Source organism: Temnothorax nylanderi, unplaced genomic scaffold (genome assembly GCF_030848795.1).
Source record: "Temnothorax nylanderi isolate EJ_2023f unplaced genomic scaffold, tnyl_v1.0 TNYL_tig0427_pilon, whole genome shotgun sequence".
Classification (NCBI taxonomy): domain Eukaryota; kingdom Metazoa; phylum Arthropoda; class Insecta; order Hymenoptera; family Formicidae; genus Temnothorax; species Temnothorax nylanderi.
The window spans coordinates 13,942-86,030 of NW_027249489.1; the positions used below are offsets into that span (position 1 = coordinate 13,942).

At 38.3% G+C, this 72,089-nt stretch overlaps 3 protein-coding genes and 2 long non-coding RNA genes across 7 annotated transcripts in view; 1 reads left to right on the forward strand and 4 right to left on the reverse strand.

Moving 5' to 3' along the window:
- Positions 1-11,699: 11,699 nt before the first annotated feature.
- LOC139782595 (uncharacterized) lies at positions 11,700-14,284 on the reverse strand. The gene has a single exon (XM_071721614.1). It carries the CDS (start codon positions 14,282-14,284, stop codon positions 12,650-12,652), a length of 1,635 nt encoding a protein of 544 aa, XP_071577715.1. The 3' UTR covers positions 11,700-12,649.
- A 21,125-nt stretch (positions 14,285-35,409) lies between these two features.
- Positions 35,410-40,840, reverse strand: LOC139782594 (uncharacterized). 3 transcript variants are annotated; one of them, XR_011720929.1, is made up of 7 exons: positions 40,279-40,838; positions 40,012-40,150; positions 39,785-39,907; positions 39,303-39,517; positions 39,007-39,210; positions 38,724-38,881; positions 35,410-38,633 (listed from the first exon to the last, which is right to left on the reverse strand). It is a non-coding gene; the product is annotated as an uncharacterized lncRNA (long non-coding RNA). The 3 variants fall into 3 exon arrangements; XR_011720930.1 differs by having other exon boundaries at positions 38,720-38,881; positions 39,785-40,150; positions 40,279-40,840; XR_011720928.1 differs by having other exon boundaries at positions 39,785-40,150.
- Positions 40,841-42,215: 1,375 nt separating this feature from the next.
- LOC139782600 (uncharacterized) lies at positions 42,216-43,827 on the reverse strand. The gene is made up of 2 exons (XR_011720931.1): positions 43,321-43,827; positions 42,216-43,209 (listed from the first exon to the last, which is right to left on the reverse strand). It is a non-coding gene; the product is annotated as an uncharacterized lncRNA (long non-coding RNA).
- A 20,175-nt stretch (positions 43,828-64,002) lies between these two features.
- On the reverse strand, positions 64,003-66,974 carry LOC139782599 (uncharacterized). Its single transcript, XM_071721619.1, has 6 exons — positions 66,915-66,974; positions 66,679-66,756; positions 66,370-66,471; positions 66,039-66,113; positions 65,586-65,825; positions 64,003-65,401 (listed from the first exon to the last, which is right to left on the reverse strand). Exons 1-6 carry the CDS (start codon positions 66,967-66,969, stop codon positions 65,097-65,099), a joined length of 855 nt encoding a protein of 284 aa, XP_071577720.1. The 5' UTR covers positions 66,970-66,974; the 3' UTR covers positions 64,003-65,096.
- A 2,988-nt stretch (positions 66,975-69,962) lies between these two features.
- The window catches only part of LOC139782596 (uncharacterized), a 3,916-nt gene continuing 1,789 nt past the window's right edge, over positions 69,963-72,089 (forward strand). The window contains exons 1-2 of the mRNA XM_071721616.1: positions 69,963-70,073; positions 70,235-72,089. The exon at positions 70,235-72,089 is cut by the window's right edge and continues 118 nt beyond it. Coding sequence (XP_071577717.1) covers positions 69,963-70,073; positions 70,235-72,089 — 1,966 coding nt within the window. The remainder of the gene's footprint in view (positions 70,074-70,234) is intronic.

Sequence of the window (72,089 nt, forward strand, 5' to 3'; positions counted from 1 at the left end):
CAAGATATCGTGATACAATTGACGAGGAGATGATTCTTCTTCTCTCTTTTGCACACAAATGAGTGAAAAATAACTTTCTCTTAGATTATATAGTTTTTTACTGTAATATATCTGCCTATATTGATATTGGGGTGAGATGATTAAATTACAGTTGTCTGTAATGAACCTCGATAGTTGTATCACGATTTGCCGGACAGCCTGCATTATCTAATCGTTACATTGCTCATGTAATACCGGAAATACATGTGAGGATTCAGATAGAAGCGCGACAACCGAAAATACTCATTTCCGCAAATAAGCGACAATGTTGTGACGATTCGAATTAATCACAACTGCTTTTTAAGACTCAAGGCTGCGGTCCACTTGACGCTACAAATGCTTTGAAGCGTTCTTCTTCTCCTTCTTTCTTCATTGAAAGAAAAGAGAAGAGGAATACTTCAAAGCATTTGTAGCGTCAAGTGGACCGCAGCCCAAGATACGTATCTTATTCAAGATAAGTACCTATATATATATTCAATGCTAACAAGGTATATAGAAAATAATCTTTTTGAGAATTAATTACATAGACAGTTTTATGTTGCATTTGCCTTGGTCTAGCTGAATTTATTACTTCGATTTATTACTTTCTCCTCTCACTTAACCCTTTGGACCAACTGCTTAACGTCTCTTTCCGAAAGACGGAGCCCAGTTTGCTCCGCACAAGGGGCATAATCTTGCACGGAGGGGCGCAGCTTTCGGAAAAACATTCCATGGCTCTAGTGGACTCGAACCTGGTTCCACAGATTACGAGTCTGGCGCTCTACCACTAGACCACACTGCCGCCCACATATATATATATATATATATACACGTATATATATATATATATATATATATATATATATATATATACATATATGTATATATATATGTATATATATACATATATATATATAAATTATAAATCTATATATATATATACATAAATATATATATATATTACAAACTCACTTTTTGCATTATTTAAAAATGTATTTTTATCGATGGAACGTACGTTCGATTTTATAGAGCGTCTCGTAAACCTACAAAATCATAGAGCAATTACGAAATTAAACAACGAAGTATATAATTGCCTCACACTCAAAATGTTGAACTTATTCCGCTCATATATTTAAAATTAAAGTTATACATTATTATATATATATATATATATATATATATATTATTTACTACCGTATAGCGCCTTACTGTATCAAAGTAATTATAATAATAATATCAATAATGATGACGTTATTAATGGTATCGCTAAGGAATGCTAAATAGGCGATAAATGTAATTTATTCATAAAAGAGAAGATCACAGGGAGGTGCCTAGGACGTCGAAAAATCGAATGAAACAAAGCCATTTCGTACATTTTTCTAATTTTTCAAAGAGTGTATCTCTAAACGGTATTAACTTACAATAAAGGATTATGTTTATATAGAAATATTTCGATCCTCTAACAATAATCTTTCATCTTAAGTCTCGTTACTAGACGCGAGGGGCCTAAAACCTTTATAAAAATGGGCAAAGTTCTTTGTAAGTGAGTTTAATGCCAAATTAGCAACAATTTGCTATTAATTTACTTACTGGATTATAAACACGCTGCTGTATTACAGACGGGTTGCAATCATATCTACCCATTAGATTATAGATATTTTGTACTCTAAACGGTAAGATACCCATGTGCACATATAGGTAGCAATTTACTCCATTTGCACGAATTCTTGTATGAACACAGTGCACAAGATGACACTAATGCAGATAGATGAGCGAGCGTATATTTTATTTGCACATTATAAACAGCGCTAAGCGCAGAATGCATTTTACTGCGGCGAGCGCAGAATGCATTTTGACAGTAGTCACTGCGGCGAGCGCAGAATGCATTTTAACATTACTTATTACGACGGTCGACTTTATGCTTAAAATGTAAAAATTAATTTAAGTGGAAAACTTTGAGTCATAATAAGTTGGGCCATAAATAGACGATTTTACATATGTTTTATATTTCTCAGTTTTTGACATTTTGTCTTAATTTCTTTTGATCTTCTAGATGCTGTATTTATTCCTTCTCTTCCTCCAGTGTTATTTTTTTTGCAATTGCATATATTTTAACTCTTAACATAAAGTCTAACATTTGGATTCTATGTGGATAACACTCGTTGTTCTGGTCAAACCAATGTTCATCTGCATGCTGGACGTGTTTTATACAAATTTCAAGAAACTTTTTCTTCACTTTATAACACGTATAATCATCGATAATTTCGAGAATTTTCTTCCTTTGAAAACTATAAATTTCCTTCAAAAATTAGTTATTAAGACTGTATATTTGACATTAAATTAATTATAATATAAGAACGCCATCAAGTCCGAGCTATAGGATCTAAGTAGCAAATAATTTCCGTGTGAATTTCTAATACTATTTCCAACTAAACTGCGCGCCAACGAATTGTCGGTCTTGAAACACAGTTTTTCGTTAGAACAGTAAATTCACTTAAATAAATCGCAAATCGATTTAATTTTTGATGCTAATACAAATCGTATCTAACATCCCCTCTTTCCCCGAATATTACTGTAAAGAATTTATTGCGAAAAATATTATCTCAGTCAGGGTTTTTTCGCAATAAATTCTTTACAGTAATATTCGGGGGAAGGTTTTTTGGGCTTTCAACTTGATGTGGCTTCTTAATAACTCCATGTATTGTAATTTGTATACTATAATTATTAATATTAAGAAAGTAAAAAAAACGACCGCTACACGGAAAAAAATGATATGATGCACACAACCAGAAAAATTTAGTTGTAAGCAACCTAGCTGCATCATCTAGTTATCTTTGAGTAACAATTATGTGTATGGTTGATGTGACTTATTTACTTTTATATGTCAACTACATGAATGTAGTTGCGCGGAATTTGGTTGCCACAACCAGAACTTGGATGGACTATCTATCCGTATAGTTGCGTCAATCGGGATGAGGCAGCGATGTCAGAAAACAAAAGCGACTCGCTATGCCCCGCGCATACATTTTCTAACGCGTAGTGAGTCATGAGTCGCGTTTCTCTGCACGCGTTGCAACGTGTTTATAGAGCGCATTATCTAGTATCGCTGATACAAAGACTGGTGAATATAAGTGAAATAAGTACGGTGAAAAGTGTCAAATATAAGTGCAAGAGTGTATACATATCGTGCTGACTGAGGAGTTCGTCGGGTCAACTTATTTATCAGTTTCTATCATTTTCTATTTCGTCCTTATGGATGAGCGTTGCAAAATTGCGTTGCAACGTATGAAACTGTCGTACCTTATTGGATTATTTGAAGGTATGTATGATTAAAGGTCGATTCAGACATAACCGTGCCATACCCGTACCGTATCCGTACCGTGCACGGACAGAAAAATTAGACAAGGATTTCTATTGTCTCCATCCTTGTCTAATTTTTCTGTCCGTGCACGGTACGGATACGGTACGGGTATGGCACGGTTATGTCTAAACCGACTTTTAATCATACATACCTTCAAATAATCCAATAAGGTACGACAGTTTCATATTTACATAACCATATCGTATTTACAATATGGTTGTAATTAAGGTGTGATAGGGATTTATACTTTTATACTACATCAAGACATATTATCTAAGCCAACCAAATGGTGTAGTTGCCATAACAATATTTGTAGTTGAAGTATCAAGAAATATCAAGAAAATAGGTTGGTTGCAGCAACCAGGTATCGTCACTGCTGCAACAATAGTCACTCAACAATTGCTCTGTGACTGCAGCAAACACATAACTGGTTGTTCCGTATTTTACTATTGAATCTGGTTGGCACAACCAGATTTATGTGCGAGTCAACCATACTGTTTTTTCCGTGTATGATTTAAATTAATAGAGAGGATAAATTCCATAATAAAAATGCTATAATTATTAATTAATGTTAATCTTATGATGTTAAACTTCCTTTTAATTTATTTCATCTCTCGACGGATTTTTTATGTAACGGGATTATTATGATGTATTACAGTTAATTAGAGGGATTTATTTGATTGATTGAAAAAGTCTTTGTAAAGCACGAAACGTCCCAGTTATTTTGACGGAATATTAAACTATATTATTTAGAATCCTGTTGTTCGGTTATTGGCTCTTGTCCTTGTTTTATCTAACAATAAGACATACGAGCTTTATCTACTTATATATTTTTTAATTTATACATATTAAATTATTGCAATGTTAAAAAAACTAATTTTTTACATTATCTCATGACGGAAGAGCTCCACCTTCTCGCGGCTTCCGTTAAGTAACAATATGTACGTAATCTATTCGTAAAAGTGAAATACACAAAACTGTTATTGCAAAAATTTGTCCTTTAATTTTACTATATGTATTTTACAAGACATAGTAACTTGTGCCAATGTCAAATAATTAATGAAATAAAATTGCTTAAAGTTTCCATGTGCGTAATCTATCAAGCCGGTAGAAGCAATTTTCTAATAGTAAACGTGGACGAGCGAGTAAGACGATCGGCTAGAATGCTGAAGGTCTCAAGTTCGAGTCCTGGTTTTTTTCTAACTTTTTTTGCATTTTTATTTTTTTAGGCAAATGAGTTGTTATGTAATACATATAAACTAGGAATAGTATATTGTGCACCAAGGGGCAAAAGTAGCGTTTTTCAGACGAGTGTGAAGTTTGCCGCCGAGCCGAAGGCGAGGGCGGCAATCATACGAGTCTGAAAAAGCTTTCGCCCCGAGGTGCACACGATATTTTTCACAATATCTTTACGGAAAGTTCGACTTCCATGCCTAGAGAGAGGCGAGAGTGGTCAATTTCACGCCAAGGCGGCATAGCGGGCGGAAAGTAACCACTTTCCTCCCTAGGGCGGAAAGTGACCACTTTCCACCCGCTAAACAGGGAGGAAAGTTGTTACTTTCCTCCCTAGGGAGGAAAGTGGTTACTTTCCGCCCGCTATGCCGCCTTGGCGTGGAAATTGACCGCTTTCGCCCCTCTCTACAGGCATGGAAAGTCGAACTTTCCGTGGAGGTGTTGTGAAAAATTATTTGACAATTATTAACATTATTCGCATATTTTCTAACAACTTTAGGAAAGTTAACGATTTGCTCATAAAAAAATAAGAATTATTTTCAAATTACAAACTAAGTTTTCTTTATTATTATATAATAACATAGTATTGTTTATTAATCCTCGGTCTCAGCTTCATATATATATATATATACAATAAATATCATAAGTAATTAATTAATAAGTACTATAAGACTAGGTGTGCGCGCGCGCGCGAGCGCGAGCGCCGAGATATTAATAAAGAAGCCCAGGGCCCATATTCTGTACACGCTTACCGACAACTATCGGTTCGATAAGCGTCGTTGCGCAGGTTTTTCATATCGTATAAAAGCTGCGCAACGACGCTTATCGAACCGATAGTTGTCGGTAAGCGTGTACAGAATTGGGCCCCAGCACGATTCTCGCCGGCGACGCCGGCTCGCGGCTGACCGAGCGTCGAGCATCTGACATCACTGCTTAAATCTGGCATCACTGTATATTTAGTCCGGATTCGCACCAGGGGCAAAGTCTGTAGGTAAAATCGGGTATATTTAGTCCGGACTCGCACTAGGGGCAAAGTCTGTAATGTGATTTAGTCCGGACTCAATCCTAGGGGCAAAGTCTGTCGGTAAGGGGCAAAAGTGTGTCGGTAATCAAAGCACGGAAATGCTGGTCTCGACTTTGAGGGGCCATTGGCTATCTGTCTATTAATCTGTGATACGAGCATAAGCTAAACTAAAAGAAGCATCAGAACCAGAGGATCGTCACTAGCCCGTTCGATCATGGAAGTCAAGCAACGTTGAGTGCGGTTATTACTCGGATGGGTGACCGCCCGAATAAAAAAAATACGGCAATATATTTCGGAAACCTTTCAGAAAGTTTTCAAGTGCGAGAATCGCGGACATTTTGCTATTTCAGTGCTGTCTCAGAGATGTTGCAGAAACATTTTTTTAAGTATCTCTGAAAGGTTTCAGACATATTTTAGTAACCTTTCAGCACGGTTTCAGAAAGGTTTCAAGTGCAAGAATCGACATTTTGCTATTCCAGAGATGTCTCAGAGCTGTTGCAGAAACATTTTGAAATATTTATGAGATGTTTCAACCTATCGAATAAAACATTTCTTAGATATTTCTGAAAGGTTCCTGTGCTGTATGGGAATAATTAAGATTTTTATTCAGTTTGTTATCTATACTGTTCATCAGCTGCGTTACCCTCTACTCTGATGCTAAGACTGAGTGTATATTTTCTATATAAAGATAGAATAAAATTAGTTATATAAATCAATACTATAAATTTAATATTTATTGCATTTGTTATAGAAGGTATTATTCTACCCCATCAAGAATGGATAGATCCTTCGAAAGAGTTTTACATCATTCATTTACATTACAAGAAAAAAATTATTAGAGGTGCAAGAGATGCAGTAAATTGCCAAGTCTAATAAGTACCCGCGTCAATACATACTATGTATACTAATTCACATTCTCAATTATGCTACTGTTATTATTTGTCATCAGACAATTATAAACATACACATAATAATTAGATACATATTATATATATATATACGCACATGTGTGCATAAGAATATGTAATTTATAAAAAGCGGGTGCTTATTAGCCTTGATACGTTACTGCCTTCTGCTACGGACGGCCAGAAAGCATTTCAGGTTCAGGCCGTATTGCTAAGAATCCATAGACGCGGCAACACCGCGCGGAGTTGCCGCGTCTATAGCATATGTCTCTCTACCACCGTGCGTCCGTGTGAGCAATTCAGTGGTGTGTGTACGTGTACGGAGTTTCGCGTTGTCACCACCAGTGGTCACCACCTTACGTGGTGGCGTTTTTGCGTCGGAGTTCGGCCTTACTTTAGTTGACATTACCGACGTCGAGGAAGTTCGGCCTTCGCTTTAGCATCCCTTAAGAGTTACAGAATAGACCCACAGAGATAATTATTTGTGAAAGAAGAGCTCAAAGTAATCTAATAAACGAATAACTTAAACGATTTAAAAATAAAGCGCACATTAAAATAATAGATTCATAAAATAAAAAAATACAGTGCTTTTAAATAGTAATTTCAAATAATTGGATTATTATGACTTAACGTAAGTGTTACGTCCAACCCCAAGATTAGGGTAAGAAAAACTGGGAGGCAAAGGAAAGGCTAACCAGGGTGGTCGGGGTAAGGAAGGACGCAACTAAAAGCTTAAGAATATCGCTCGCAGGTACACGCTCTGAGGCGCGTGGCGCGAGCCCGAACGCACTTTCGATGGCTCAGGAAGGGTCAACGTCCGTAAGGACGGTAGGACGCCTTCCGTGAGCGGTGCGATCGTTGGTCCTCTTTCGAGTCAGGGAATTCAATCTCTTTAACTCAGGATCGGACCTCGTGTGATTTCGAGAGGATGATGGTACAGGGTTAGGTCTTATTTAAAATAAAAGGAACATTTAATTAAATCTTAAAACAAATTAACATTTATTACTAATAAATAGTACGTGTTGCTGACATAGAACTAACTGACATTTGTTACAATTAAATGATGTTTGTTACTGATTAAGATTACATGAATCTAACTGTGTTGTGTGGTGTGTGTGTGGTGTGTGTGTGTGTGTGTGTGTGTGTGTGTGTGTGGTGTGTGTGTGTGTGATGTATATATATATTATAATTTTATGGTATGAGGGTGTTAATTACTAATCGAGGGTAACTACTACGGGATCGTCTTCTTGGTCGGGAATGTCAACCGTGGAGGCGGTCGAGGGGGTCGGGGACGAGGTTCGGGAAGAGGAGGGGAATCGGGAGGTTCTAACAAAGAGGCTGGGTCGGGGTTGACGGGAACCACGCGATAAGGGGGACCCGACAAACTGGGCGAGAAAGTGCGTGAACATGGCGAGATGGTAGGATGATAGGGCGAGGTGAGACGACGGGGCGATCCTCCTGTGAGGAACAGGGTTCCTCCAAAAGGCTGGTAGAGGCGGTGGAGTGGCGAGACACGAGGGACCGGGGCTAATTTGTTGCTTTTCTAATTTCCTTCGCTCTTGGTGCTTCCGACGATCATGCTCGTGTTTTACGGCCCTTCGAGATTTCTTAAAGGGGGGACCGCGGGAATCCACTACAAGTTAATAGCTTGTTAATTGTTTAAAACCGTTAACCGCGGGGAAGTCGACTCGGTTTGGAGGGATTAGAATTAAAGAGAGGGGATCTGGTGAGGTTCCCAGCAGCGAAAGGAAAAAATATTACTCCGAGCCCGCCGATGAATCAGCTAACTCAGGAATAATATAAAAAGGGGATTACTCCGAGCCCGCCGATGAATCAGCTAACTCAGGAATAATATAAAAAAGGGATTACTCCGAGCCCGCCGATGAATCAGCTAACTCAGGAATAATATAAAAAAGGGATTACTCCGAGCCCGCCGATGAATCAGCTAACTCAGGAATAATATAAAAAGGGGATTACTCCGAGCCCGCCGATGAATCAGCTAACTCAGGAATAATATATATAAAAAAAGGAACCAAAAGGGGCTAGAGGATTTGAAGGATCATGTACCCAAGAGACTTTCCGAACACAAAAATAAAGGAGAAATAAGAGGAAGTGTGTATACGACTTACTACTTGGTGAATTTGGAGGGGGCCTCCTCGTCGATGAGCCTTGGTTGAGGGATGAGACGGAGTAGATCGTGTGCGGTTTGATGTCCGGCACTGACTTTACAATAAATGCTGAATCGTGACTCAAAACGTAGGAGATCCTGTGCGGTTTGATGTCTGGCACTGACTTTACAATAAATGCTGAATCGTGACTCAAAACGGAGGAGATCACGATTATAATGCCGAGAAACCACAAGACTAAACTTGGGAGGCTTGAGGAGACTCGAAAGATTTTGAGAGGGAGTGCCGCAATGTCAGGGTTTATATAGGAAAATGTAAGGAATGGAAGGGGTGGATTTTATGCGGGGTGTGTCTGGTTTTCATTTTTGGGATTTTTGGTTGGTGGGATTCTTCTAATTCTGTTTAGAAAATTTCTTATTGGGCGAGATGTTTCCCGCCCAAGAGGTAGATTTTAAGTTTTTCACCTATCCTAGAGAGCTAGAGACGGTTATCGGTTTTCACGGTCGTTTATTGGTGAGTAAGGCCCCCACTGCTTTATTGGGGGAGCAACTCATCGCTTCTCCCAGTGTCGCATGACGCATTTGTTTTCGACTTTCGCCGATTTTTCTTTTATTAGGGGTCCTTATTTATCTCGCGACCCTGTTCTTATGTTAGCAGACGATCCATACCTCTCGATCTTAAGTGCAAACAGAAACTTCCACCATGTGTATTTTAGAACACGTGTTAGGCTTTGTTTCTGTTTGTCGGAAACATCGTACGAGCAAACCTCGCTCGATGCAATAAAGATCTTTACCAATTTTATCTGCGACTAAGGCCCCTTTCGCGCGTCATGTCGCCGGGTGGGCCAGACAACTGATAGAATTCGTCTGGGAGGTCGCTTTTAGTTCCTCAAGCAAATAGGCAGTTTGATCGTAAAAAAAAAGGAATGCAAGGAGATCAAACCTCGCTCGCCGATCGATAACCGTCTGCGCTTAGTTTACTTATCTTAAACCTAAGGGCTATCTTAGGTACCTAAGAATTCTCGCGAAAAAGAGGAATCGTGGAGTCTCCAGGACGTAACACCCCCCGCCTTAGACAAATGTTGGGGGTGTAAAACACAACATTTGCGGACTGATTGTTTGAGAAATAATTTCCGTTTTTTTGCGACCTTCTTTATCCCCCCTTTTTTTTTGAAGGGTTTGTTCTTGGTTTCTGCTTAGAGAGGGAGGAATGAAAAAGGCGACTTCCATAAATCCGTCCTTTATTCTTTCGTCCTTCTAGTTTATGCTGTTGCCTGCATGTGTATGTATTAGATTGTTAGATCAAAGATTTTAGAGAATGATAATTCTGATTTACATGCACATTCAAACGCAAGAGGAATATTTAATGTATACGCATATATATTTTTCTACTTATTTTGATGATGTCTTAATGCTATTCGCAACGCGCAAGATTTCGGTTTGTGTGAGGCTGTCTTTCCTTCCTTTAATGGGGCAATAATGGTGCCATTACTAGCTAGGATGGGTTGTCCACATGGCTGTTGTCCGTCCCGAGGCGTCCCTTTTTTTTTGTGACAGTTTTTTCAACTGACCCGTGCGGTAACCCCAAATCTTTGTTTTTATGTAGGCCTTGCCGGCTTGCTGACAAATTTTAATGTATTTGTGACATATCGCAGGTTTAATACTTGCCATTTAATTATAGCTGGATTGCTATGTACCCGTCTGGTTGGGCATGGTATCCTTATGGATTTTCGCCGAGGACGACGAGGGGCTAGCTGAATCTTTTCTAGCAGCCGTTTTGCATAGCAATAGTGGCAAGTTACAATAAGATAGATGAAATTCCCAGACGAATTCTCATCAGAGTGCCGTTGGTAGTCGGTATATATATATATATATTATTATTATTATTATTATTATTATTATTATTATTATTATTATTATTAGATAATTCAAGGAGGAGAATGAGCCGGAACCTCGTACTTAATTGACAGTCAGGTGGCTTCTATTTTCATGCTACTTGTATTTAATTTTTTTTTTATTGTCATTGTAAATATATACCATTTAAAAGAAAAGCATTCTCACATTATTGTTTAAAACTACCTACGCAATTATATTTATCTTAAAATCTTAGGAAGAAGCAATCGTAGTGAGATTATAAAAAGTAAGAAAATTAAAGGAATACTTGCATGTCAAAACTTATTTATCGTCTAGGATACAACGTAAAATACAAATAAAATTTGTTACAAATTTTAGAGTTGAGATAAAAATTATGATAGTGAATGTGTCAAAACATAAAGGTAATAAAAGAGAGAGAAAAAAAACTTATTACGATTTGTGGAACTAGAACTACGGTTAAGCTAATAAATGTTGGGAGTTTAGCAAGATATTTGCAATAGCCGATTTTCGTCGGTCGATAATTTAATTGATCTTAAGATTTAGGTACCGAAAGGTTCGCATTTGTATGCATCTTTTGATTTTCAGAAAGAGAAAAGAAGGCGACCTCCAAAACCCCTTCCTTAATTCTTTCGTCTTTCTTTTACAGAGTGAGAGTTAATATAATATAATAAAAATAAATTTTTTTGCTTCTCCTTCTTCTTTATTTCTTCGTGAAGTATGTAATTGTAATAAAATCCTTTTATCTTATTGGAAATATATTTAATATTATTATGAATAATAAAAATCTTTGCAATTGAAGAAAATAAAGAGAAAGGAATATCGTTATTGCCTGCGCAAGACCATTTTTACATATAAGGTAACTCGTAATGTTTATGATTTTACTACTAGAGATACTAAAACAGTAAGGTATACACGCATATAAGTTTGGACGTGAATATCGTACGGAGGTAAGGTTAGAATCACCCTGGGAGGGAACAAATATATATATATATATATATATATTTATGTGCGTGTATGGTCATCTAAATATAATGTGTAATACTACATATGTACGCAAAATTATAATACTAAGGAGAAGATAATACGTGAATATAATACGTTAAACTTAAGGCAAGAGGGTGTATGGAATTTGAGATTTCAGAAAGGAATGTACTCACATACGCACATATACATTATCCATATATGCGTATTCGCACTTACATAATCTTATACAACAAAATACATATACGTACATTTCCTCCTCTCTCTTTCCTTACACATACATATACATATGTTTCCCTCCTTTTTATTTTTTATTTTTTATTATTATTTTTTTTACTTTTTCTCCGGAATGCTGGGCGATGCGCATCCCATCTGCATTAACAGCCTCTCTAGATCGTTCATTTCATCTTCACTCTCGGGCTCTGGACTGAAGCTGACGAGTGTAGCTTCGTCTCCGAACTTTGTTGCCTTGCGGATCCTCAGCCATCCACTTCGTTTTTCTATGAGAAGTTTGACTAGTCCGTTGACCCTACGGGACCACCTCCTTTTTTCCCGCAACGAACTGCTTGCCAGTCGAGGTTACGGAATCTATCCTCTAATATGTAGATTTCAGATATGGGCCTTTGGACAACGCGCCCCCAGTCTCGTAAGGCGATCGAGACCATATTGTCCTTGTCGATTCGGAGTACTATCCCCCTTTGCCACTGCTTTCCTTCGTGGATGGCGATCGCCTCGCCTGGATGTACATGGTCAGGCCGCTCGTGTAGAAGATGGCCTCTCCGCGTCATCCTTCGCGACAGGTCATCTATGAGATCGTCAAGATCCTCCCGTGCCTTTTCGATGTGTACCCAGAAGGAAACAGGCGAGTCCACCTTGATGACTTTAACCTTCAGCGGCCCGCGGGTTAATAGCCGGGTGTTGATATGCTGGATTTCCATGTCTACAAAGGAATGTTGTTGTTTGATTTCTTGCATGACGTAGCATGCGGTTCATAGTGGCAAGGTTGATGCAAGGGGTAAAGAAGTTCAGTTAGTTTGATATTAAATTTCTTGCATGTCGTAGCATGCGTTTCAAAGAGGCAAGGTTGATTCAGAGGATGGAGAAGTTTATTTAGTTTGTTATTTTTATTAGCCTTTAAGTTCAAAAGTGTAGGTGGAAGTTTCTTTCAAAGGGAGGAGAGGATAGGTGTGTTCGGATTTTTCGTTAATTGGTTCAACAGGTCGTACATTTGCCTGCCATTCGAGATCATGGAGTGGCGCGCTAGCTGATGTTTTTTGTTCCGGATCGTCTTTCGGAGCCGGGGCACTGACATTTGTGGTTTTAGGCCTTCCTTGTCCCAGATGTAATAAAAGCTGAGTTAACGAATCCCATATTGCCCCTGTTAGATATATCGACCACCCATATACTGTATGAAGAGCATATCCATGTACAAGTGTATCCAGTATTAATTTAACGGTTATTATAAAAAGATAAATTTCAAGCAGGCCAGCGCTAATATTGCCAAAGATTAAAAATTTACTCCAAAAATTTTCCCAGGCTGAGAGTGCAATTTTTTCGATCGAAGCCTCGTCGATTAGGTTGGCGAAGGAGCCTCCACTCAGCATGGTTGATTCTCCCATTACTCCTCTTGCTACGGTGTTAAGGACAGCGGGTCTCTCGGCGGGAAACATTATGTGATCCTTTAGATCTTCCAGATCCTTTTGTGTGTATATGCCGCTGGTAGCGAGTGCTCCAGGGCTAGTGTATCTCCAAGTGGTTTTGGTCATGGGTTTTATGATCGCAGGCGCTAGTGTTTCTACTGGCCTTGGCATAATTTTATACCAGGAGTCTCCCAAAAGGTACATAGGAGGTGCGAAAGAATTACAATTAATTTGTGTTCCCTGCCGTAGTAGTACGTGTGTTTGAGGCGTTAGGAAGGAGGTCTTGTTATTAAACATTACTGGGAGTTGCTCGTAGCATTCTTGGGTATGGACTAATTTTACCTCGACTGGAACGCATTTTATTATGTGGATTACTTCGCCTGCTAGAAGGGCCATATATCCAGGTCTCTTCATAAAGTGATAGGCGAAGATATCGGGGGATTGTGTAGCTATTGCCAAAGCGTTTTGCAACATTTTTAATTCAAGGTTACATTGTTGTAGTAAGATGTTCCTGTATAGTTGATTAATCTGGTTACGGATGTACTTTTCTACGTAAACGAATTTCGAATTCATATAGGTAAAAAGATCGAGATTTTCTACGCGGCCGGTTCGTTTAGCAATGTCCGTTTCAGGTGAGGTTTCCCAAATTACTAATTTTGGGTGCTCAGTTCGAATGAGCGTATATCCACATGCTGAGTATTTCCCGGTGCTGGTTAAAGCAAAAACTGTATCTTCAGCATTCACAGTATAAGCGGTTTGAGAGTGCTCGTTTACGTTATCTATTACTTTTTCCGCGTAACCTTTATACAAGGTGCTATATGAAGTGAATTTACAGGAATCGTTAGGTATGGGTTCCCAAAAGGTATTTCCTCCTTCTATGTCGGTGCATCTGGTGGTGCTAAAATCACAGGCCACTCCTGATCTAAGATGTATACGGTTAGTGCTCAGTTTAACGTTAGCAATGTAATCTTGCAGGGTGATCGTAACAGTTGCCTGTACGAGAACATTCGTCCATGTTCCGTAAAGGTCTGAATAGGATCCTCCGGAACATTTTCCGTCGGCGTCCACAACGCCAGTTAGGGTCGCTGGGCGACTGGTGGTCTGATTAGATTTTAGTGCCATTATATATGTTCCTTTAAATTCGAGGGTTCCATAAGTATGCATTCGTATGCAGGCTTCTCTGGTCACTTCGTGTATATATGCATATTTTCCGTTAAGAACATCTGAATTATGAGAGAACATTCCACATTTTCTGATCGAACGATCGATTTCGACCTTGCATTGTATCACCTTTACAGATTCGAATTCGTTGAGCTGTAATAATTGTATGAAGGCTTGGCTGGATGTAACCTTCGGTAGTGGAATATCGCATTCTTCAACGTTTATTAATGATAAAGTTGTTAAATTGGCAGTTGGGGAAGTACAGTCATATCCTATTATTCCGTAAGTTTGGCGTATCCATATGGTTATTATTAATATTGTGGTTATTCCCTTAATCCGGGGATCCATCTGAAATTTATATGACCTTATTGAGTTATCTATATAGTGTATCTTTTTATTTGTTTATTTATTTATTTATTTATTTATTTGTTTATTCGTTAACTGGTTTGATATGAGAAATTCGCAATCGGTTGGGGTGTACAACTCGACTATTTTTCTTGATTCTGATTTTCACATTGTTTTTATTCAGTATTTCTAAGACTTCATGAGGTCCAGTATATTGATCTCCAAATTTACCTGGCTTAGGTCCCTTTAGCAAAAACACGTGTTCCCCAGGTTCAAAAGTTCTAGGGTTAATTTTTTTGTCGTAGTGTTTCTTGGATTTGAATCTAGCTTCGACGACGTTTTCACGAGCGTTCGTCTGTATAGTGTGAAGTTTCGTGACGAGATTTATTAAGTACTCGTTGTAATTAGCTAATTTATCTTTTGGACCCAGCGGTTCGCTTGATGGAATTCTTGCTATTTTACCGAAAACCAGTTCGTACGGAGTATGTTTTGTTGCTTCATGTATACAAGTGTTATAATTAAACATCGCTAGACTAATCCATCTATCCCACTGTTTTTGTTCGTTTGCATATTGTTTAAGGTATTCCCCTAATGCATGATGCGATCTTTCTAACGATCCGTTTGATTGAGGGTGAAAGGCGGTCGTGCGAAATTTGTGAATTCTGAATATTTTAGCAATCTTTTTCATTAAATCGCTAATAAAATTTCTTCCTTGGTTGGTTAATATTGCTTTAGGTGCCCCTAATACGCAAATAAATCTATCCACGAAGGCTTCCGCTATCGTTTCGGAAGTTTGATCTGGTAGGGGTACTCCCATGCAAAATTTAGTTAGCTGATCTTGTAAAGTTAAAATATATTTGTTGCCTCTTTTGGTTTTGGACAGAGGTCCTACGATATCCATTCCCAGGGAGAAACGCGAGATCAGATAGACGTCTATTAGATGTCGGAGCCATCTAATCTAAAACAACGTCTAGAAATATCTTAATTAGATGTTATGTGATTTTATGCTACTGCGTTTTTTTAGAGACAGTTAAAACCTAATATTCACACAATAACGGTGCATTGTTCATGAAACATTTTTTTGAGCTCAATTTACTTTTCGACATCTAATAGACATCTAATAGACGTCTAAGTGAATGACACGTAATAAATTTGAAAAGACGTCTAATCGACATCGATACGACGCACAGTGGGACATTTTGACGATCTAGGCGCTCAAAAATCTGAAACAAAATATCTACTCCAGTTTGTATTTTTTTTTCGTTCAAGCTGACGTGGAATGATACTAGAAAACGTTTTTGAATGAGAAAGTAGTGTGTTTATTAGTTATTTATGGATAAAAAAGCGATTTTATGAACAAAAGTGATTTTCTGAAGAAAAAAAATTTGAAATAAACCTAAACCTAAACATAAACTAAATGTAAACATAAACATACTGTAGACATAATATTTGCATATTACTCTGAATCTGAATCACAGCTTTCATTAGAATTCGCCTCACTCTCGACGTTTTCCCGAGAGAGAGAGGGTGATCGTAATAACGGCAATATTTCGGATGAGAGCACGTTTCGTTTTGTTAAACTTAAATACTTCTACATACTTTCGATATATGAAAAATCAATCCGTTATTTATGGTATAACAAAGTAAAAGTCTACACGGTGCGCCTCGGCGCGCGCCTGCCAGATCGTAAGCACATACATTTACACGCACTATTTGAAAGATCGCAAAAAATCGCAAAATGTCTTTAATGTTTTGAAGACCTAAATACTTCTACTTTCGATCTATGAAAAGATCAATCCGCTATTTTGTGCTATAACAATATAAAAGTTTACATTTAGGCAAGATATATATCAATTTTTCATTTTCTGAACTGTATCTTGATCTATAAAAAACGAACCATCAGGATTACTAAAACAAAACTGTATATATATGTTTAGTTACCTTTAATCATGGAATATACATGGCGTCAGGTGTAATAATTATGGTCACAGCTGTTTGCTTAAAATCGGCGAATAAAAGCAACTGATACTTATGACGCGCCGAGCATCCGGTTCACTCGCTCGATAGTGAACAGTTTGAACCTCTCTCATATCCGCTGTAGGCGTCATAAAGCGTAAAGAAATTTGTTTTTGCAAATGTTGAACCTTAATAATAACATTTGTTATAGCGCTAAATGTTTTAAAAAAAGTTTATTTTTGGACTTTTGAGCGCCTAGATCGTCAAAATGTCCCACTGTGCGACGTTGATAGCGGCGCGTGCAGAGGCTTATACTTAAGGGGTCATTATACTTTGACGGCCCAAAAACTAGGCATTTTTAACTATTTTTTTCATAGTAAATACATCATATAATGAAATGATTTTTTGGGGGATTTATTAGGGCACTCTTAAATAACACGAAAAAAATTTTGTCATAATTAAAAAAATTTTTTACTTTATCGTTTTTACAGTGTCAAAGTGGCGTGTCAAAAAAGATGCAAGTCCGCTGCGTCAATCAGTTTTTTTATTCAGGCTTACCTGAAACAAAAAGTCAAAAAGATTCTTAATCTGTATGAGTGTCGCTATGTCCCGAACTAAAATTAATAATTTTTGTTTAAAAGTAACAAAATAGCGCCGGTTTGAAGAAAAGCTTTTTGGGGAATATTTTTTAATGTAAAAAGTAAGATAAAATAAACATTTTGACCTGATTTTAGTTCGGGACTCATACAGATTAAGAATCTTTTTGATTTTTTGTTTCAGGTAAGCCTGAATGAAAAAACTGATCAACGCAGCGAACTTGCATCTTTTTTGACACTCCATTTTGACGCTATAAAAACGATAAATGACAAACATTTTTTGGTGTTACTTAAGAGTGCCCTAATAAATCCCAAAAAGATTCATTTCACTATATGGTGTATTTACTGTGAAAAAAAATTGTTAAAAATAGCTAGCCGTCAAAGTATAATGACTCCTTAAATATAATGATATGTACACAATAATTGATATTAATTAATCTTTAATTAAAATTAGACTTTTACGGAATGCTGTACGTTATAGTGATTGATTTTTTCGCGGGCGTCATTATTAGCTAATTAATGCTGGTTATTAATATTTGATTGCCTACACTGGCGTCGCGCCCTTTTACCGCGCGTAAAGAGCCTATAGGAGAGAGTGGTACCAACGCGCCACTCTCTGAATGGCCGCGTTCAGCAGACACAACTGTTGAGTTCGTCTTATCAACACTCTGCGTTGATTGGTTGGTTCTAAAAGTAAGAGCCAATCACGTTCGACTCTGCTACTCAGCGGCTTGGTCTGCTGAACGCGCCCATTGACCGGAGTAAACGTCACGTGATCTATGAGCGCCTCTCTAGCTCTCTCTCTCTCTCCTAGAGGCTCTCAAACCGCGCGGAAAGCGTTGTTGTTCTCGGCGTTCTCTCGCGTCTTGTGCAGTCCCGTCGTCCTGTGTCCTGTGTGTGCAGCAATCGAATAAAGAGTTTCGGTCGCGCGCCAGTGGATCCGCGTTCCCATCACGTTTCGGGTTTTATCTCGACCGGCGTCGGTTGTGATACGTATGCGACGCATCCGTGCCGGGTGGCGATCGCAAGCGGGTTCGGGCCAGATCTGGCCGTGCGTGTTTTGCCGTGTTTCGGCCGGGGCGTTAATGGTCGTGGGTCCGCGGATCCGCGTTTCCACTGCGTGTGGAGGTTTTCGTGGTTTTCGTCGGGAGTGTTCGCGAGCGGATTCGGGCCGGTTCTGGCCGGAACTAGAGCAATTATATTTTTGGATGACTGTATAATTACGAGCTGGATTTTTTTGTTCATCTGGACTCATCCGTTACATCGACTAAAGATCAATCGAAATGGATAAAACAGATAAACCGGTAGTACAGTAGTACACATTATTTTCAGATCTAGAATATTCTCGAGCAAGCCATACGTTTTCGCCTTGCTGTCGGCGGCCTTGGCGCTCGGTCACGGGCCGGCCGTGTGTACACGTTGTTTTTTTACATAGACTCGCGCTCAGTAATAACGCGCTATACACTACTTCTCGCTGTTGCTGGGTCGACTTTCGCCACGATTCGAAACATATTATTCCGATCGTTGGAATTTTTGAGAAAACATTTGCCATCGATCGAGACTATTGTTGTTGGCACTGGTTCCCGGTATAAATTATCTCCGCATTCTGGCGTTCCTTTAAGTTGGTCATTAGACATTATAATTATAATCGAGTCAAAAGAAGTTGTCGTATTTAATGCTTGTGCCGTGGATTATTGCTCGTGTCGTGTATATCGCTCGTGTCGTATACGCCGCTCGTGCCGTAACACCGCGTGCAACACACCCTGATATCTAATCGTAACGCCATAGATATTGGAGTGCATTTCTCGCAGCAGCCGGATACCGTGCCAATATATTTGACAATTTGATTATTGATACAATTATTTTTTTATTTTACATTCTCTGCAACCATCCTTGATATCCACCCTGTTTGATTCTCGTTTTTTTGCGTTTGCGCCGCGAATAATAATTATTATTCGTGTGAATTTATCCACATTTTGTAATCCTTTATTTCTGAATTATATTGTTACTTCGATCATCTCTTAATGTAAATAGCTCGGTAAAACAATTTTTATATAAAAACATATATAAATATATATAATTATATCTATCTATTAAATATGTCCATACATATATGTTTCTTTTCTATAATAATAATATATATTATTCGTGTGAATTTATGCACATCTTGTAATCCTTTATTTCTGAATTATATTGTTACTTCGATCATCTCTTAATGTAAATAGCTCGGTAAAAGAATTTTTATATAAAAACATATATAAGTATATATAATTATATCTATCTATCAAATATGTCCATACATATGTTTCTTTTCTATTCGTATATACAGGAAAAACAATAAAAAATAATCTGAAAATAATTAAAAAGATTATTTTTGCATTGCATTATTTATATTTTATAAAAAGTGAAGTTTGAGGTAATGAGAAAAATTTGTCCATATATATAATCATATATATAACAACTGTAATATTTATATGTACTTATATGATTATACATGGCAAATTTTTAACATATATGGACAAAATAACTTAAACTTCACTTTTTATAAAAAATGCAATGCAAAAATAATCCTTTTTTATTTTTAAATTCTTCATTTTATTATTTTTCTTGTAGAGATAATACAAAAGGAAAAAAAACATGTATATGGACATATTTGATATATTATATTATATTTATATAGATGTTTTTATATCAAAATTTTTTTACCGGGAATATATGTAAACGCAAAAATGCTTATACAAAAGAATATTACTGTTATAAAGCATCATAAAAATTGCACTTGTTTTTATGCAGTTGCGAAAACATCTCATGCAGAGAGCGAAACGAGCAGAAAAGGATCTTGCGAAAGGGGCATCAATTGAGAGGTTGAGGAACAGAATTTTTGCACCCAATAGTACCTCTTCAGATGAAGAATACATGGACGTACATATCAGTGATAGGAACTCTGTCTCAGAAAATCCACTTAGACCTTGCGATAACATATTAGAAATAAATGAAAATATTAATATTCCTGAAACAGTTGTCTTGGAAAATACTGAAAATGAAAGAGAACAAGGAGTACATAATAAAAATGTGATAGAAGCGCTTGATTTATCAGATGATGAAATTGTATTGCAAAATGAAGTTGACCACGAAGATGATGCTTCAGAAGATAGTGATGATTATGATGATGTAAATGAAAATAATTTTGAAACTGAGGAACAGAAAGCTAACTATGTTGCAGAAAATTTGAGAGAATGGGCTATTCATGAGGGATCTATTTCAAAGAAAAAGCTCGATAATTTGTTACATAGATTAAACCCAGTTTTTCCAACTTTGCCAAAAAGTTATAAGACATTACTGCGTACACCCAAACATCTTGATGTCTGTGAACTTCCTGATTGATCAATATTATGGTATAAAGGAATTGTAAGAAATTTAGATGCAATGTTGTTGAATAAATATTTGGATATATATAGCAACATAACTATTGATGTTAACATGGATGGATTGCCTATAACAAAAAGTACACGTTTAAAATTTTGGCCAGTGTTGGGTCATCTAGTACATACAGACAACGATCCATTTTTGATTGGTTTGTACGTTGGTGAATGGGATCCGGTTGATGTGCACTCTTATTTGCATGATTTTGTCGCTGAAGCAGAACACCTTTTAGAACATGGATATATGCACAATGGTATCAGATACCCATTTATTTTACGAAATTTTATCTTAGATGCGCCAGCACGTTCTCTTGTTAAGTGTTGTGTGGGCCATAATGGTTACGGTGCATGTGAGAAATGTACTGTTGTTGGAGAATATATTGATGATCGTATGGTTTTTTTGAATCTGGATGCTCCATTACGCACAGACGAATCTTTCAGAAATCAAGATGATCAACTGCATCACATTGGGTGACTATTTTACTTAGAATTGCAAACATGGTATCACAATTCAGACTTGATTCTTTTCATTTAATATGGCATGGTGGCTTTAGACGATTGCTTTCCGCTTGGATGGAATGGAATGGACCCTGGAAGCTTTCACGAAATGAAAAAACCGAAGCCTCTAATTTACTTATATTTCTTGCTGCTTTCTGTCCAAGTGATTTTAATCGACCACCCAGACCACTGGACTACTGGAAAATGTATAAAGGTACAGAGGAGCGACGTTTGTGTCTGTATGATGGACTTCTTGTGTTTAAACACGTTCTAAAAGAAGAGGTGTACAAACATTACCTGCTTTTTCAAGCTGCTATGTACATTTTATGTAGTCCTGTGCTAGTAAAATTGATGTGTGATTATGCACATGATTTGCTGTTAATATTTATCCGGCATTCTGCAGTTTTGTATGGCAATAAGTTTGTTGTATATAACATTCATTCTTTATCTCATTTGTCAAAAGAGTGCAAAGATCACGGTCCACTAGATAATTTCAGTGCATTTGTGTTCGAGAATTTTTTGAAATCTTTGAAAAGTTCTTTAAAATCATGTTACAAACCTCTGCATCAAGCTGCCTATCGTGATTTGGAGCGAACAAAAAAAGTACCAGTCAAATTGTCAGATGGAAGGAAAATTCTGTTTCTTTCACAGATGTACATAAACGCAGATGAACGAATCAATGGCTCTCATTTTCGTTGTTTGTCGATTGGCAATGTAAAAATGAAAATTGGTCAAAAAGATTCATGCTTTAGGACATCTGAAGGAAATATTTATGTTCTTATTAACATTATTAAAAGAGGCAATTCGGTGCTTCTAATTGGCAATAAATTTCAACAAATAGAAGATTATTATACTTATCCACTTCCTTCCTCAACGTTAGGTATATTAAAAGTTTCAAATTTGGACGAAGTAAGACACGTTATTTCTGTGGAAAATGTGGAAGCCAAATGTTGGTTAATGCCTGATAGTCTTGAGTTTTTTCTATGTGTTCCGTTGTTGCATACTATGCCATTATTGTGATGACCTGTCAATTGTCTGTGACATTTCACTTTCTGACACATGTGCTACTTGTACGTTGTTTTTATATATGTATGCAATTTCATAAATAATGTCAGTTTTTTACGACTTTAAGATATATGTCCAATAGAGCACATCAGCTTATCCTTATATACTCATTAGTTGCATTTAAGTCAGGAGTTTTTTTTTGCTATTTTTCTACATTTGCGTATTTACAAATTCTGTCTAAATTGCGTTACAGACTGACAAGGATTTATAGAGTTACTCATATTATTTAACTTTATATATTGCTTTCTATATATTTTGTATTATAAAATGCTTTTATCATTTATTTATTTATGTTATACTTTCCTGTTTTATTTTGCAGTTTGTTGTTGTAAAATTTTTACAAACTGAAGAAGATGATAACATTTATTATGAGGTTGCTCTGGCCAAATGGTTAGTACAAGTTGATGAAAATATGATCGGAACAATTCTTTGGCCAGGCAGTAATGCATTAGCAGGCAAATTAGTGCGCACCGAGGCGAGTGCAGATGAAACTTGGCAACAGTTGGAAGTAGAAGTTAAAAGATATTATGGTACGTATATTATGGTGTACAAATAGTAAAGTCGAGACTTAAAAGCGTTTGAACCAAAATGCACTAAAATATATAAATTTCTGAATATATATATAATATATATATATATATATTATATATATATATATATATATATATATATATATATATAGTTATACATAAACACATCAACTATACTTATCATAATTTCTTAGAAAAATATTATTTTTCACAGCTTTCTTGCAGAGTAAATATATCACATATTTTTTCAATTACTCTCTTATTATTGGTAATTCTTGGTTTTCCATCAATACTTTGGCTTAATAAAATGCGCAGACCATCAACACCGTTCTTTTCATAAGTTTGCTGTAATACAGACATATTTATTCCAGCTTTTGACATTCTTAGTATCATATGACTAGATACGTTATTTTTATACTCTAACAATGTCGACTTATTTTGCAACTCTACTAGTTTATTTTCTTCTTTATGTAGAAGGAAAGAAATACTTTTGGCATTGTTAACTATCATCTTTTTTGATATATTTAGTTTTTCAATAATTTTATGGAAAATTTTTACGTCTTCAATTGCGTTATGTAGATTTTGTACATCAAATGAAGGTAGAAAATCTTGTGCAAGACTAGCAATTGAAAACTTTTGTTTTTCCTTGGCTCTTTCGGGAAGAACGCATTTACTAATTTCCAGTGAATCTGCGAAACCTTTTACACATGAAGAAAATGCTTGCATTAATCCTACCTTCTCAATTAGTTTGATCAATCTTGGTGCATCAAATCTGCCAAAAGAATAATATAAAATTAGATTATAATAGATGTTTTTGCTAACGATATTATTCATTATTGTTATGCTGTCGATAAAAATTGCAAAATATTCTCCGTAATACTAACTTGAAACAATTGTGTGCGATTAAAAGACATTGATCGTATTTTCGTAGGAATGAAATAAATTGATTCACAGCGTCTGTAGCTGATGTCGATATCATTTTTGTGCCGTGTAAATACAATTCACCGGACATTGCGTGGAGACCTGTTACAGCTGTTGCGGTTTTGGATATTAATTGAGTGGGCGATATGTACACGGAAAATGTTTCATTTTCGACGTATGCCGCAATCTAAAAATAAAATTAATATTCGTAGTACATCAGATAATATAATAACTGCGAAGATTAGTTATGCACGAAATCAATACCTGCAATATTTCATCTGATTTAGCAAAACCAGCTGTTTCTAAATCAAATACAACAATATTACACTGAGAAAAATCGGTTATTTCTGTAAGATTTTGAATATTCTGCATTTGAGTAAAATCGTGCATAGCAATACCAGATTGGTATGCAACTCCTTCTCTGCGCACGCTGGTAGCAACTTTTCTCGTTCTTTTTTTTTTTTTTTAAAGTCTTTGCTTTTTAAACTGTACATTGCCTTTTCTTACTTTTTCTTTTTGCTTTTTTTCATCTTTTGCTGTGCGATATTTCAAAGATTTTTTTCCTGGTGATAATTCCAGTTTACGAAAAACGTCATTTGCATATGACGAACCCAGATTTTTCTGACATATAGCTGCGCCTATCCTAAAACTAAGGGATTCCGAAGCAGCGTAATGTCTCGCTTTTGGAGTTTTTGAGGCCACAATATTGTTGATTGACTCGTTTTCTTGCGAAGAGCCACATTCAGCTAATTTTTCAGCACAATCTATGTACCGATTAAAAATTTGAGTCAAAGACAAACGAAGTGCCGAGTCCGAAAGCGGTTTACCATTTGGTAAATTGTTGTGCTGATATTTCTCTCCTGCATCTTGACTTCTGCACCAATCTCCACAAAAATCATGCTGTCCAAAAGAATGAGGAACCACTGCAGTAAGAGCATCTCTAATTTTTTTTGAATTTCCTTTATTTTGTTGAACAGAGCATGAAAAATTTTTAGAAAAGTATGAAATTAAAGCACGAGGTACTTTATTAGCATATAGTGCATTATTAAAATTTTTGAGCACGTGGTTCCAATCAGAGCATTTCTCAATTTCGTGAGAAGCTACTTTTCTAACAGATGCTATAGTGCTGGAATCGTCATCCCCAACTAGAACATTAACGTCAACATTTTTTTCTTTGAAAAGAGGATTTTTTGTTATCATTTCAACTGCCATATCCGACTCCATAGCTTTGGCAGACCCTTCAAAATTTCGTCGGCAATCGTGATCATCTTTTGGGTGTCCTAATTTACATTTGCGACAATCTTGATTACGAACAGCATATGAAATAACTTTACCTGAATTGCAGCCAATAAGAGTTGCGTGCCCTACAATAATTAATTTTTTTTACAATTTATTTCTTTACCAATAGTTTTTTTCAAATAGTTTGTGTATAATAATGTCAGGGTCGATTTAATTAAACACCCACCGGACAAACTGTTATAAGCTCGTCCATTGCCTCTTTTTTGCCACGCACCATCAAACGACGCTTTTAAATAAATTTTATTTTCAGGTGATGAATATTCTTTATTATTTTCACATGTGTCCATTCTATATATCAATAAAAATAATTTTACAAATAAAAAAAAATTGTATAAATTTTATTTTTAAGAACTGAGGAATGAGCAAAAAACAGGAAGGAAAATTAAGTACATAATATACTTTTTATGGTACATAGAGAAATTTTATAATCATTTTTATTAATCAATGATAATAGTATATTTTATTATTATTTTAAATACACGAGTAACATTATTACTGATATTACTATATACTATATACTATAAAAATAAAAAATCGATGTTACGAAGTAAAATTGATTGTAAATATAAAAAGTTTCACTATGTAAGTAAATTTAAAAAAAATAATGTAAACACTAAGCCACAAACTACGAAAATATATCCGCTGAAATTATGTGATACAAAATGAGTACACTTATTAGTGTGTATTACTAGTAAAAAATTATAAAAAAATCAATAAGTAATACAAAAATTGATTGATATAAATGTGTCAATAATGAAAAAAAAATCATTATAAAAAAAGATACATAATTAATTATAAATATTCTTCTGTATATAAATAACAACATACTAAACTTACAATAGTACGTCTTGAGATTCATTCACAGTTAATTTTTTTTCTAACTGAATGCCTTTTAAACAAGATTCTTGAGCAACTTCTTCTATAGCCTTACCAATTCTGCGTTCATGAATTTTCAGAGATTTGGGTGCAATTAAGGGCAGATCTATTGATGTTAATAAAGTATTTAAATGGGTTGGCCCAATTCCAGCATCAATCATTCCTGTAAATAAATGTTGCGATTAATAATAGAGTAATTTTATGCATAAATTAAAATAATTATTTTCGTACCGAATGCTGCTTTTGTATTTACAATAAATCCTTCATTTCCAGGTAACTTATCATCGGTATTTACTGTTCTCAATCTCCCACATTGAGAACATTTGACCTTGAAAATACTTGCCAATCCAAAATTTTTTTCACTAACTGCATTATTTATTGATAATGCAATGTTGCAGCTAAGGCACCACAGTTGTTGTCCAAATACTTTTAAATTCACTATCCGTCGAGACCCTAATGAATCCTCTGCATGCAAACATTCCGGAGAATTGTTTTGTACCTATATAAACAATAAGTTTCAATTATTTGCCAATCAAACCTTGAAAATCAAAAAGTAAACAATGTTAATTATTCTTTCTAACCTCACTTGCACATGTTTTTTCTCTGCGCTGTATGGTAGCGGCATAATTATTCTCTTGCGCATTGACAACCTTTATTTTCGCGAATTTTCCTTTCATTTTCCCTCTCAGCATTCTCACGTTATATCTTTCTTTTGGCTCCATCTCTTCATCGCATCAATCGCTACAACGCTACACGGCTACACCTCACTTAGCTACAGACTGCTGCAGACGACGTTGTAACACGCGCATTATTCTGCTCTTTAGCACTGACGTAGTCAACTGACTTATTGTATAAATTTTAATATTTACACTAATAGAACATATAACTTACTCTTACACTATGTAAAAATCATTATTTATTTTTTTATTTAATTTTCCGATAATTTTATAACAAATTATTAATGATAATTTTTCGGTTGCTACATTGATTAGAGCAGCCGGGTAAGAGCCTCCTTAAATTCCTATCTCTCCGCGCTCCTCTCGCGCTCTTAACTCGTTCCTTATCTTCTCTACTTCCCTTCCTTGCTCCTTGAAGCCCTCTCTTAACTCTTCTCTCATGCTCCTAAAACCCTCTCTCAATTCGCTAATTATCTCCCTCATCTCTTTCTCACCTACCTCCGTTTCCGCTTTAGGCGACCTTGTCGTCATATTGCTTCTCTTGAAAGCTACCTCCTTCTCTTCCCCCCACTCTTATCTAAATCATCCCTCTTCCTTTTCCAAAACTCTTCTAATGTTCCCGTGCTCCCCGTGCTCCCCGTACTCCCTCTTCTGCATCTATCCTTTTCTTTTACTTTATCTATCGCTTTCTTTATCTCCGTTCCGCTTTCTTTCTCTTCGCTCATCTCTGCCTACTCTGTGTCTCACTTCTCCCTCTACCTGTGCTATACTCTATGCTCTGCCACGCACAACCGCACGTACTTCCGTTCGCCTGCCGAGTCGCCCCTCTACACCGTCTCTCGTTCTCGCCCTATCCAGCGCTACCGCACGCGTCTCGGCTCACCTATCGCGTCGCCCCTTTACACCAACTGTCGTTCGTGCCGTACCCTTTGCTCGTGCCTTGTCACTTTTCTTCCCTTTAATCCCTTTTGCCGCTCCTCCTTCTCTCTCCCCCCTCTCACCATCACACTCACTCACCTTTACTCCTCCCTTTTCGCACACTCTCGCCTTCCTCAGCCTTCTCCAACTCTCCCTTCTATTCACTTTATTCTCGCACACACTCACACCTGTCACCTCGATCGTTCCGGAAACGGAAGTCCCGAATACATTGAATTTCTCACGCGGAATATTCTCGACGCTTTACATATTATAATTCCGAACCGCTTTCGCACCGCGATACTTAAACTATCCTAATGCCGATGTTCGCTATCTCCCAACTCTCGGTCGTTACCTCCGGAATCGAAATTCGTTTAATTTTCGATGCGCTTTCGTACATCGGTTCCCGTGGAAGCTCTCATGCGATATCCGTTCGCAGATTCCGCGTCCGATCCCCGGCCTCGGATTTTCCAGGCCCGGTGTCTGACGTCGACGGGAACGGTATCGGGGTGTTCGTCGGACTCCCCGGAACGTAAATCCGTCGTCACTTCCTGGAGAAGTGGTCGGGATCGCGATTTCGCGAACCCGGGTTCGGACTTTGACGCCGTCCTCATGGGATGATTATGGGGACCCCCCTCGATCGTCTCGCTGGGTTTCGCCTCGCGGAAGTTGCCGGCTCGCGTTTTCGCGGGCCCTGGTGCTGGGCTTGACGCCGACCCGTGCGTCACGTTAATTGGCGCCTCCTTGACGCGCCGGTGTGCCGACTTCTCGCGGAATTCGCTGGGTTCGCGATCTACGGACCTGGTGGCCCTTTTCGTCCGCGGATCGTTCGGAACGATGACAATGCGATTCCTATGCTCTCATTAATCACCGGCCTCGATGCTCGGTTCGCGTGTTCGCGGACCATTTTCTTATCGCGCATTCGCGGTCGTGCTATCTCCGCCGTGGGTCGTCGGATCACTCGTGTGATCTGCTATATGGTCAACCTGAGACTACTCGGTCTCACGAAACGTAATCTTATACGAGCGCGGCTCGCAACTTATCCTAATCTGTTTATTTCCCCGTATAGTTTATTATGTAATATTACCCGTCACCAATTATCAGATTATATATGTATATATCTTTATTATGAACAGAAACAACTTAATTCTACGTGTGACCGCGGTGTGATCATCCATTACGGACTTGTTACATTTTACGGGAGGTTTGTCTCGCGGTCGCTATCTCCGCCGGCCGGTCGTTACCTCCGGTCTCCTGTCCGGCCACACTGCTCTCGGGTCCGCTGGGACGCTCGTCCTCCGCTGACCTGGTCACGCCTGTCGCCTGCATTCGCTCCACTATTACCCGTAGGTCCACCGTGATATGCACGGTTTGTCGTGTGATCGGCTCCTGTGGCTGCGCGGAAGGGTACGGCTGCAAGGTCACCGCCAACGCTTCGAAATAATTGGTAATTGCCGAGAAGAAGCTCCCGTATAAAAGAGCTTGCTTCGTCGGAGACCCGTTCTTTGTCGAAGTTCACCCGCTTAAAATCACCCGCTAGTTAAACCGCTTTTGTACACCGCTTCGAGTTCGCTCTTCGCTATCGCGCTTCGCGAACACGCTTTCGCTGCTTTGCATGCCGTGCTAGCTTCTTGCGCGCTTTCACGGCTTCTTTCCTTTTCTGGAAATAAACGAACACTGTACATATTGTAAATATAGACACTTTATTGTGGAATACATTAATTTTCATGAACTTATTCCGTTTTGTGTGAACTGCTTTTCCTCGTGCTTGTCTTCCTCGCGCTATCAATCGCGCATCCGCGCACTCTCGCACAGTAGTAAAATTCATAATTAATAGTGTCGATAAATAGCGCTGAATCACTGTTTTTTTTAAATATCTTAACATATTTATTAAATTTATACTTATTAAATTATATTTTTTACTTTTATTTATACAATTATGTTCTATTTATATAATATCTTAATCTTTTATTTAATATTTATATTTATTTAATTTTTTGTGTATAACAACATTTATAAACTGTATAAGTAATTAGTTAAATAATTATCATATCATTACATTTTATACTTTTATATAAATATATAATTTTTTTTATTTGATGTTATTTAAATAATGTAGGTATTGCTTATGTAATATGCAAAGTAATCAGCAATCTTCCACAGGCACTTTTTATATATACTTAAGCGTTCGCGCAATGACTGCGCAGGAGCGTGAACTGCAATATTTATATACTTGCTTATTCTGTACGTAATGGATAAAGCGTTCGTGCAATGACTGCACAAGAGCGTGAACTGCAATATTTACTTGCTTATTCTGTATATAATGTATAAGAAGAAAATAAAGTACAGATAAATGAAATGTTTACCTTTTTATTTGTGTCTTAATTTATACCCTTTGCCTTTATCCTTTCTATTAATTAATAAATATATAATAATATAAATCTATCTATATATATAAAATAGAATGTCTGTATGTATGTATGTTTGTTCTTTATACACTTTCAAACTATTCGACCGAATTTTTACCAAAAGTATATAAAATAAAGGTAGAATTTTCTGGGGAGTGTTATAGAGTGTATAGTTTTTCGTTACCGATCTTTTTGGGAACCGGTATCCGAAATTTTTCTAATTTTTCGGGAAATAATTGACCGAATTTCAAAGAATTGTATATAAAATAGGGGTAGAATTTTCCGGAGAGTGGCATAAAGTGTATAATTTTTTGTTACCGATCTTTTTGGAAAACGGTATCAGAAATTTTTCGAATTTTTCGGGAATTAATTGATCAAATCTTAAAGAATTGTATATGAAACAGGGGTAGAATTTCCCGGGGAGTGTTATAAACTATATAGTTTTTTGTTACCGACCTTTTTGGGAACCGGTATTCAAAATTTTTTCAATTTTTCGGGAAATAATTGATCGAATCTTAAAGAATTGTATATAAAACAGGGGTCGAATTTTTCGGGGAGTGCTATAAACTGTATAGTTTTGACGTAGAACTACGTTTTTCTCCGCGGTAGGGGGGGTAATATCGGGTGCACGATGCAACGAAAACATGTCACACTTTGAACGTTTAGATCTTCGAAACTAATAATCGTAGAGTAATGATTGACATCTCATTTTAAAGCTTAAGAAGTCCCATTTATGATAAAACAAGTCCGAACTCTCTATTTTTTACCGTTTAGATATAGTAGCGTTAGAAAGTTTAGCTAAATTTCTTGTAGATGCAACAAAAACATGTCACACTTTGAACGTTTAGATCTTCGAAACTAATAATCGTAGAGTAATGATTGACATCTCATTTTAAAGCTTAAGAAGTCCCATTTATGATAAAATAAGTCCGAACTCTCTATTTCTTACCGTTTAGATATAGTAGCGTTAGAAAGTTTAGCTAAATTTCTTGTAGATGCAACGAAAACATGTCACACTTTGAACGTTTAGATCTTCGAAACTAATAATCGTAGAGTAATAATTGACATCTCATCTTAAAGCTTAAGAAGTCCCATTTATGATAAAACAAGTTCGATATAAATTTTTTTTAAACCGGTTGCGAGAGAGAGAGAGAGAGAGAGAGAGAGAGAGAGAGAGAGAGAGAGAGAGAGAGAGAGATGATATTATGATATTATTTATTATGTCCAAGCATGACTAAAGGGCAAATATACATAATTACACAGTGTATTGCACTAGCAGACTAGAAATGCAATGAAACAAGGAAAACTGCAATATTGGATAGTACCAATAGAATAACTACGGTATAAAATAACGCACTTAAAACTAATACAACAAGTAAGAAATAAAACTAAGAACTAACGCACTTAAAACTAATAATAAAAAAAGAAATTGAGGAAAGACAGACCAATGCATCACAGTTCGCTAGCAAGCAGAAACTTCTTAAGAAGATTCTTGAAGGAAGGAAATGAAGAAGCCGAAGTGATATTACAAGGAAGAGAATGCCAGAAATAGATCGAGGAAAGATGAAAAGAGTTTCTGTATGTGGTTGTTCTATGGGAAGGAACATGAAAAGTTTGTGATGCATGGCGGTCGGATCTCCTCAACGATGGATCAAGTAAAGTGAAATGCTCCCTCAGATAAGAAGGAGAAGACATGTAAAGTATACGAAACGTTTGGCAGCCGAGAAAATACAATCTCCTATTCTCGACTGAAAGCCACTTCAGTTGGCGTCTAAACGGAGTGATATGTTCATCACGCTTAAGATCAAAAATGAAACGAATACAACAGTTGACAAGTCTCTGTAATGCATTGTTCAACTCTCCACTCAAGCCATGACACTAAACCAGACAGCAGTAGTCGATATGAGGCATAATTAGAGACAATACTAGCTTTATCCTTAACCCGATAGAAAGAGAATTTTTATTAAACTTAAGCTTGTACAAAGCATGATGAACCTTCTGAGAGACATGTAAGATATGTTTTTTCCATGATAAATTAGACATGAATGTCACGCCCAGATTCCTCACTTCACTTACAAAGGGCAAAGGCGTCTGGTTTACAATAATAGGTGGCAAGCAGTCAAGGTCAATATCATTAGTATAAGACCTACTAGCGAATATGATTACCTTTGATTTAGCCGGATTAAGTTTAAGACCATTCAAGTTGGCATAGTTGAACAACGCATTTGCATCTCTTGAAATAAGCTCCAGAGCATGACGAATATTAGCCAAAGAAAATTGCAGATATATTTGTATATCATCAGCAAATAGCATATGATAAACAAAAGACAGGATTTTACCAATGTCATTAATGTAAAGAGCGAATAAAAGTGGGCCAAGTACAGAGCCCTGAGGAACGCCTGAAGACGTGTATAACCATTCAGAAAAATTACCCTCATCATCCACTACAGCTTGATATCGGCCAGTAAGATAAGAGAAAATCCACGCGAGAACCGCATCAGAAAAACCGATTTCTTTCAACTTGATGAGCAGTCTTAGATGTGGGACAGTATCGAATGCCTTACTAAAATCAAATAGAATCATTAATGTAATTAGTCTATTGTCAATTCCGCTCTTAATATCATCACAGACACGTAGAAGTGCAGATTGAGTGTTGTGACCCACCCGATACGCAGATTGTCTAGGATTCAAGAGGTTGTATTTATTTAGGTAATCTGTGATTTGTGAGGCTACAATTCTTTCAAGGATTTTAGACATTTCCGGCAAATTAGCGATGGGTCTCGTATCGGACGGAGACAGCGGAGTACGAATTTTCGAGAGAGGACAAATCAGCGCGCGTTTCCACATTGAAGGAAAGAAGGAAGACTCAAGTGAGCGATTAAGCAGCGGTAAGAGCCATTGAGAAACAACCGGCCAGGCAATACGAAGAACATGAAGCGGAATGCCGTCAAAGCCCGACGCACAAGAGTGAAGCGGTCCACTGGTTATGATCTTGTACACCAAGTCAGACGAAACAGTAGAAAAGACAAAGAGAGAGAGAGAGAGAGAGAGAGAGAGAGAGAGAGGGCAATAAGAATAATAAAGAGGATTTATCATTTAAAAAGTATAAGTTATATATGTAATCTTATATATCATCATTAAAGGAAGGTTGGTATTGAATTTTCTGATGATCTGAAAAGAGGTTACCGATTTCTGCATTTAAAACTATAAAAAATTTGTTAATATAATAAATAAAATGTGCAAATTAGTAATTTTTCAACGATTGACGCCAAATTTAATATACTACAGAATCCTCCTAGTGTTAAGTATAAATTTCTTGCAGAAATCGGTAACCCCTTTTCCGATTCTCGCTAAAGTAAATCGGTTAATAAAATTTTCTTATAAAATTATTAAATATCGGTTACCCCTTCAACGATCTTCGCCAAATTCAATACCAACTTTCCTTTAATGATGATATATAAGAATACATGTATAACTTATACTCTATTTAAGCATAAATCGTTCTAGAAAACAAAGTTAAATCTTTCGCACACATGCACGTATGTACGCATACCTCTATTTACACGCATAAACACACATACACACACTCACACACACACACACTCATTTGCTCATTCACTTATTGACACACACAAATACGCTGTAAAAAGTAGAGGCAACACATTAGCGATATTTGCAACACATTGGCGAAGACTGGATTATCGCAATGACTTCTTCTGTTTTTTTAGTCCCCCTTTGCAACGTAAGTAAAACCTCGGAAAAAAACCAAGTGGTAGTATCATTAATTTTATCTCACAAAATTGTCTCACAAAAATTGTCTCACAAAATTGTCTGACAAAAATTGTCTCACAAAATTATTAAATTACAAAATTGTTACTTTATTCAATCCAAGTGATATCTATCTTAACAAAATTATTAAAAACAGAAGTCGTTTTTGTTCGACCCAACTGGCCTAATAATTATTGTAATATATTTAAACTCACAACGTTTCGAAAAATTATCTCACAAAATTGTCTCACAAAAATTGTCTCACAAAATTATTAAATTACAAAATTGTTACTTTATTCAATCCAAGTGATATCTATCTCGAAAAAACCTAAATAACAAGTAGTATCTATTTAAAAAAAAATATGTGAAATCTTTTAATACTGCGCCAATTACAAAGAGAGAATATATATTCTCTCTTTGTAATTGGCGCAGTATTAAAAGATTACACATATTTTTTTTTAAATAGATACTACTTGTTATTTAGGTTTTTTCGAGATAGATATCACTTGGATTGAATAAAGTAACAATTTTGTAATTTAATAATTTTGTGAGACAATTTTTGTGAGACAATTTTGTGAGATAATTTTTCGAAACGTTGTGAGTTTAAATATATTACAATAATTATTAGGCCAGTTGGGTCGAACAAAAACGACTTCTGTTTTTAATAATTTTGTTAAGATAGATATCACTTGGATTGAATAAAGTAACAATTTTGTAATTTAATAATTTTGTGAGACAATTTTTGTCAGACAATTTTGTGAGACAATTTTTGTGAGACAATTTTGTGAGATAAAATTAATGATACTACCACTTGGTTTTTTTCCGAGGTAACAACCACGCGTGTACTTGGCGCCCTTTTTTTACCTTTTTTGAAAAAGGTAATTTTGTACTGATATCATGCATTTTGTAGTGTTACGCATCCTCTTCTAACTAGTCTTATAAAGAATATATCTTACAAACAGTATGTACAGATTGTAAAGCTAAAGGTGTTGCAGACTATTATTTCTAAGAAAATAGATTTTTTTAAATAACATGTAGACATGATACAAATAAAACAAATTTATTCTTTATGTTTTTTTGTACTTTTAAGTACTCTGCATTTAAAAATAATTTACATTATTTTCATCCATTTGTATCATGTCTATTTGTTATTTTAAAAAATTTGGCAATTATACCGTTCAATAAAGCAAAGTTTCAGCTTTAAGAATCTGTTTTTTGAATTGCAATACGATGATTTTTAAGGAAGTTATGAGCAATCAAAGTCAAAATGCTCATTTCTTATTCAATCCACGATAAAAACTTTCAAAAGTAGAGATTTCAAGCTTTAAAATCCTTTTTTTAAATTTAAATTTTATTCGTTTTTAACAAAGTTACAGCTGCTTGAATTTTGCCTATTTTTAAAGATAAATTTAGTGTTCTTTTAAAATACCTGACACATTGAAGATAATGAAAGTGCTTCTAGCATGCTCGGATTTTAGATTTCGAATATGCAACAAAATCAATATGTAAGTATTTCTTCAGAAAAATGCATCAACATTGGTTAGCGCTTAAACGTTAAATTTTCTTTTCCTGCGTTAAAAACTAAAGCTACGATTTATTTAAACATTATTGGTGCAATAACTAGGTAAAACATCAATTTAAACATACATGTGTAGTTTAGACAGGATATAAATCCAGGTCAGAATTACAAATTTCTTGAATGTACCAGCATTTAATTATACAGTAAATAATAAATTTATTTACAGTTACAATAGATTATACATATTAAATAAAACTTGATTTGGTAAGTATGAAGTAAATAACAATATAATAGTTTTATTAAATGTTTATTTAGCAATTATGTTTTCATGTATGTATAAGAAACGTAGCATATTCACATATTCACTTTGTATGTGTGTGTTCATATGTGTATGGTCAGAGGTACGAATATATAATACTGACGGGTTATATTACTGCTTAAAAATACGGCTTAAAAATAATTATGTTACTGTCTCGGTCTTCTGCCTCGTCTACCCCAATGGTAGTTAGCTGACGACATCTTTCTTCTTGTCGTCGTATCCCCGCGGCTCTGCCTCTTGGTCTTCGAACTGTAAATATGCTCATGTACCATAGCGTTTGGTCCAAAGCGTTTGGTCTGCACTATGCGATCGTGTTCTTCTCTATTATTGACAATGCGATCAAGTGCGATTTTTTGCGCATTTTTATTACAGACGTTCTTCATTACATTAACATAACAAAGTCTATACTTTCAAGGTACATGATGATCGTTTTAAAATGGTGTCTACCTGTGAGATCTTTAAGGATTATGCGCAGTGTTCAAGCTCCCGCACGGAGCACATTAAGCTAAATTAGTCTTCGTTATTTTATTTTTATCTTGCAAATTGTCTTTATTTGTTCTCTCTCTCGCGAGCTTACCGATTATTAATATCGAGTCGCCGCAAGCGCTTGGACACTTCGATAAGATTAAAGCGATCACAGACAGAGGCATTCCGGTAAACGAAACGCCGCGAACACCCCAATAGATACAGAGGCTAATACTTCTTTTCTTTTTTTTTAAGGATTTCTAATGATATCCCCTGGTGGAAATCTTCTCATGGGTAGGCAAAAAAGTCCCAATTCTCCCCATGAGTATCTTCCCTTTTTTGCCTACTTATGAGAAGATTTCCACCAGGGTAATGAAAGATCAATGTGTAATATTGTTTATCGCTGTAGTTTATTTTAATGTGTCTGTTTTGTAATTAATATCTTTATAATGCGTAATTACAAAATAAATTGATAGTGAAGTTACTAATTAAAATATAAAGAATTATAATTTTGCCTACCCTTTTTGCCTACCCATGAGAAGATTTCCACCAGGGTCCGTACCGCACGTAGGGCGTTCCCGTCGTTGCAAAACCGTTTCACGACTCGGAGGCTGCAAATGTAGCGAGTCGAGTTTGTAACGCAAGCTCCGTGTCCCAATTCGTTCTAGATGCGCTCCTCTCTACCTTATGTAATACATTACTCGCGTAAAGTATCGCGCAATTGTAATTGTACGTTATAATATGTAGTACAAATAGAGAATATACCGCGCGCGCGTGATGTAAAATTGTAAGAGTAGACCTAAAAGGTAGTAAAATCGTAAAACGTAAATATCGTAGAAAAGTTTCGCGAAAAAGCAAAGGCTCGTTCCAAAACAATAGCGGAAGGCTTATGAAATAGAATAAGAAAGCATTTATACTTCTAGTAGACCGTCGTGTTATAGTTCTGAAGGCACTGTTCAAAAGTTTATTACATTTCTTGGAATAACGGGTCTTCGCAAAACACCTCTTCGAATGGTGCGACAAGGAGAGTCGTTATAAATATCGACATGACCATTGCACACGCCTCCTTCGGTCTATATCACAAAATTCAAAATAGAGTAGTCTCAACTTGACAGCCTGTGCCACAATGTCAATGCCATATTTGTCGGGTCTGTGATCGCTTAGGAATTATCGTGAGCTAGCAAAAATCGATGGTCAGAATTCAGGCTTATGATACGCAATGGCCGGTGCATTTCCATTAATTATGTCATATCAATATCGTATCATTATATTACACAAACGCTTATTAATTTAGAGGCACATTGCTAAGGGTCTCGGTTTTTTTTCTTTTCAAGTTGCTCCCTACATTAATGAACTTATGACAATTAGCTAATTACGATTATTCAATACGTCAGCGATTTGGCATATATGTATATATATATATATATATAGAAGAGAGAAGTGTGTGTGACGAACGAACGGTGGATATCTTTCTTGAAAAGAACATTAATGTGTGTCAAGGTAGTTTAAAGACAATATTTGAGCTCGGAATTTCTTAAAATTAAGCGTAAAAAAATGCCATGTGCATAAAAATAATAAGACAACTCTCTACAGATGCTATAACGATCCCGCTATCGGATTTCCTTACCTAAGCAGGAAAACTTTGGCTACTGCTACACGCTATTTGTACTTCGGCGAAAAAGAGCCGAATTTACGATTCTTGCTAAGAACACCGATTGCGCATTTAGAAGAAAAAAGAACGGTACGCAGCACACACAGTACCTAAACCAGCAACAGATCATTTATATGTTCAGGAAGACCTTAACAGTACTATATATGCTCACGCTTTAATAAATCTGAATTCTACGCACAACGATTGTAATGTCAGAGAAGCATTTACTGTACTCAGAGAGTGTACTTTTTGCCGGAATGTTTAAACGTGATATTTCTTTTCTTTTCTTTTCTTTTTATATTCACACACAGCACTGGACTATTTGCGTTATTCGCGCTCATAAATTATTTAAAAGCTCTTAGTCTTTTGAACATTAAAGTCCAGAATGCTGCTCTGAGATATGAATGCTCTACAGAATGTACATAGTAGACAGCAAAAGCGTCTATACCACAGGATGTTCACATTTGCTCTGATGCAAAATATCGTTTTCTTTTTTTTTCTCGAGCTACAAAAATCAGGCTGATGCAATGGCAGATACTATGTAGATATATAAAAGTTAGCTTTACAACATGTAATTAACTTTACAACATGTAAAACCTGATAAAGTTCTTAAAAAATCTAAAGAACATTCCCTGAATAAGATCAATCACACGACAATTCAGTCCTCTCTAAGTATCGTACTTTGATCGTAGAACGCATCAAATAATTTCTTTTAAGGGAATCAAAATTTTCTAAAGTAATATGTATATAATCAATGATATATTCTCATGAATGTGTGGGTCCGTCATGGTACCAGCCTGGATCCGGCCAATCAAATCATGTGATTCCGTAGAGTCTAGACACAGACATTTCTCTTCCGCATTCGTACAGATGAGCCACTTAAGATAGATCACAAAAAGTACGGAGTGGGCATTAGAGGTGGGATTACTCTCTCGGAATCAGGCACTGCCTGGAACAGCACTGGTGATCTCTGATCCACTGTCGTGAACTGCATGATACTAGCTATGTTACCACATCAATAACAATAATTTGGGACCGACCACACTGTGACGAGTTTGTCATTAAACATGTACCTATAACCTGCATGATAAAAATATGCGTCATCAATACATACTTCCGAGATATTTAAAAAAATCTGCGACAGAAATATTTGAGCAAAGACATACCTACCTGAACTAATTGGTGCGCCCTACAGATGAGTTTAAGATCATTCACTTCCATGAACATGTAAGTCACTTTGCTGCCAAACAGCCAGCCTGCACCACGCGGACTTACTGTCCATGTTTCTACATCTTCTGGATCGGACCAGACCAAATCACAGAAAGCACCTGTAATATGGCAATTAAGCAACGATATTTTATTATTATTGTACAATAACAGTAAATATCCAGTCATGTAACTTTTAATTATTATGTAACTTTTGCAATGACATATCACTTTATACAATTAATACCTTTGTGTGGAATCTCTTGATTTCTTTCAATCGTTCTAATTTGATCTAGTGTTCTAATAGCTGGAGACAATCCACCGTGTACACAAAGAACCTGTTCATCAATTAACTAAAACAGAATTTTATTCGAGCGTAATCAAAAGTGGAGTTATACCCTACAACAGTACTTCCACGCATTAGCATTGCCGTACTTGTTTTGGCATTCATCTAGAACAGAAAATGAAGAAACCAATGAAATCAAAGCTTTATTATACACAAATAAAAAAAGCCCAGAAAAGAAAGTATCGTTGCGCACTTACCGTAAAATCCAAATAAACGTGCGTGATTTGTCTAGTTTCGTGATTACCGCGTAGTAACGTTATCCTGTCGGATCCTGTCGGACCATTTAGCTTTAAGTGTGAGCAGACGAGTAAACGTTTCTAAGCTAGCCCCGATCGACAAAATCTCCCAGGAATATGTAATTTGTATCTGGCACGGGGCCACCGTTACGAAACAGTTCCTCTAAATCATAGAACTGTAACAGCACAAAAACATGAACAATCTGATGTATATTAATATCACGATTGTGTACAAATAACTATACAGCTACAGAATATTAAAATCGAAAAGTTGTGAGGCAATAGATAATGGAAGACTAATATTGTTCCGACGCTAATTCGGAAGATTAAAATCCGCTAAAACTTTACGTCGATCCCGTAGCGGTGAGCAAGGATGCTCCGACTTTGAGGTTAGTACAACATTCATCGCACGATACTGTTATAATTGCAAATCGGAAACGTACCTCGAGTCCAGCTCTTCTGCGATCAACGAAGTCGGGATCGAACGTGTCAGTCGTCACTTTCTGCCAAGCGTAGAGAACCTTCTTTTCCGGCAGCGGTGGTAACACGATGTAGGGATACGAAATCTCCAGATAAGCACGAAGCAATTCAAATTCAGTATATCGCCGGCACGATTACGGTGTTACTACCGTTTCGCGTACGCGCGTATGCGCGCGTTGTCGCACCTTACCTCGCGACAGCGTGCGGCTCGTGCAAACGTTAACGTGCGGCCGCAATCGCGCCTCGTGTGAACAGGCTCCTTGATCTCAGTATCAGCTCCCTGCTCCCTGCCGTCAACTCCTTGATTGATTGATCTCAGTATCAGTTCCCTGCCGTCAATATATAATAATATAGTATAGGTTAACCTGTATGTAAACACTCGCGTAAACGTAGTAAACAGTAAAATAAGTAACAGTAATATATAGAATAGGAGATAATTACATAATAAAACAATTACCTTGAATTAATCGTCGCGTCGCGTAAAGAGTCACGGTCGGTCTCGCTCCGCGCGTACTACCGTGTCTCTCGACGAGATAGGTTAACTGATGAACTGACTGACAGCGCGCTAAACGCACTGTCTGCACTGTACTGCACTGCGCTGCGATATAATTGATGAACTGACTGACAGCGCGCTAAACGCACTGTCTGCACTGCACTGCACTGCGCTGCGATACTAACGCCGTTAGCCGCCAGTGTCGAAAAAGTGAAAGTGACATTTTTCTGTTATATATATGTTATATTGAGATGAGAGCGGTCGACGTAGAAGAAAGTATCTTAAAATAAAATTTTCAACATTTGGACTTTGCGTCGCAATATCTCCGCTCGTAGGGCACGTAGCGGAATATTATAACAGAAACCCCCCCCTAATTCGACCCCAAGCTATCGATCAAGCCTACTTAGAACTTGATCCGTTTACTCGTTATCGAGATCTCAACATCTCGTATACTCGCAACCCGTCGCGTCGCGTAAAAGAGTCACGGTCGGTCTCGCTCCGCGTATACTTGGCGCGAGACACTGCCGTGTCTCTTGATCAATGTAGACGAAAATTAAAAAATATAATAATTTTTGAAGTTTCTAAAAATCGTTTTTCTGATCTTGATTGCTATGTTAACTTTGAGTCGGCTATAACGAGAAAAGCTCCTACGATTCCTGCAATTAAATATTATAAAGTGTCCTGCGACTTTTGCCAGCGAGTATCTTGCGAGCATTCTGTAAGCTTTCTTATTCGAGCATCCTGCGCGTTCTATCTTACATTATATGAGTATCCTATGCTTTCTGCCATAGATCTCCATTGAGCATACTGCGATTCGTGTGCGTTTCCAACAAGCATCGAGTTCTTCTGACTGATCGGCGATATTTCAAAGACATGATTTTCAATGACGGATATTATTCTTTAATTATGTTTTTAATGCTACATAGTATGAGATATTAAAAAGTAAATATAGAAAAACATTTATTGTTTTATTTCTTTAAAATTTTATGTTTGAAAAAAAAATGGGCACAGTAACAACTGTGCCGCAAGCAACACGTAGAACTACGTCAACTGTCACTATTTCATGTTAAAGTATTCGTGATCAAGGGAGGCCAAGGCCCACACAGGGCTGTAGCGCCGAGTTTATCATCAGTGACAGTTGACGTAGTTCTACGTTGTTGCTAAAGCTCTCGATGTAAGCTAAATGTAATACAAACAAAATAAATAAATAAATAAATAAACAAACAAAAACAAACAAAAAACAAACAAACAAAAAAAAGAAAAAAATAAACAAAAAAGAAAAAACAAACAAAAAACAAAAAAAAAACAAACAAAAAAACAAATAAAAAACAAACAAACAAACAAAATACAAAAAAAGGGCACAGTAACTGTGCTGCAAGCAACACGTAGAACTACGTCAACTGTCACTGATGATGAACTCGGCGCTACAGCCCTGTGTGGGCCTTGGCCTCCCTTGATCACGAATACTTTAACATGAAATAGTGACAGTTGACGTAGTTCTACGTGTTGCTTGCGGCACAGTTGTTACTGTGCCCATTTTTTTTGTTACCGATCTTTTTGTAACCGGTATTCAAAATTTTTTCAATTTTTCGGGAAATAATTGACCAAATTTTAAAGAATTGTATATAAAACAGGGGTAGAATTTCCCGGGAAGTGCCATAAAGTGTATAATTTTTTGTTACCAATTTTTTGGGGAAATCGGTTACAAAATTTTTCCAATTTTTTAAGAAATAAATTGAGTGAATTTCAAAGAATTGTATACGACGGAATTGAACTTTAGTCGATAAAAAAGTGATATTTTTCAATTTATAGCATTTTTGTGGATTGGTGTGTGTTTGAAGCACAAGCTCGCGCGGAAGCCTGGACTCATGAATAGCAAAATAGGAAACGACACATTGACCTTAGAGTTGACGAAAAGAGATTGTGTATTTTTGAACTAACTCGTATCACAAAGTAGGTTTGTTTCATAATAGATACATAAGTATCATAATCAGGTTTCGTACAAAATAATCAGATGCATAAAATACAATAAATGAGAATAATCATTAGAGAATAATCCTTTCTTGAGCAGAAATTAATATTATAATCCTGTATAAAGTAATAAGGCTCATCAAAAGAAAATAGACATCATGTTTGTTCATCTTTTGAACATCTTGACGTAGTCAAGTGTAATCCAGAATTAATCTATCTCATAAAAAGGATCATTCATGTTAGATACATTTAAAGAATATAATACGAATCAACATCATTGAATATAATACAAGAAACAATCATAAATGAAGTAATGCGTCAATTTGCTGATAATCAGAGAATAATCATTTATGATGAAGTGATTTAAATATATAGCATTCTACATGCTCGAAAGATTATTAACTATTCTCATAAATAGGTAAAGAATTCCGATAAGACAGCATGGTCTGATTAATTCTACAAGTCAAATGTAACGTACTTTCATATTAATTGACACATTAATTCAATGCAATCAAAGGATAATATCCAATAAGTAATATAGCGTGTAATAATCGAACTCAGTTAAAAATGAAAAGATAATTCAATCAAGTAATAATTAATAATACGTAAATAATAAGTTTTATCTTATCAACGCAAGAAGTATTAATAGTAGCGGTTTTGAACCACAATAAACGCAAGTGTAACGCAGGATTCAAGTGAATATCGTAATTACGTTTCTCTTTTAGTAATCAATCTCGACAAAGTGATTTTAAGCTATTTACAGAAAAGATCATTAACTATTTAATCGGGTTGCAACCACAAGAAAAGATAAAGTAAAAGAATTATACTGAGCTCAGTCTTGCAGAAGAATGTAGCGTGGATTTGAACAATCCACGACTTCTCGTTTGTTGAGAAAGTATTCCTCGCATTGTCCATTCGACAATTCTGCAATCAAAGATCGTTATACGAGGAACATTAGTTCACCATCCGATTGCTAAACCGTACGTTAGCTTTTGTATTAACGATCCATGAAAGGCAGAATACATAAGCAATTACCTTATTATTGAGGCTTTCCGTGTTTCCAATTGACAGTCTTAGGAATGATAGTCACAATGACTAAACCCATTAATCGGGCTTTCCGATTTTCACCACGTGGGCGTGTCGTCCTTCTCTTAGATAATGGCGGTTGAGCCAGACAATTATCCGTAACGTCTTCTCACAACGTCCTTGTAAACGGGCCGATTGCAGCAGGTTCCTTTCCGTAAGGAAGATCAGACAGATTTCTTCGTTTACAACGATACGCGATTCAAATACGTCTCGCTTTTTCAATTTCGTAAGAGCGGAAGGCTCGATTTCCAAAAGACGCGTACAGGACGACTGACCGTTCTCGAATGTTCGTCTCGGCGATCTGCACGCACGAACACGCACGCCTGCACATGCGCAGTCCCGCTCTCCTACCGTCGTCACGCGATCCGTTGCTGGTGCGCTACGCCGCACGCGCCGCTTTCGCGCGCGATTTCATAAATACAGCGACGCCGCCTCATCGCTGCATAGACTACCCTCTGTGACCGCTTAACCGTACTATTTACTCAACTAGATTAACCGACTAGATGTCGCATACCACAATCTCTCCTCGTCTCTTTTCTCCCGTTTCTAACAGTGTGTATGTATGTTTGTTTAAGGAGGTTCAATGGCTACAAAAAAATGCAGCCAGTTTCATGAAATTTTAATATGTTGTTTTGGAATGCAAAATAGAATTATGTGAATTTTTTGGGAATTTTTCACCGTCCCGTTTTGAAAAAAATCTACTCCAAATGAAGTCGTTTGAAGGAAAACGACTCCCGGGCGAAGCCCGGGTAACCAGCTAGTAGTATAATATTGTTACACTCCGTCCGCTCAAAGAGTCGCGCGCACTCGTGAACGCGTCCGCGTACTTCCGGGATCGCGGAAGTATGACCACTCACTATGTGTAATTATGTGTAATGATAGTAAAATAGGCGTTTATTAGGAACTTTCTACAATTCTCGGAAACATGTCAAGAATGAGAGAACTTGTTCCACCCGTTGCTAAACACGCCGCTCGTCTTCTGCTATCGCAGCTCGATTCAGGGCCAAAGCGACCAGGGCGTAATATCATAATATTATAAATTTCTATAATTTTTTCTATTTTAAGTTACATATATACATAACATTTAATTGAGAGAGATAATCGCAATTCCATGCATTAAACGCCATTTTTTATATTTATTTAATTCCTTTTTTTATAACAATTAACACTATAATATTATTATTGTCCAAAATATTGATTTTTTTTCCTGAAAAAGTTCCATGCACGTATAAGAATAATTAATTATATAGATTTATTAAACAATTAATGATAATATCAAAAACAAGCCATTTGTTTCATTAATTATTAAACGACATATCAAAATAACTTTCTTAATACTTATATGACTACTTGTTAAACTATATTTTTTGCAAATGTAATTATTCTTTATTTAATACAGATTAACTGTTTTTCTTTTTCTACTTAGATATACTGTATTCGTGTATTCATTTTCTTATTTAAAATCCTAAAATAATTATAATTTAATCGTATAATTTTTACTACATCTGTAAAATAGAGTCTAAATAGGCTATCAGTTAACAAATATAAAAGTGATTTTAACATATTGAAAAAAATAGTAATGAGTTAATAAATTAATTGAGACATTAAATATAAATAAAATAACAATTATGAGAAAATATAAAAACCTTAAAATTATAAAAAAACCATGCGAACCGTGCAAGCAAGATATTTTTATTATTATATATTTAGTTTTAGAAAAAGTAAAGGAATCATTCTTGCGAGATATTTTTTCGGGGAATTACTTTTTTCCTAATTTTACCTATAAAATATTTATGCAAGAAATACACACAATTACATTTTAGTAATTTATTTTAACAAAATTTTTAAAAATAAAAGCAGTTTATTACAAAGACTTAAAAAAATAGAAATATTAGAAATATAAAAAAATAATGTTAATGTATTTTATAAATAAATATTCGCATGTCGTTGATAAATAATTATTTGGTCGCCACGGCCACGGCCACGGCCACGGCCACGGCCACGGCCACGACCACGACCACGACCACGACCACGATCGCGTCCGCGATCGCGACCACCATAATTATATCGGCCTCGTCCTGACTCCTCTCGAATTTGTTTTTTTATGTTTTCCAGTTCTTTACGCAACTCCAATATACGCGCATTTTGTGGCAGTTGCGGCTGTAGCTGCTGTTGTTGCGCCTGTTGTTGCGCCTGTTGTTGGTCCTGTTGTTGCTCCTGTTGTTGTTCCTGTTGCTGCTGTTGCTGTTGAGGCTCCTCATTCTCTGTAATTGCAGCAAGCAAATGATCTTTTCTACGCTGTTTACATTTAGCGCGTGAGCGCTGTAATGCCGCTTTTCCCGGTCGTCTCCGTAAAAGTGTTATGCCTATATTGGACATGAATTATAACATATTTTAAGTCTTCAAAAAACAAAAAATAACGTCTAAAAATGTGATTAATGAAGTAATAAACGTAAACTGATTAAGTAGAGTGTACACGAAACTTCTATAATACGTAATTTATTTCAGGAATTTTCATAGATATAAAAAGTGCGACCAAAAAACTTTTCTTCGTATTTTGAATTTTGTAATAAATAATATACTGAATTAAAACTTATTGTTAGAATGAATAGACAAAGAATATAGAATATCAGTATTTTAACAATGGAATAAATAACTAAATTTGCCAGTACCTAAGTCGTCTACAGACGATTCCGAGTCTCGACATCGAACTCGCGAAACTCATGTTCGACCGTTAGACGCCGTGCCGTCGTAAGCGGTGAGATCCCGACGACGGGCTCGTTAGCGGGTCTACATAAAAATAAATTCAAAATTAAGCGACCCAACTGGCCAGTTCCTATTTAATTTGACTCACGACGTTTCGACCACAATTTGGTCCTTATCAAGTAAGATATTATACATAATTAAGTACGCAGCAATACATCATGCGTCGCCACGCTAGAAACGAATATGTCAATATGAATATGTCGAATATAAAAGTTCATACGAACTTGTATACGAGATCGATTGTGTAAACTGCAATTCTTGTTACATCGGACAAACATTAGACATTTAGACACAACAAGAGACATTTAGAGACACGCATAAAAGAACATCGGAACGATATCAAAAGGCATGTCGATAATCATTCGGTTGTAACTAAACATCGTCTCACTCAAAACCACGATTTCGATTGGCTCAACCCGTAAATTCTGTATAAGGAAAGACATTTCAAAAAAAGAGAGATTTCTGAAATGTTTTTCACCAAGAAATGCAAATGCACTGTCAACCTCCAGAAAGATACGGAGAATTTGCCCGCGATATACGATCGAGTTATCGAGGCTGTATAACATGTAACGGAGTTCGGTCTGTTTTTGTAGTATTTTAGAACACGTTAATTTAGTTTATGATTTGGTTTGTGTTAAGAATACTAAAACTTAGTTTTCAATGCGAACGCTTTATCGCCGGTCTAATGTAACGGAATCTTCCTTATCTACTATGTACTATATACAAATATTTTCTCGTTTCCTTTTCTCTCCGTTTCTACAACACACGTTCGTTAAGCTCGTAACTGTCCGGTTCACCTGTTCACGTGCTCGTGCAATATCTGATTCTCAAAGAAACATCTCGCTGTATTTTCGTATATTAAGTGAATAAACGTAATTATAATAATAGACACTGTGTCAACTCCCACATTCCAACAGGTTATGGGCCCAGAACACTTAATAATTACGAAATGAAAATTAGCGAGTGAGGTTATGTTCGCGTAGTTTCGTTTTTGAAGTAAAACTGGAGACTAAAAACTTTCTGAAGTGTTGCTTGCAAACTGTTGAAAGTGCAACAATGACCTCGAGTACGTTTGGATCGGTGCGCATCGAGGTATTGACGAAGGAGAACTACGACACGTGGAAGATGCAAGTCGAAGCGTTATTAACCAAAAACGATTTGTGGGAATACGTTAGTGGCGAGAATGTGCTACCAGCTCCTGTTGTCGGTGATGCTGCTGCAGTTGCCGCGGGTGTTGCTGCCCAAAATGCCTGGAGAAAGAGTGACAAAAAGGCCAAATCAGATTTAATATTATCTATTCATTCCTCTGAACTCCAACAGGTACGAGGCTGCACAACTTCGCGCGAGGTGTGGCTCAAGCTCGAGTCAATATACGCGTCGAAGGGACCTGCGAGGAAGGCGACGCTCCTGAAACAGTTGATGCTACAACGCCTGCAAGAAGGAGGCGACGTGAGAGAGCACATGACACGCTTTTTCGACGCAGTGGACAAGCTTACGGCGATGGGCGTGGAAGTAAACGGAGATTTGTTATCCATTATGCTATTATACAGTTTACCACCTAGCTATGATAATTTCAGAGTTGCGATCGAATCACGTGATGATCTCCCTACTCCGGAGGCTTTGAAGGTTAAAATCCTTGAGGAGAGCGATGTTCGGCATCAGGCGGAAATAGTCGAAGCAGCCAGCGCTCTGGTCACAAACCGCGGTGGAAACGGCGGGAAGCGAAAACCACGAAGGCGAGCGATCAAGGCAAACAATAATGAGTCGGAGGCCGAGGATTCAACTAAGATACGCTGTTATACATGTGGCGTAGCCGGACATAAATCGCCGGATTGCCCCGACAAGAAGACTGACAAATCACGTGGAAAAATCAAGTCGAAGCAGGTGGCGAATACCGTCGATGACTCATACGCAGTGTGTTCGGTTGCGATACCTGAGGTCAATCACACGCTGGGAGGCACTGAAACGTCTTCTTCGCGTCCATGGATACTCGATAGCGGATGCACGTCCCACTTATGTTGCGATAAGAATAGTTTCGACTCGATCCGATCATCGACTCAAGGGAAATTAAAATTAGCTAGTCAAGCATCGACCGATGTAAAGGGATACGGTGCGGTAAAATTGTCCGTAACTGGTAACACGTCTCCACGATTAATCGAATTTAATAATACGCTTTTTGTTCCCGATTTGAGGACAAATTTGATCTCGGTAGCGAAAATCACGGACAAAGGACACAAGGTCGTGTTCAAGGACGATTCCGCCGTGGTTACTGACCGTCAGGGTCAAGTCAAGCTTACCGCGGATCGAAAAGGCGATTTATATTACATACGCGAGGACGCAGAGTGTGCAATGGCTACGCCGGAGACAGGACTTTCGGAATTGAAGAAGTGGCATGAGCGTCTTGGCCACCTGAACGTCAAGGACTTAATCGACGTCGTTGGAAAGGTCGTCGGGCCAGATGCCGTCGCTGGAAATCAAGAGGATGTGTTGGAGTGTGAGATTTGCCACAGAGGGAAGATGACGACTTTACCCTTTCCCAGAGGTACTCCTCCGTGCACCGAGCTACTAAAAATAGTCCACTCTGATGTCGTAGGCCCAACACGCGTCTACTCGAAGAATGGGGCGAGATTCTTCGCCACCTTCGTGGATGATTCGTCAAGATGGTGTGAGGTTTATTTCTTGAGCCAGAAGAGCGGCGTTCTCGAGGCTTTCAAGATGTACAAGGCTCATGTGGAGAAGCAGACGGGAAGAAGCATCAAGAGTCTTCAATCCGACAACGGCAGAGAATACTGCAACCAAGATTTCGACGCCTTACTTGCAGATTGCGGAATTGAGAGAAGGTTAACCGTCCCGCGCACACCTCAACAAAATGGAGTCGCGGAACGGATGAACCGCACTCTTCTCGACATGGCGAGGTGTCTCTTGCTGCAGTCTGGCCTGCCACCTACATTTTGGGCCGAAGCAGTGGCGACGGCGTGTTACATACGTAACCGTTGTCCAACTAGCACCTTGGAAGGCACAACGCCATGCGAAATATGGACAGGAGAGCCACCCAGACTGAATCACATGAAAATTTTTGGATCTACTGTCTACGTCCTGAACAAGGACACGAGTAAGGACAAATTTGAGGCAAGGTCAAATAAAGGCATTTTTATAGGCTATCCTCGGGAGTCAAAGGGTTATCGAGTTTGGTTGCCCGATTCTAGGAAGATTGTTGTTGCCAGAGACGTTAAATTCCTGGAGAAAACACTTGAAGCTTCCGAAGATTCAAACGAATTTGACTTCCTGCAGGAGCCGGATCAAGGGCGTATCGTGGGGTCGGATGATGACGATACTCCAACTATGGACGTCGAGTTTACGACTGCTAATCCCGCTACTCCCACGACGATGGGAGTTAGACAACAACCTGGGGATGTGAGAAATGCACCCCGAGGACGAGGCAGACCGAGAATTCTTCGCACCGGGAGTCGTGGCCGACCGAGGAAGCTGTACCAGTCCTCCAATGGTACTGGGACAAACGAGTTGGAGTTCCCGACCGGGACACTTAACGATGAACTTGAGGATGACGTTTTCGCTGCAGCAGCTGAAGTCTCCGTCCCAGAGGCCATGGATTCGAAGGAGAAGGACGAATGGGATCAGGCTATCCTGGCTGAAGTCAAGAGTCTCCTCAAAAACGATACGCTGGAGATCGTTACAAAGAAGAAAGGACAACACATTGTCGGTAGTCGATTGGTTTTGACCAACAAGTACGGGCCGGACGGCTCTATTCGTCGCAAGGCGCGCATTGTTGCCAAGGGATACAGCCAAAAGTACGGTGTAGATTATTACCAAACCTTTGCACCGGTAGCGCGCCTCGAGACCATACGACTACTGATGGCTATTGCCGTGCAATATGGGCTCAAGGTGCATCAAATCGACGTGGTGACGGCGTACCTAAACGCTCAATTAGACGAAGAGGTTACCATGGAGATCCCAGAGGGATTTGAGGAAGCGCTCGAGAAGATAGCTTCAACCGAAGAGAAGGATTCGGCCATCGGACTCAGAGCAAACGAAATGCTTAAGTCTCTGCGCGCTGGAGGAAACGCCTGTAAGCTAAATAAAGCGCTCTACGGACTACGCCAATCAGGGCGCCAGTGGTACTCAACGTTGGGCGCAAAACTGAAAAGCCTTAAGCTCAGCCCGACGAAGGGAGATCCATGCCTGTACGTGGCACATCGTGGTGCCGAAATCCTCCTGTTACTCATATATGTAGATGATATTCTAATCGCATCACGGGATTTAAAGTGGATAGCAGAGATCAAGCGCGGTCTGAAGGAAGATTTCGACATCAAGGACCTCGGCCTGGCAGAATTCTGCTTGGGACTCGAGATAAATCAACACGAGGATACGATAACGCTCACCCAGAGCGGATATATTTTGGATATACTTCGTCGATTCGGAATGGAAAACTGCAACCCCGTCGCCACGCCAGCGGAGCTTAGTGTCAGACAGATGCAGACGGCAGAAGCGACGAATATAGAGGACTGGCCTTATCGCGAGCTCATTGGCGCATTGTTATATCTGGCCGTCGCAACGCGTCCGGATATTGCCAATGCGGTGTCGAGACTTGCCCAGTTCACGACTGCACCCGAGAAGAGTCACTGGATGGCGGCGAAGCGGGTCCTACGCTACCTGGCGGGTACAGTTCGGACGGGTTTGGTGTACACACCAACAGATCTACCCCTTCTTGGATATTCCGATGCAGACTGGGGAGGCGACCTTGTGGGCCGAAAATCTTATAGCGGTTACGCTTTTCTTATGAGCGGGGCCGCAGTAACATGGAAATCACAAAAGCAACGTTCTGTTGCATTGTCTTCCACAGAGGCTGAGTATGTGAGCTTATCAGAGGCAGTCAAGGAAGCACTGCATCTTCGGAGCCTTCTTATGGAAATGAAGTTGGACGAATTGACTGAGCTAACGATCTGTATCGACAATCGCGGAGCTCAGTACTTGGCAAATGATCCGGTATCGCATACACGTCTGAAACATATTGACATACGATACCACTTCACCCGGGACGCTGTTCAAGGCGGCGTTGTAAAGCTGCATCATGTGCCAACCGATCAGATGGTCGCCGACGTACTCACCAAGGCCCTACCGCGTGTCAGTCACGAGAGATGTACCAGGGATTTGGGGCTTGAGATGATAGAAGATAATCCGTCGACATAGCATGCACATTGAGGAGGCGTGTTAAGAATACTAAAACTTAGTTTTCAATGCGAACGCTTTATCGCCGGTCTAATGTAACGGAATCTTCCTTATCTACTATGTACTATATACAAATATTTTCTCGTTTCCTTTTCTCTCCGTTTCTACAACACACGTTCGTTAAGCTCGTAACTGTCCGGTTCACCTGTTCACGTGCTCGTGCAATATCTGATTCTCAAAGAAACATCTCGCTGTATTTTCGTATATTAAGTGAATAAACGTAATTATAATAATAGACACTGTGTCAACTCCCACATTCCAACAGTTTGTTATACGGTACTTTCGGAACACATCTTATTGTAATTTATCAGTGTGTATAATTCGTATCATTGTGACTTTGAATATGGCACGGGACGGATCTAGTGGAGAAAATGGGCAGTCTAAGTTTCTTCACATTTTACATTTGCGACTCTCAGAATTTTATTATTTTATTCTTTTGACGCACCTAACATGTAAGTTTTTACGATTTACCTCCGATATGTCTCCCGCTTTTATATCCGACATATTCATATTGACATATTCGTTTCTAGCGTGGCGTTCGCACGATGTAGCTTGGACACAACATCTGGCGACGCATGATGTATTGCTGCGTACTTAATTATGTATAATATCTCACTTGATAAGGACCAAATTGTGGTCAAAACTTCGTGTGTCAAATTAAATAGGAACTGGCTAGTTGGGTCGCTTAATTTTGAATTTATCAGTATTTTATTCTTTCAGCCGTTTTGGAAATAAATAGTCCGAAGCTTGTAATCTTAATAAATGGCCTTATTAGTCCGTAGTCAACTTTACATGTTATCAGATCGGCTGGCGCACTGACTCAATTCCAAGTTTATTCAAACATCGACTTGTCATTTTCTTTAAATTATTGCTTTTATTTAACTTGAAACAAGGTGTGTGACGTAGCGAACGTAAGCATAAATAATAAGAACTGCACGCGATACAAGTTTCTAGTAATTCGATATTGATTTAATACGACTCTTAATCACACACGCACGTGCATAATTTTATCATACCAAATAAGCACGTGTGTAATATAACGTTACCAATTACGTTGCCGTATATCAAATAATTAGTTCTTTACTGTATGTACACTGTAAACATTTATAATGAGATATTTTTTCGGGAAATTGTTAACAGAATTGTTAACAAAAACATTCAAAATATTAAAGGTAAACTAGACTTTGAGATGAGTGCGCCAACCGAGGCGTTACGCACAAAATTGACCACGCGTTAGTATGGCCGTCTATTAAGACGGCAACACTTTGGATAGTTTATTTCCAAAACGGAAAAGAGACTAAGGCCCTGTTTCGTCAGCATTGAACAACTTCAACCTTAGGTTAAACTTTTTGTTTCTGTCTAACTGTCCCTTTAGAAAGAAAAAAGTAAGTTTAACCTAAAATTAAAGTTATCCGACAATGAAAAAACCGGGTATGATACTGAAACCTTATATTCTTTACTGGCTGCACCAAGTTACACTAGTTCAGCTTTGAAGAACAGACCTAAAAATTACAAAGTTACAAAAATTAGAGAAAATATCCCTTCTACATTTAAAAAAAAATATTATTATTTTAACTGATAACTTGTTAACTCTAATAGAACCGTATAAATTCATGCCAAATATATTACATTACTTTCATTGATTAGTTAAACTCTTGTATTAAAAAAGTAAATAAATATGAGATCAATATACAACCCAATAGAAACATAACATTAAGAATCCGAAGCAACTTGATATACACAACAAAGATGATTATTTATAATAATCAGTCATCAAAAAAGTCGAAAATATAATATTGAAACGATGCAAATATACAATTATTAATATAATAACATATATACCTTTATCCATCATGGAATCATCATTCCAATCAATTAAATCAACCGGAACCTTGGTCTTGGCCATGATAAAGCCAATTACCTTTATCAAGACTGCGGACGAACACCTTCGACGTGTCTTGCTCTTGCTTGCTTCTTCGTCTTCTTGTAATTTAATGGCACCCGCTCCTTGTAGGGTACGATACGGCCAGCAATCTTCTATCAATAGCACAAAAGTCGATAACAAGGCACAAAAGGTCGCTCTTGCTTGCAACAGAAAATTATGCGTACCATTGAAAGAGACAGCCTCTCCACTCTCGTACTTCGGGATTTGTCTCACTCCCACTAACTTCTCCCTTGTAAATGGCGGATGGTGTCCTAACCTAACTCTTACTAGAGGAACACTACGCCGACCTGCGCGGCAAGAAGCGACGCGGTAGCCAATCAACGTGTCGCTTTTCCGTAAGAACCAAAAGTTTATTGGCTACCGCGTCGCTTCTTATGACGAACTTTAGAGCGCGGCGTGCGCGCTCCATGGATTAATTAATTAATTTCAACCCTATGCAGCTAGCACCAAATTCAAATTGTGGTATTTTCTTAAAGTACAATGTCTCAGGATTATTTTAGCACCATAATCACGCGAGCACCTAATTCTTTGACGATTCTGTAACAAACTTTATAGCGCTGCGCGCGCGCTCCATGAATAAATTAATTAATTTCAACGCTATGCAGCTAGCACTGAATTCGAATCGTGATATTTTCTTAAAGTACAATGTCTCAGGATTATTTTGGGACCATAATCACGCGAGCATCTAATTCTTTGACGATTCTGTAACGAACTTTAGAGCGCGGCGCGCGCACTCCATGGATAAATAAATTAATTTCAACACTATACAGCTAGCACTAAATTCGAATCGTAATATTTTCTTAAAGTACAATGTCTCAGGATTATTTTGGGACCATAATCACGCGAGCACCTAATTCTTTGACGATTCTGTAACGAACTTTAGAGCGCGGCGCGCGCGCTCCATGGATAAATTAATTAATCTAATTATTAATCTAAGTTAATTATCGTAATTGTTTTACTGTTAGCAATAAACTCAGATTTGGGAATATTTTGATAATATGTTTTCGATCATTTTAGTAACAAATATATTCATGCAGCAAATTTTTTAAGTGTTTGTGTCGACCGCGACGGTACTGTGTTCAATATATAGTGGTATATTTAAATAAATGTTATAATCTGTCAATATTTTATCGTTATCTTAGAGCACTTAATTAGCACTTAATTAGCACTAAATTATAGTGTACTTGTTTTCTATATAGGACCATTTTTTGATATGGGGGGGTTGCTTAATGGCAAGCTGGACCACCCCCATTTTTTACGCGATTTCCTGCTAAACGGTTCGAGCACCAAAATTCGGACTAGGGCATTTAATTAGCACCTAAATAGCACTAAATTTTTGACCTAGTGCGAACTTGATTTGCGCTGGTGGGGGGTCCAGCTTAATAGATATTATATGGACTTAATATGGATATGGATGGTGAATAAGACATCCATATTAAGTTAAACAGCAAAAATAAATTAAAGAATATATTTGCAACAAGGATATATACACAGTAGTGTACAGTAATTTAGTACACTAATTTAGTACAGTAAGTATAATGTATATCAAAATTGTAGGATTATTATTTCAGAGTTTGTTGATATAAAGTATTCCAAAATTGCAAAAAGACAATAGATAAGACAATATTAACTAGAGAGCAAACTAACAAGACATTAGGATTTTACCTTCAATAACTATCCACAGTTTGAGTGTTTTAAAGCCTATTTTCTCACCATGGCATCAAAATTATAATTTTTTGCAAAGGAATTATACATAACTTTTTGCATAATTATGGTAGCAATTTTTTTTCATCACTAGTAGATCCAAAAAAGATAAGATAATTACAATAAAAATAATAATATAACAAGTCAAGAGATATAATAAAAATATACATTTCATAATCAGATATATAGTTCTATCACCTCTTCATCGGAAATTTCACTAGTGTTGTTCACTAGTGTTGTAGCACTATTTTTAGAAACTGTTGCATTTGCAGTAGCATTTGCTATAGAAACATCTTGAATAAAATTTTGTTCAACACTATGCAATATATTAGCTGCCTCATGTTTCTCTATACTTGAGGACAGTACCATCTTTTCATTATTCTTGACTGGATAAAGTGCAAGTCGAGATTTTTTCCGTCTCTTCCTAGTAGACAATACCGAAGGACTTTTAGGCTGATTATTTTTATCGGTATTTTTGTGCAAAGATTTATTTGCATCTGATGAACCAGTTTTCGTATCGGAATTAAAATTAATAGGACTTATATTTATTCTATCTAACTCCAATATATCTAATGTATTTAATTCCAATAATAGGATACTATTGCTTTCTTGCACATTAGGGTTATTCAAGTGTTGTGACATCGCTTCATCCTTTGTTTTGGTACAAGGATATACATATAATAATTAATCGATGAATTAAAATATGTTTACACATAAATAATACCGAATTTTGTTTGCATTCCAAAGGATCGATTGTGTATTTCAAAGCTTAGTGAAAATTACAAAAGTGAGCGTATTCACCAGGTGTTAACCAATAAAGTTATAAATATTCTAGTAAATTTGCTCACTTTCGTAATTTTCACTACGTGAAAATTTTAAGTTTTAAGTACACAAGCGACCTCCAGGTAGAACAAAGAAAGTGATGAGAAACGACGAAATTTTGATGTCATATTGCCATTATTTTAACTGTTTTCACTGGGAAACTTTTAGTAATAAGAAATCGTTCTTCATAATACATCTGCTCAATGGTCTAATATATTGCATAATATATTGTGGAGTTTTAAATTACAAAACTGATGTGGCAATTTTTGTGAGTTTTAAAACAAAGAAAAAAGTGTCTCAACCGTTCTGTCTACAAGTGTACATACAAATTGGAAATATTATAAATTATAAAAAATGTTTTTTGAATATTAACAAGATACATTAAACCGTTATTTACTAAAATAAAAATAATAGTATATACAAACCTGGTAAAAAATTTTTTATATAAAAACACGTAAATACAAATAAAAATATATAAATAAAAATATATATTATCATATAATATTATATAAAATATTATATGAAATATGTCCATACTGTTTTTTCTCTTGTATAATCTTTGTTCGTATGTATACAGGAAAAATAATAAGAAAAAGAATTAGAAAATAATTAAAAAGATAATTTCTGCATTGTTTTTTTACAAAAAAATAAAATCTGAGCAAATGTGAAAAATTTGCTCATATATAATCATATATAATCATATATAATCATATATAATCATATATAATGTAATAATTGTATATAAAATATAATTATATATGATTATACATGATTATTGTTTCGTGCTCGGCCGAGGTGACACGAATTGAATGCCGGGACCACCCTGACAAGGGCGCGGGGCAAGGGCCTAGAGAGGAGTTAGCGAGGAGTGGAGTTTAGATGCGCACGCCCTTTGTTTTGTTTTACAAGCACAATTTATTTCACACGTTTTACAAAATGTTCTTGCACTCGCGCAACCGAGCGGGCTGAGCATTCGCGGTAAATGTCGGAACGGAAATCTTGCGTCGCTCGTACTCTGCGATGGCTCGCAAAACGGAAATCTTGAAGAGCGATTGAGTACCGCCCTCGCGATCGGAGATCTTGAACGCGACCGACGGATATCTTGCTCGCGAGGCAGATAAGCGACCGCGAACACGATGACTTGCGAGATGCTCAAGCGCACTTATGGTCACTCGGGGACGCGATAGCGGGCACGAGTTTCACACTAATAACAATGAGAAAGTAAATGTCGCGAAACGCGGTAATCCCGCGTTAACAATGAGAACGGCGCGGCACGACAAGATGGCCGCGAGCGGGGTCGATATCGGGATCGAACTCTTTGCGTGATTTGTACAAAAATTGCTCGTCTGAGCGTACGCGCGGTTATCGCAACGCTCGAGAAAGATTTTCGTGGGTCGAGATCGATACGGCGTTCCAAAGTCGCGTACTCACCGGCGCTGTGACGAACTCGACGTACATCGAACCCGCGCGATTTCTCGAGGATGCGAAGGACACCGTGCTCGAAAAAATGCAGGATAATTTGAATAGACACACGTGTCTGGAGGTCGGTCCGTTCGTTGTCGTGAGCGTCGTTGTCGGCCCGACGAGAGGCGTCTAGCAGTCGAAGTCGATCGACCAGCTCGTTGGGATCGTCCCAGTGAACGTAATCGATCGCATTGTCGGTCAGTCGCATGGCCGACGGTAGTCCGGCACCCTTCGTAGTCCCAACTTTGTGAGACGGGAGTACGAGCAGCGCTATTATATTTCTGTACTTGTATTCCTTGTTACTCATGATAGGCCTGCCGGCGCTGCGATCGCGTTTGTGAGCGCTGGTAGTGAAAAGTATACTCCTGTACGTTCGTTTGTCCCTGTCCGTGTAGGTGCTAGCGTCAGGAGTTCGCATGAAGGTCAATTCGTACAGACCGCGCATGCCCTTGTACCGTACACCGTCGATGATCATTTAGTCATCCGCGGCCACGTCAAATCGCTTGTTACCCAGCATCGTGCCGTTCTCGCCGAGATACACTCCGTAAACCTGGTCGATCTCCTTTTTACTGTCGCCGCTCAGAAGAGTGCCCACGTACTCCCGCCCTAACGGTCCTAGTTGGCTATCCAGAGCGTCGCGACCTTCCGCCGTACTCAAAGACTCCCTGACGGACGTCTCCAGTGCGGGAGGTGGAGTCGTCGTCTTCGAGACGATCTCACGTTCTCTGGGTAAAAACCGGACCGAATCGGCGTGGATCGGTGTGGAGCTCGTCATAGTCGTCGTCGCGGGAGCCGAACCCAACCGTGCTGGACGCGACTCTCTTTTTTCCGCGGTCGTCATTGTCCCGATTGGCGTGAATACGTCGTCGTCCTCCTCGTATTCGCGCTCCAGGTCGGCGCCAGCATCGTCGTCGTCGTTCTCAACGTTCTCGCCATCCTTCTTCGCTCTCTTCGTCGCTTTCATTTTTCTCGCGAACGTAAAGCTACCGCCGTCGTCGTCGTCAATCTTGCCCGGTCCTTTACCCCTACGTTCCACGTCATCGGCGAGGCGTTTCAGAGGTTTGACGATAGGCCAGTACCTCTTTTCCAGAGCGATCTCGCTCTCCATTTTTCCGGCCCTGAGAGCGGCGTACTTCCTGCAAATCGAAGCGCGCGTTTTGGCTATCTCTCGCGCAGTCCTCTCTCCCGCGATCGCGCTCATACTCACGTCGTTCGGCGAAGCGCACTGATCGGCTCTACAGCACGGCGAAGTCGTGGAACCCCCGTTTGTACCGTCCGCCTCGCAACGCGCTGTTTTTGTCTATCACGGCGAAACCATAGGTGCGTCGCCAACACTCGCGACAGAAGGCGCAAAACTCGTCGTACGACATGTCGATGTTCACGTGATCGTCGTACACGTGTCGCAGATTGATGCCGTCCTGCCTGAACAGGATCAACAGTCGCGATTTTCGAAAACGCGCGATAGCTGATCTCGTCCATAGGCTCGAACAATCGTTCGAGGTATCGATACTTCGGTTGTTGCAGAGATTTCGAGTACACGTATACGTTCTCGAAACGAAGACCGTGCGGTTGTTCCAGCAGACTTACACTGAACCAAAACTGTACATGAATGCAATAAAAGCATTCATTGTAGTAATAAAAAAATCATTAAAATTGGTCCAAAGAATTATTTTATTATCATAATGATTTATGGTTTATAAAAGAATAATTTGAATATTAAACTATTACTACAATTCATTGTAACAATAAATATGTACATTGAAAAATCTGCCATGGATTTATTATAATAACGGAAGACTTTATTGAGTCAATGAAAAATCCTTCTTCGATATTTCGATACATTGGTTCAATGAATTCGGTTATTGAGCCAATGTACAAACTTTATTAATTTATAAAATAATACGTTAATATGATCTTTGCGATTACTCAATCCATGGGCCAACTCCTACTCACGCATTAATAAATAAGTTAGAATAAAGTAGATGTAGGTAAGGGAAGTCGGCAAATTGGATCCGTAACTTCGGAATAAGGATTGGCTCTGAGGAGCGGGGCGTGTCGGGCTTGGTCGGGAAGCGGGTTTGGCTGACGTGCCGGGCCTGGGCGAGGTGAACCGATCGGCGTTCTCGCGCCGGTCCCGGGGATCCGAGCTCGGTCCCGTGCCTTGGCCTCCCGCGGATCTTCCTTGCTGCGAGGCTTCCGTGGCGGCGCGAGCCGTCGTGGTCGTCCTCTTCGGCCGCCATTCAACGCTCAGCTCAGAACTGGCACGGACTAGGGGAATCCGACTGTCTAATTAAAACAAAGCATTGCGATGGCCCTCGCGGGTGTTGACGCAATGTGATTTCTGCCCAGTGACAGCGCAATAAATACTAAGTAGCGTCCATAAAATTGGCGCCTTTAAGAGGTAAACCTCTTCAAAAGAGTTACACACGCTATTTGGGTATTCGTGGGCGGCTGGCACCTGAGGAGATCTGTCAGGCCCCGTAGGGGTTCCCTTTATATACAGGTCGTGGTCGAATCTGAAATACGTGAAACGGTACAGGCGATGCGGCGCCTAGCGGCGTCGATGCAAAGTAACCCCCGGTAATACAGGTACCGTAGAGTTATGGTACACATTTAATGAATGAGTTTTTTGATTCCACTGAACACGTTCATTGGAAGAATGAACTTTTTCATTGGTTTAATTAAATGTTACATTAAGTTATGATACACTTGAGTACAGTATATTAATGAACAGTGATTTGTTATATTAATGAATCCAATTATTTGTTAATGAAAAATATTCAATGTCATATTATATTATCAATTAAAAATTCATTGTATTAATGAATTTCAAGTCAATGAGCTTCATTCATTGATACTACGAACAATATTTTTTTCAGTGTAGCAGAACGTTCGTCTTACCGCAATTGGAGGGACCGCAAATGATGCAACGTACGACGTTCGGTTGAAGAGGACCGTGCCTGCGCGATTCTCCGTTTCCTCTCTCGGTCGCGCCCGACCTCGCCAGCGTTTTGCGATCCAGATTCGAGACTCCTATCGTCACCGACTGTCGCACGAATCGCATTTTGCCCTCTCTTTTTCTCTCGGTCTTTTCTGCAAGCGCGCGCTCGCTCGATTCGTTCACGATGAGCCCCTCGATCGCCGGAAAGGGGAGGAAAGCGCGGACGTCGTTTCGTTTCGTCGCGCAACCGCCTCGCGCGCAAGTATAAGTAGCGCGAGCGTGTCGCCGTATCCGTTCAAATTAATCTAAAAGCAACGAGTCATTCGAGCACATCGGTGATCGAGATGTTTCCCATACTGACGGACAGCCGCGATATTCTTAATGTAACCGCCGAGGAGTTGGAATTCGTTTCGAAGATCGTTCTGTTGCGTAATTTTAAGAAATACGTGCATCTGCTGTGGGACCGTTTGCCGGAATATATAAAAGCGGATCCCGAGGTGCAGAGATATCGCTCGTGTATGGAATTGTTACAATCGTCCGTGGCAGCAAACGCACATAAACGGTCCACCGCCGCTCATCAAGGACTGTAACGAGTGCAATCGCGCGCTCACTCTGAACGGTGAGTCGTCGACTTCCTGTTCGAAGTAAGAAGAAAAAAATCCTCCCGAAACCGCAACTTCGAGCTGCATATACCTGGCTATCAGTTTTGTGGACCCGGTACGCGTCTAGCGAAAAGACTAGCGCGCGGCGAAGAAGGCATCAATCCGTTGGACGCGGCGTGTCGAGAGCACGACGTCGCGTATTCGCGAAGCGGCGAGCTCGCCGAACGACACGTCGCCGATTGACTGCTCGCCGAGAGGGCGCGCGAGCGTGTCACCGCGAAGGACTCCACGGCCGGTGAGAGACTCGCCGCGGCGGCCGTATGGCGGCTATGAAGACGAAGACGAAACTGGGCATGGGTATGGAACGGAAAAACAAAAAAAGGAAAGAAATGGGATCGAGGAGAAACACGAAGGCAAGAAGGAAGAACGAGAGGAAGAAGCGGAGGATACTTCCGACCGCGAAACGCGGCGGCTTCTTGCCTTTTCTGCCGATGTTGGGCGCGCTCGGTTCCTCGATCGGTGGCGCGGCTGGTGTGGTCAAAGCGGTGAGCGCCGGCAAAGCGGCGCAACGACAACTCAACGAATTGCAGCGACACAATCGCGCAATGGAGGGTCGCGGGTTGTACCTCGCGCCGTATAAGAAGCGCAGAGGTGGCGCGAGGAGAGTCGTCGAAAAAAAAATTTAGCGGAAGAAGGCGACGTTAGCGCATCTACCGCCGTACGGGGTCACGACGAACGAGCAGCTCGATCGATCGGCGCGTTGCCTACGCATACCGTTCTTCCGTGGGGTGTTTATGCACGACGCTCTGCCAACGAGGATGCGACACGCAGAGTGCGGCATCGTGAATCTCGACGACGCGGCGGGTCCGGGCACGCATTGGGTCGCTTACACGAAAAGAGGGAACGCGGCGATCTACTTCGACGCGTTTGGAAATCTCCGTCCGCCGAGGGATCTCGCGCGATATCTCGGCGGTGGTGGTGGCGGCGAGAGCGCGATCGTGACGTACAATCGTCGCGCGTTTCAGACGTTCGATCAGAGAATCTGCGGACAGCTGTGCTTGCGATTTCTTCGCAAGATCGATTGGGGGAGTGGTGGACGATCGACGTTCTGCCGCGATGTCGCTGACGCTCACGTTAACCGGCACCAGCAGCGTTCTCACGGCGAGTCACTTTCCCGCTTTAGATCTGAGTGACGGCGAATACGAGGGGAGAGGTGCACTTGTACACGGTTTATTTGGACACCGTTCATTTGGACACCGTTCATTTGGACACCGTTCATTTGGACACGGTCATTTGGACACGATCAAATGGACACCGTTTATATGGACACGGTTCATTTGGACACCGTTCATTTGGACACGGTTCATTTGGACACGGTTCATTTGGACACGGCTCATTTGGACACGGTAAATTGGACTCCGTTCCTTTGGACACGGCGAATTGGACACCGTTCGTTTGGACACGAGTCATTTGGACACGGTTCGTTTGGACACCGTTCATTTGGACACGGTTCATTTGGGCACGGTTCATTTGGACACGGTTCATTTGGACACGGTTCATTTGGACACGGTTCATTTGGACACGGTTCATTTGGACACTGTAAGAAGTGTTCGCCGCTCACTTGGACACGAAAATGCGCGACCTGTGCACTTGGACACGAGAATGCGTGACCTGTTCACTTGGACACGAAAATGCACGGCCTGTGCAGTTGGACACGAGAATGCGCGACCTGTTCACTTGGACACGAAAATTCGCGACCTGTTCACTTGGACACGAAAATGCGCGACTTGTTCACTTGGACACGAGAATTCGCGACCTGTTCACTTGGACACGAGAATGCGCGACCTGTTCACTTGGACACGAAAATGTGCGGCCTGTGCAGTTGGACACGAAAATGCGCGGCCTGTGCAGTTGGACACGAGAATACGCGACTTGTGCACTTGGACACGAAAATGAACGACCTGTGCACTTGGACACGAGAATGCGCGACCTGTTCACTTGGACACGAAAATGTGCGGCCTGTGCAGTTGGACACGAAAATGCGCGACCTGTTCACTTGGACACGAAAATGCACAGCCTGTGCAGTTGGACACGAGAATACGCGATTTGTTCACTTGGACACGAGAATTCGCGACCTGTTCACTTGGACACGAGAATACGCGACCTGTGCACTTGGACACGAGAATGCGTGACCTGTTCACTTGGACACGAAAATGCACGGCCTGTGCAGTTGGACACGAGAATACGCGACTTGTTCACTTGGACACGAGAATTCGCGACCTGTTCACTTGGACACGAAAATGTGCGACCTGTTCACCTGGACACGACAATGCGCGGCCTGTGCAGTTGGACACGAGAATACGCGACCTGTGCACTTGGACACGAGAATGCGTGACCTGTTTACTTGGACACGAAAATGCACGGCCTGTGCAGTTGGACAAGAGAATACGCGACTTGTACACTTGGACACGAGAATTCGCGACCTGTTCACTTGGACACGAAAATGCGCGACCTGTTCACTTGGACACGAAAATGCACGGCCTGTGCAGTTGGACACGAGAATACGCGACTTGTTCACTTGGACACGAGAATTCGCGACCTGTTCACTTGGACACGAAAATGCGCGACCCGTTCACTTGGACACGAAAATGCGCGACCTGTTCACTTAGACACGAAAATGCGCTGCCTATGCAGTTGGACACGAGAATACGCGACCTGTTCACTTGGACACGAGAATGCGCGACCTGTTCACTTGGACACGAAAATGCGCGGCCTGTGCAGTTGGACACGAGAATACGCGACTTGTTCACTTGGACACGAGAATTCGCGACCTGTTCACTTGGACACGAAAATGCGCGGCCTGTGCAGTTGGATACGAGAATACGCGACCTGTTCACTTGGACACGAGAATGCGCGACCTGTTCACTTGGACACGAAAATGCGCGGCCTGTGCAGTTGGACACGAGAATACGCGACCTGTGCATTTGGACACGAAAATGCGCGACATATCGTTGTGATTGAGAATACTTGGGTCAAAAATTGCAATAGTTTTTACCATTTTTACATGTTGGCAATGTTCTTTGCGATCAGAAGTGATTCATAGTATATGGGTAAGGATAAGAATAGAAAAGGATAAAAAATTACATAACACATTAAGATTTATGTACGGAGACAAAAGTTACAAACTCTATTTATGTTTAATAAAACGTATGTATATTTGTGACAATTTCCGCAATTTTTTATTTTATACCTGCCTCCTGCGCAATAGCAGTATAACAATACTTATACTAAATTTTTTAAATCAAATACGAAGAATTATAATATATAGTGTTGTCTCCGATAAAACGTTACTAAAGAAAATCACATATAATCACAGCGCATGGTACAATACGTAACAATATTAAAAGAAATATTTATCAAAATATCTTTGATATCATAAATTCGCAATTTTTATTTTATACCTGCCTTCAGCGCAATATAGCGGTATAACAATACTTATACTAAACATTTGTAATCAATTATGAAGAATCATAATATACAATGTTATCTTTCCGATAGAACGTTATAAAAGAAAATCGCGTATAATCACAGCACATTGTACTATATGTAACAATTATTAAAAGAAATTATTATCAAAATATCTTACTTATCATAAATCTTTGGTATATAAAATAAAATGCACATGTTTGATAACAGAGAACTTACGTATACTAATTATGATTAAGTTTAGGAAATATAGTTTCTATAATCAAGCATTTTGAAAGATATTAATTATTACAATAAATCATAAAAAGTGCAAAATGTCTTGTTATACTATACTATAACTGATTTATAGCTAAATTTAGAAAACAATTAGTTTAAACGAAAAACATGCATAATTATAGCAATAAGTTACATATAACATTAACATTTGGCTTTAGTATCTTTATCTGTTTCCATTTTTTTGTTTAGGATAACAAATATGCATTACACAATTTGTAAACTTATTATATACCGGCACTTCATAGTACATAACTTTGCCTGTAAAATTCGAATTATAAGTAGATATTTCAGATGCAATCAAAGCAATATTGCACATACAGATATTTAAGATACATTCTAAATAATGTAAGAAATATGAGTTAATTTATTTTCAAAACAGAGTAAATAAAAATAATAAAGCGTTTTCTGTTCTAAAATTAGTAGACAGCAGTGTTTGTAAACAAAAAAATATTGCTTGACTCAAAGACAATTCTTATGGTCTTCTAACTCGAAGAAAGTTTTCATAAGTAGTATTGCAAATCGGACATCGATTTCTTTCTAATTTTTCAATGCATTCAATGCAACAAGCAAGATGACCACATGGTATGAAAACATGTGTTCTTTCATTAGTAAGACACACCGTGCAGGTTTCTTCGGAAGGTTTTGCTCCTGACACGTTAGAATTCTGGTGATCTCTGTTAATAGCATGGAATGGAAGGTCTTCTCTATGAGTATTGCTGTTATCCTCATACCAATATCCATAATCATCTTCTGGCACGTCATATATGGATGAATCATCTTTAAGAAAAAGAGGAAAGTTGAAAGTATTGCTGTTCCATCTTTATGCAAAAAATCTTATTTTAAAGAACCTATAAGCTGCTAATAAGAACATTAGCTTACGTATCAATCAATTTTCTAATTAGAAATAATTATTAATGCTGTAGATTCCTTAATTATATATTCCTTAATTCCTTCTTGTTACCTGCATTTGCTTCATTTTCTTCCTCTCTTGGAGTAAATAATGGAATGTCATATTCGCGTTCAGATCCAGTCTCTTCCTCTCTTGGACTAAATAATAGAATGTCATGTACGCGTCGAGATCCAGTCTCTTCCTCTTTTGGACTAGATAATGAAATGTCATGTACGTGTCGAGATCCAGTTTCTTCATCTCTTGGACTAGATAATGGAATGTAACATACGCGTTGAGATCCACTTTCTCGGTCTAAAATTAAAATATAAAATAATTATTTGCAAGTTTGAGCTGTAAAATTATTATATTATATAAAAATTGTACCAAAATTTGCTTTTCATACAAGATGTTTTTAATTATCCTAGTGAAGTAAAGTATGAAAGAGAATTTGGAATAAAATATAGACTTTAATACACTTATTAAGTTTTTGGATCCAAAGAAAATAATGAAAATAGTAATATTTACCTGTCTCGAACGTTTCGTTTAAATTCTCCAAGAACTCCATACGTACAGTTTGTGTGTCACTTGACAATTCATGTTCTGAAAAGAAGAAACAGTTATAGGCATAGTTAGAGGCTGCTAATAACAATATTATCTGGCGTATTAATCAATTCATTGTCCAATTAAAAATAATGACTAATGCTGTAGATTCCTTAATTTTATGTAAATATTTATTGCGTGCTATATAAGTCTCAACAAATGTGCAAGCATTATTAATTATAAAATTTTTTAAAACATAAAAAATTGTACAAAAACTTATAAGACATTAATGTAATGGCAAAGTACTTCTTCTTACCTGCATTTGCTTCATTTTCTTCCTCTCTTGCACTAGATAATGGAATGTCACGTATGCGTCGAGATCTTCTACGTCTAGTATTTGTGCGTTCAGTTTGTCTGTCTAAAATTAAAATATAAAATTATTTCAAGGCAAGTTTGAGCTGTAAACATATTATTAAAAATTTGTAGCAAATTTTGCTTTTTATACAAAATGTTTTTAATTATGCTAGTGGAGTAAAGTATTTGGATAAAGTATGGAGTAAAGTATACAGACTTTAATACATTTATTAATAAGATTTTTACATCCAAAGAAAGTAGCATTATTTACCTGTCTCAAATATTTCGTTTAAATTATCCGAGAAGAACTCTATGTCTGCAATCTGTACATCACTTGACAATTCATCTTCTGGAAAAAAGAAACATAGTTATAGATATGTTTAGGGTAAGTTGATTATATTAATTGATCAAGATTTATATTTGTATTGAATGTAATAAAAAGTAAAACTGGAATTATGAATGGATGTAATCATTATTGTAATTTCTAGTAAAATTATGTTAATTTACCGTCAAATGATGTCAATTGTTCCATTTCAAAGATATTATTGTCCGTGGTAAACATCAGCAAAAATTATTTGCGTGTCTTATTACAAGTCCTCCGGGGCGAAGCCCGGGTAACCAGCTAGTCTTATAATAATTAATTATCTATTAGTCAACTCGTACTACTGTAAATTAAAAAAAATTACAAGAAAGATTAAAAAATAATACCTTTTATTAACTAGATCTTCTTGCATATTATGTATTTTGATATCACGTTCTCTACTTGCCCGGGTACGGGTTCGTCGAGCTCGAACACCATTTTTCAAGCGACGAAAATCTAGTTCTTGATCGACTATTAAATTTTTTAATTTTTCTAAGGAGAAGAGGTAGAATAATTAGAATACATAACATTAATGTATAAGTTCTTAAGAATATAACATTAGAACAGAGAATAATTATTCGGTAAAAGTATGTATATTTTGATATAAAATTACCCAAAAACGTCCAAACATTTATATTTCTTGTGCCTAGTTTTTGCACTGCAGTATTATGAAAACTTTCTACTATGTTATTAGTGCGTATTGGACAATCAAAAGTACTAATTTTTGATGCCATATTTGACCAAGTAAGCCTCAGATAGGACGTGAAACATAAAATATCCGGATATTCACGAGAAAGTGGGTCAGCTTCAGCTTGTATAATGTGTAAAGCTTCTTGAAACATGTTTGATGGCAATAAAGGCAATACCATTATCATTGATAGTATAGTTCGTAGAACATTTGAAAGGCGTAGTTTTCGCCACTTACGCAGGACAGCCTGCAAGAAAATGAAAGAAAGAAATATAATTGAAATTAAGTAATGCAATGAAGTCACATTTGTAAAGATCATGATGAATGAAAATACGGTAGTATCTCGCGCCATATATACGGAGGCAGAAGAAATAATAATTCTGAATTTTGTGATAAAATACTATTTATAGTTTTTATATTTTATTTTTGTAAAAAGTATATCACTGTGAAAGTATTTTTAAAGAATAAAAGAAAATGCCAGGTGAATACCCCTCTGAAAATGTGTGATATAGAAAGTTCCTACAAAATGACATAAAAATGTTACAATAACAAAAATGAAAAAAATATAAGAAAGTTACGCTGACGGAAATTAAAAAATTAGGAAAAGCTGTTGAAAACAATCAAAAATAGAATGTACAAAAAATGTATGTAAAAATGCAAACTACATCAAAATAAAGTAAAAAGTAATAGAGCATAATATAATAAAAAAGATTACAATTAAAAAAAAATGTTATACTTAATATTTCTTAATTTAATGTTTATTAACTTGACAATTCCTACATTTTTTAAATTATATGCATCTGATTGTATGTACATATTAATACAATACATTAAATATATCACTGATAAATGATTATGTACCTGATTGAAATGGAACCAACATCCACTTAATTTTGCTCTGGGAAATTTTTGACTCAGTGATTTTATTGCAGCCATTTCAAAATCGCTCATTATAAATTTAATGTTTTCTTCAAGTTGTGGTACCAACTGTATAATCTTATCCCATAAAGCATCATACAAAATAGCTGTATGTTTTTCACACATAATGAATAATGTTGCAATACCCTGGAAAGGTTAAATTATTTATTTCTGGTGCTTTAAAAACTTAATGATTTAAATAAATAAAATATCTTACTGTATCCATGTATCGTATATGTACAGAGTAAAGCTGTCCAATATGAGGCTTGCGAGATAGAACCTTCAGAATGATAAGTAGATTAATATTTTTATTACTTTAGTCACAAGATTAAACTGTGTGCAATTTCACACAGAACAAAAGATGTAATACATGTATATATTAGATGTATAAATCTATGGAACATCTATGCCTATTAAAAGCAGTTTCTGTATGTATAATATACATATATCTAATGTTAATTAATACATGTATATAAATGCACATGTATATATTAAATGTATAAAACACATATAAAACGTATATACAAAAATATGTAATTTACAACTGATATTTATTTGACATATAAGGTCTGTTCTTTGCAGCTGAACCGGCTGCACTAGTTCAGAGTTTATCTTTTTTACACCACATTGGAAGGAAAAGGATGAACTCTGAACTAGTGCAGCCAGTTCAGCTGTAAAGAACAGACCAATAAACTACGAACGTAAGGTCTATATATAACAACATATTATTGATTACTGATAAATGTATGTTATACGCATGTAAAACATACATAAATTATTTACAAGTAATATACATATATATATATATATATATATATATATATATAAGAGGTACTGTAAATAATTTTTAAAATATAATCAAACATACCGCACAAATTTTTAATAACAAACATTTAAAGCAGAATTTCAATTAAATTAAATTGTAAATGCGTAAAATACAAAATTCGGTAAAACTCTACAATTAGGACCTATACGAGAAATCAATTGGGAAGAGGTAAATTTTATGTATTCTTGCCCCCTGAAGCTGTTGATAAAATTTAGGGGTCGCTTGTATTTTTTAAAGATATTGTCATAAAAATGAAAAAAAATGCGGTAAATATTTAGTATTAGGGAGCCACCCCCAATTTTCATAATTTTGTAATATGTTGTCAAGGACATGACTCTGAGTAATTTTTCCTCATAACTTAATCGGCGGTCATTCTTATTTAAAATTTATGAACAAAAAAAATTCGAAAAATATACGAATTTGTGTCAATGCTAAGGGAAGTAATTTGCTGATATATGGAGGGGTAAAAGCCATAGGTGGTGTAAGTCAAATTTTTTAAGATATTGACTCGTGCGCATAGATGCAATCTATACAATATACAAATTGCATCTATACACGGGTCAATATTTTAAAAAATTTGACTTACACCACTGTGGCTTTTACCCCTCCATATGTGTATAGACAGTACACATATAAGTGGTAGCCTCTCCCCTGCAAGCAGGGGTGGGGGTGGGGGTGGATCTCGTTTCGCCTGGAAAGTTGAAAACCCGAACCGTACAATGATAAGACCTCGTTTTGCCCCATAAGCAGAGGTGGGGTAGGATGAGGTGGACCTCGCCTTGCGTGGAAAGTATAATGCTGTCCAGAAAACCATTCGCGAAGCGAGGTCCACCTCACCCCACCTCGGCTTATAGGGCGAAACGAGATATAATTGTATAATTCGGTTTTCAACTTTCCACGCTAACCGAGACAATAAAAGCGTCGCTCAACGGCGTGATCTCGCGAAGAAATATTATTGCTGCTATAATTGCTTAAGTACACGGCACACTCGTGATGCGTGTTCGAGCAAGAACACATGCCGTCAATGTCAGCAGAAGCACCATACATTGCTTCATGCTACCGATGTCAATAATAACAGCTCGACAAGTGAAAGCTCACCTTCATTCACGGACTCGCAAACAGAGACAAATGCCGAAATAACTTCGCATTTAGTGTTTCATACTACCTTCTCGAAATCAAATATTTTGTTAGCAACTGCTTGGATTAAGGTGAGCGGTCTCAACGGTCGACACAGTATAGTCCGCGCGTTATTGGATCAAGGTTCCGTTACGACTCTGATCACTGAACGTTTAGCTCAGCGATTGCGTCTACCGCGTACGCGCGTTTCCGTCTCTATCACTGGGATCGGCGAGACGGCTGCCACGGCGCGCAGCGCAGCTAGATTTTACGTGTCAGCGCGTGACGGCACGGGCCCGTCGCCCTCCGTCTCCGCTCTCGTTCTTAAGTCGCTCACGACTTACATTCCGCAACACGTTCCGGACATATCGAAATTGTCGTACATTCGCCAACTTCCACTGGCTGATAGCGATCCTACTGGCGCGGCGCCGATTGACATAATTATCGGTGCTGATTTGTATGGCGCGATCTTACTGCCGGAAGTCCGTAATCGCGCCCCTCATGAGCCCGTTGCGCAAAATTCGATCTTCGGTTGGTTCCTATCCGGAACCATGCCGTCACCGTCAAGGCCGGCTCGCATTCAAACGCACCACTGCACGGAGCTTTCGGAAATCTCCGATCAGCTGAAACGGTTCTGGGAGATCGAAGAACTCCCTCAACAGACGCATCTCTCACCGGAAGAGATCAGATGCGAAGAACATTTCGTGTCTACACATTCTCGTGCCCCCAATGGGCAGTATATCGTGCGGCTGCCGTTCAAATCGGGGCCCCCTATCGACATTGGCGAGTCAAAATCGTCAGCAATCGCGTTGTATTCGCGTCTCGAGTCGCGGTTACAAGCGAATCCCAACCTTGCAAGGGAGTACCACGACTTCTTGGCAGAATACAAGCGTCTTGGCCACATGACCAAGGCACCCCTCGACGACCCCCCGGACGGTCAAGTTGTTTATATACCGCATCATGCAGTTGTCCGCGAGCATAGCGCGACAACTCGTTTGCGCGTTGTCTTCAACGCCTCTCAACCAACCTCCAATGGTCGCTCCTTGAACGATAATCTAATGATAGGTCGAAAGTTACAACCCGAGTTATCATTTATTATATTGCGATGGCGTCAATGTCGGTTCGTTTTCACCGCCGACATCGCAAAAATGTATCGCCAGATTCTTGTCCACAAAGGCGACGTGAACTACCAAAGAATCTTGTGGCGACCCGCTCCAAACTATCCATTGATAGCATACCTCCTGCTCACGGTCACATACGGTTACGCCAACGCTCCGAACGTCGCTCTCCGCGTAATGGAACAAATTGCCGAAGACGAAGGAGATGAATTTCCGTTGACTGTTCCAGTTATACGATTGCACACGTATGTCGATAACTGCGTGTTCGGTGCTGATGACATCTCACTCACGCTTCAGACGCGAGATCAATTAACGTCTCTCTTAAAACGAGCTGGATTTCACTTACGTAAATGGGCGAGTAATGATCCGTCACTTCTCGAAGGTATCGATCCTCGGGATCACGGTTTAGCTTCTGCTAAAACGCTCGACTCTGATGAGCGTCTGAAGGTCTTAGGCATTAAGTGGCATCCTCATACGGACGTCTTTCAATTCGACGTCACGCTTGCAGAGTCAGTTCCCGACACGAAACGCTCCATTCTCTCGACAATTGCTCGCATTTTTTATCCTCTCGGCTGGATGGCTCCCGTAGTTATCACCGCAAAAATCTTAATGCAGCAGCTCTGGCTGCGTCGCTGCAATTGGGACAAGGTTATCC

Excerpts from the sequence above, each read along its gene's own strand:
- LOC139782595 (XM_071721614.1), bottom strand. The coding sequence starts at position 14,284 with ATGGCACTAAAATCTAATCAGACCACCAGTCGCCCAGCGACCCTAACT.
- LOC139782599 (XM_071721619.1), bottom strand. The coding sequence starts at position 66,969 with ATGTTTACCACGGACAATAATATCTTTGAAATGGAACAATTGACATCA. Across the intron at positions 66,757-66,914 it reads ACAATTGACATCATTTGACG|AAGATGAATTGTCAAGTGAT; the intron begins GTAAATTAACAT and ends TCTTTTTTCCAG. Across the intron at positions 66,472-66,678 it reads AAACGAAATATTTGAGACAG|ACAGACAAACTGAACGCACA; the intron begins GTAAATAATGCT and ends TTTTAATTTTAG.